Source organism: Amblyomma maculatum, chromosome 4, assembly GCF_055883805.1.
Source record: "Amblyomma maculatum isolate TAMU_Amacu chromosome 4, ASM5588380v1, whole genome shotgun sequence".
Classification (NCBI taxonomy): domain Eukaryota; kingdom Metazoa; phylum Arthropoda; class Arachnida; order Ixodida; family Ixodidae; genus Amblyomma; species Amblyomma maculatum.
The window spans coordinates 113,814,144-113,886,232 of NC_139347.1; the positions used below are offsets into that span (position 1 = coordinate 113,814,144).

Here is a 72,089-nt window from a genome sequence, read left to right on the forward strand (position 1 = left end):
TGTCTTTACCGGAGAAGTTTCGCTGATATCTGGACTCTCAGCTGGCAGCCTCTGAGCTTCTGCAAGAGATGGTTGTGCCTTTACGCTGCCGGCGGCCCCGGACAGCGGTCGCGATGGCTTCGGTCGCTTAGGGCTGATGTCACTACCGGAAACCTCCATCCCGCCTTTTCCTCTTATTGGGTGCCGCCGAGTACTAGGTCTTGGTGGTGTGTTCGGTCTTATAGCACTGGGAAAGGTGATGGACTGCCGCCGTGACGAGCCCGCTGACTTCCGGTAACTGGCGCTGCCGGAAGCTTCACTCGCCCTTCTTCCCCCAATGGACTGCCGCAGGGCGCTTCTCAAAGGCACAGAGGCTCTACCTGTAGCATCCCTGCCAGTCGAGCCGCCGGACGATTTCCCCCTGGAACTGCCTCTTGACAGCGAAGCTTCACTGACCCGGCCACCAATGGATTGCCGCCAGGCGCTACTCTCGGAACCAGCGGCTCTTCCGGTGACGTTCCTGCCAATCACAGCGCCAGTGGAGTGTCGCCTAGCACTGCCCCTTGACGGTGCTGCCGTTTCTGGTGCGCTGAAAGTGGGAACGGAATGCCGCCGCAATAGGCTCAGTAATTTCCGGTAAACTTCGCTGTAGGTGACATCACTTGCATCAATTCCCTGGGTGGAGTTTCGCCGAGCCGCATCTTTCGATGGCGGAGCCGGCGAGATGGCCTCAGTAGTTGCCCCGGAATGCTGCGGAGATCGATCTATCGGCTGCAGGGGTATATCAGCGCCGGTATTATATATCTGGCTAGCATTGTCATCAGATGTGACAACCGTCGCCTTGTCTCCGACAGCGGCAACTAAATGCTGCCTCTTTAGCCTTCCTGGCTTACATGAAGTGGTACTGCCGTAGACTTGACTCGTAGCAGCATCGTCTGTGGGCTGTAGCTCAGTGGCGCCACTAGATAGCGGCGCTGGTGCCGAAGTGTTAGAAGCAGTTGCATATTTCCCCTGTGAGTTGCTTGGCAACTTTTGAGACGCTGTAAATGGGGTACTGTCATCCGCCGCGGAACTAGCCACGGACTTTCGACGTCTACTGCCAACGGACTGTCGACTTCTACTATCAATGGACTGTCGACGAGTACTGGCAATGGACTGTTGGCGGCTAATGTGGGCATACAGACTTGATTTCAGCGTGGACGTGAGTCCAGCGAAGGAATGTCTCTGCAGCTCTTGTGGGCGGCTGGCTGACTTGTGTAATTTAGAGGTGCTTGCTGCGCGACTCGTATCCGGCGCCCCTTGGGCCTTCCGACGAGGCTTAGCACTGGGCAGCAAGGTTGTGTTGGCTGTTCTAGTGGTATTTTCGCCAACAGTGGAGTTTCCACTTGACTTTCTTCTTGCTGGCCTATTCCTTTGAGTGCAGTCCGCTGCTGCAGGGACATCGCCAGGAAGCGGCTTTCTTTCTAAACGAACTGACGCCATTCTTGTGTTTCCTTCGGAATTCAAAGCAGCGCGTCCGTCTTTAGCGGCAGAGAGCCTCCGCGTCCCGGGTTTTTTCAATGTTCCGGCAGGTGAAGGTTCCACCGCTGTGCTGGTCGTTGGCGCCGCGGCGTCACTTGAAGGCACGCCTGGCGCCATGCGTTGACTGAAGCTAGATTCTGCCGCAGCGCTGCGCTTCGCCTTAATTGCAGAAGCCTTGTACAGATAGTAGAAATCGTACAGCAGACTTGTGTAGAACAGCTGTAAGCGAGAAAAAGGCATATGCACTTTGGAAACGTGTGTCACCCATCCTCAAAGAACGATACATTAGTGAAAAAGGTAATTTGTATTGCGATTTTTTACCCAACCGTGTATAAGGATGATCATGGAAAAGGACAGCTGTGCAGGGCATCATTTCTGTCGGGTTTCTGTTAATGTGGCGCTGTGAGCAAAAATCATGGGTATGCCTCTGGAAGTGGTAAGTGAAAGACGATATAACTGATTCGACGTTGCGTTGTGCTAGAAAACGAAACCACACGGAATGAACGGCAGTGCGCTCTGAGGAGATGCAGTCTTCCAGGCCACTCTCGCGGCTGCTTGCTCTGGGAAAGTGTCTTGTTTTTTCACCGGGCCCGTAATCAACTCGTTCCTCCTCATCTTGTCTGGCCGTCGCTACCAATCAACTCTGCGGTTACGACGCCTCAGTGAGCAAGAAAGCTGTGAGAATTCTTTTTTGCAACAGACTGTCGGTTAATTGAATATTGTTTTCGCCCATGTTTAAACCTTGATCTGGTTTAGCGTTTTACGCTGCACTTTCCGCGTAACTCTTTCCCTACTTGCTGTATCTGAAATACTTGCTTTGTTATCTTTATAGTCCTTTTTCATCGCAGAGTTTGTTCATTGTGGTGTTTTCCTCTTGTCATTTACCGAGTCATCTTTTATCACTATCGTGTCGTGATGGTTCTTTTTCTTGTACGATTATTATGTAGTGTAATTTGGACTACTAGCTATAAATAACCAGTATTTTGTAGAAAAAGTGAATTTCTTGAACGCTTTCCTCAATCACACACCGACGCACATACTTTACGGATTGACCAGCCTAATTTTTTACTGTGTTCTCAAGCTCCATAGAGGGACGACGTGTAACCGTAACGGGGATAGCGCGCGCCTCTGTTGACCGTTAAGGAGGAGGTTTGTCACACATTAGAAAGCCTTGTCGCTTAAGTGCTGTCTTCTGAGCAAACACGTTCTTTCTGACAAGGGGAGTAAAATAGCTTCATATTGGCTTAACTATCGGTGTTCAGTTCGGGAATATATGCATCGTTTATAGCCGGGTGATAAGATGAACTCTATTTCCTTCGGGATAGTTTTATATCAGGCATCTCTTTTGAAAATATCCTTAATATTTTGCTTCGGGTAAGGTCGAGTCACTGCTATATAATTACAGTGACAAATTTTCAGCCTTCACAATTCCTTGCCAAAACATGACATTCACACATGCTCAGTGCTTTTACAATGTCTTCGCAGCGACTGATCCGAAAGCTTGCACTTTAACGTTACTGAAAATTAATCGCTTATAGTCCTACATTTTGTCAACTATGTAAAAGTTTTGTCACGCGGTGAAATGTATAGGCATTGTGAAAAAAATAATTAGACTACTAATTTACCACTTCTCAACATCACACGCATCAGAATAACGTTATACTGTCCTCGATCAGACTCTCTGACATTGGCCGCAAGAAGCATTCACCTCATTGTGAGCTCGGCAAATCCATTCAGCGCTCTGCTCGTGAACAGTCAGCTTTCCTGTGCGGCGAGGTTCCTTGTACAGTGTCCTGAAATCTCATTTTTGAGGGTTATTTGTGCTTGGCTGTCTAGCCAGAGTTGATGCATGCTCACTCAGTTTACGGCAACCCGCTATAGGCAGCACGCTCTCAGTGCTACATTAAACTTGCTTAATCCTCGAGTCGAGTGCGCTATAATGAACCAGGCTGTTTCAACTCATTCTAAACTACTGCAGGTCAGAGCATGAACCTTGTATCTGCGTAGGCTTGACACTAAATCTGCTTGTCTTACTCTTGTTAGACACGCGCACACTGTTGAAAAGGCGATAATAAAAACAAAGCTGTCATTAGGCTAGTGGTACAGTTCAGGCCCAGGTATCAGGCCTGTGAACGCGGTAAAACAAAAAAAGCCTGCAAAGCGATGCCTTGTAAATCTAAAAGACGTGTGGTTGCGTGCCTTGTTTTCCTGAAATCCGCGTTTCTTCTGCTGCGTTGGTGAAATCTACGGACTTCTGTCTGAAATTTGGAACACACCAAACAGTAAATCGCTAAGGCATTGCATAAGGCACGTTTTCATCGCCAACAAACCCGCCATAAACTCGGAAGCAGACCTACATCGTGCGCGCTTCTGCGAGCGCCGCCGGCTGCCTATTCACACTATCGGAGCGACGGTGGTGCCACCTCTAGGTCGATCTCGCGGCGAATGCCTTGGTTTGCAATGTGAATTTTTACCAGCATCCTGTTTCTCACAATCATAAACATTCAGATTCCTTTTCCTTTTTTTTTTTTTTTTGCAGGTTAAATCTCGTCAAATTGCGCCGACTTACCTTAAACATCGAAGATAGGATGATGACGGGTGCCCAGGTAATTACAATCCTCCCCTGCACATTGGAATAATCGTTTATTCGTGCGTAGTCTCGTCTGATAGTGGCTTCTTCTTGCAAAAATGCATGCATTTTAACCTGCCATTAGATTTGTCCTTACAATGAAAACTACATTATTTGGGCGTTCACATACCTTTTCTGTTCGGTTGAGATCGTCGGCGTCTTTATTTGTGTACTGTAATAATCAGGGAAAAGTCGATTTACACGCCACATCGGGTTAAAGCAAAAAAGGAAAGTGAGTTACAAACGATTCCTTTAAGCCAGAATCCAGCCGCAGCTAGTTATGACCCGGTTCAGTTTACATGGCAGGGTAAGCCTATTTTTCAACCGCTGCAATCCCAATGCGCCTGTATTGAAACCGCGATGGACTAGTGTGGCTATTTTCAAGTTGTGCCCATGTTAGTGTTATTCCATGCTCCCCAACATTAATGATGATGCGTAATCACGAAATTTTGTTGCGATGTCTTGGATTAATGGAGCATAGGTGAAGCAGGATACGTTTGGAAGAGATTTTCACACAGTTCCGTTATGGAGAAAAGCTTCGTCCATATAATTGTAATATTGTCATGCACCAGGAATCCAGGCGCAAGCTGCAATAGCTTGTGCGACTGTCATTACATGCCACGTGGTGGTGGGCACTCACAACGAGAATTTGCAATGATAGAAACATTGCAAAGATAATATGATGGCGTTTTAAATAGGTGGTATGAGCGTAAGCCATGACAACCTTTATGCTCGCGCAGTATCTCCCGGGACTTTTATCGAGACATCCCCACTGAGTTACGCAGTGTTCGCCACAAGCGGCGCACAGATCGCGCCAGTTCTGTACATCCACAAAGATAGGGCATGTGCTCTGCTAGTGAACTAACGCACTGCGGTGGAAAGTAGTGAATAAAAACTTTCCTGTTTTCTGCAAAAAAAAAAAAAAAAGAATAAAGTAAAATTTGCACTGACTTTAATCAGAAGCAATGAGCGAGTATTGTTCATCGATAGCAAAAACTGCATAAGACCGGCCCACTGACTAATTTACGACGCGCAGGTTGGAGGTGATTTTATTCATAAAGCCAAAATTATGCGGGCACCAAAATACCAACAGGCCACATAATTATTCTCACTGCCTGACACATGAATTACCTCTTATATGCGCTTTCTTTCTCAAGCAATCGCATTATAAAACTTGTCTCTGCACTAGAAGAAAAAAACTCTTAGTCCAAGAGCTGCGAAATATATTTGAAGCCTTCTTGATTGGAGACAGCAGGCACGACCGCCTTGGTGCCCAAAGTTCTTTCTTCAGCTATTCTATGGAAACCTCTGCTCAAAACAAGTAGAACAAACATCTGGGAAGTTTGCTGCAGATATATGGCACTCAAACTGTACATGTACGCTGAAAGGACTGTAGTCAGAATTCACGAAATCTAAGAGCCCCCTTGTCGATTGTGTGCCTACTTTTTGATCATTGCGCTATTCGGAGCGACCCAATAACATCAGCACAAAGCTAAAATTGTCACAGTCTTGAAGTCTTGAAATCATCAGTCATCGCAATACGGCGGTCAAAAACAGGAAGCAGAAATGAACACGGCGTAGACATCTAATGCGCGGAGCTGATGAAAAACCGCGCCTTTAGAGCGGACCAGTGGATGTCATGACAATGTAAGCGCCACAGGAATCGAAGGAATTTCACAGATAATATTGGTGAAGGCCAAATATTTAGTTGAATCCCCCAAGGTGGAATAGACTTGACTTAAGAGAGTAATTACTCATGGACAATCACCCAAGCGCAGCCATGCGGCTATAAAGTAAAGCTAACAGCTCAGAAACTTCGTAGTTAAAGAAAAATTAGTCCTTGTCCCGGTAATGAATACGGAACTACCACCTTTCCGGGGCGGTCGCTCTACCAATTCAGCTAACCAGGACGGTCAGCAGAACAGATGGTAGGGCGAGAGTGAATAGTGGGAATGGTGTTGGTAAAACCATTCGTACCATTCCCACTTCGAGTTATAGATCAATTCTCTCTCACCCTACCATCAGTTCTGCTGACCGTCCTGATTAGCTCAGTTGGTAGAGCGACTGCCCCGGAAAGGCGGTAGTCCCAGGTTCGGTCCCCGGACTAGGAAGAATTTTTCTTTAACTACGAAACTTCTGAGAAAGCTGTATAGCTTTCCTTTGCGGCAGATGGCTGCGCTTGGGTGAATGTCAACGAGTTATTACTCCCTCATTATAATATTGGTGATGTGAGGGTGTCCTGTGTACGTAGCTGCGCGTGCTTTAAGATGGGATTGCAGGGGGACCTCTTTGTCGCGCAGCACATATAACCTGGCTGATCGTTACGATGGATTTTCTCCTTCCTGGCTAGCAGTTCGTACTCAGAAAGGAGACTTAGCGCCACAAAACAAGGGCACCCTACCGAAAACGTAGTGGGAGGCAATAACCTCACGCAATTTTCTCGCACGATCTCATGCAAATTGCATACAAATCTCATAGAATCTCACTGAGTCTGATAAATTATGTAATATATTTATGATAATGATGACATCGTAAGAGATTGTGTCATAAAAACCTCTCATTATTTTTTTCAGTTGGACGTGCTTTCCAAATTGTGAATTATGAACGCAAACTTCAATTTGCTCGCAGTTCTGAACTCACCCACTTAGGAGGGTACCTGAGGCCGGCCATGTTACCGCCACAGCACAGCAGCAATGCTATGGTGTTCCATACCACGAACGCGCCCAGGACACGCAGCATCCGTGCCTGCGTTGGCGCCAGTGGGGGCACACCACAATGCTGGATTCAGTTTCCTGAGACATGTGCCTAATTCATGTCACTATCATTCAAACCGGTACAATGTGGCGCACAGAGCAGGTGAGGCTCCTGCGTCAGCAGTCGGCTCGAAGTATTGCTATATCTTAGAAATGCGTGCCCGCGTTTTGGCATCTCAGTCTGACTTGGAGTTACTAAACATCTCCACGTGGGATAAGGGAGTCGCACACGTCTCTGAAGGTTAAAGGGATCGTGCCAAGGTTATCCAATATATTAGTTTTTTAGACCCACAGATAATACTGGATCTAAATATTATATTTCCGAAATTTGAGCGCCCTGGAAGCATTCCTTGTTTCGAAATAAGTGGCTGAAGTTTACCTCTAGAAGCTCCTCCCACCGACAGCGATAGCCATGTTGAACCACTTGGTGACGTCAAAGAGGGACACCGGCCACCGCATCGTCTGCTGCTGTGCCGGCACCGATAACCTGCCTATACACTGTACTGTGTTCGCGCTTGTTAACATGGCCCACAATAAGTGTACGCAGCGTGTTTCTGAAAACAGAACACACACTTTACGGAAACGTGATTTAGTTCTTGCCCAGGCATCCGCCTTCGGAGAAAACGTCCGCCACCTTCAACCGATAGCAGCACTGCCCCCCCCCCCCCCCCCCCCCACCCTAAGCACCGCCGCGCCGATCGTGCCTTCCGCGCAAGCCATCCGCCGCAGCGATACGGCGGATTGTAATATTAATAGCACCTCGAGAAAGAATTTTGAAAAATGAATTTGGGAAATGCCGACCAATACGGTGGGAGGTTTTGCTCACGGTCGGTATGGTTCTTCTGTCCTTGTACGCTAGCTCCGCTGCTAAGGCGTTGGCGAAAATAATCATTTTCTTTCCAACGAAACAGTGGGTTTAACTGTAAAGACGTTTCATGATCGAGTAGCGCATTTACTAAAACGCCTCGCTCATCTATTGCGAAGTGCCGTCCGGTATGTGTGGCTTCAATGCGAAGTAATGTAGGCCTAGCGACAATTAGTGTGGAAGCAGAGCGCCGTCATCTTTCGCTCGAGGGCGCCGTTGCTGTGACCTTGTGGCACCGGGTTCTGCAGGCCTCATGAGCTTATCTGCTTTCACGATGCCGTTAGGGCCGGACTTGGGTGTGACAATGATCAGCGTAAATGATAATTCTAAGACGGGACGGCCGGGGTTATTGTGTGCATAGATGTAGTGCGCCACGCTGCTACGCTGTCGGGCGGTACCCGGAGATTGTACAAAGGCGCCATCGGACGATATTGCATACATAACGCACGTATGTGTTTCTTTTTATGTGTTTCAGTGTACAATAAGCACACTGTTCAAGCGTGTCAGCTCGGGCACCTTTCGTACTCGGGCGTCGACTTGCACCTGAATCGCGCCCATAGATGCCGCTATTCCCTAGGTTAAAAACGCTAACAGAGAACGACGAAAAGCTCAGTTCGAGGTAACCTCTGTAAGCGATATGACTGCTGTTTAGCTGACATTACCGCGGCTTCGCGTAACCGCGGTTGACGTTGCTCGTGCACAGAATATGCAGCAGACGACGCGGCATCAGGCTTTGCCGTCTCCGGCTGCGCCGGTTGCCAGATCAGTAAGCTGTTCACGAAGAACCGAAAATGATAGCTTTAAATATACATGCAGCTCTGATGCAGCTGAAACTTTGAAGTTTAGTTGATTAGCACATCAGGAATAAGATGCCATAAATAGTTTATACCCCAAAATTGGTGTCATGACCCCTTTAAGAGAATGAGAGATTGCCGCGCTAAATGCTTAGCCGAACACGCTGAAATGTTGTATCTAGAAGCCTTTGTGAACCGTCCTGCAATACTACATTAAACCCATCTGAGAAGCGCGCCTTCTCTCATTTTCTTTGCTATGGCTTGTAGTTGCGGTTCAATAACTCCCATCCCCATCCCAATTATTAAAAACTATTTTATCGCTATCGTTCACATTCTTAAAGCTAGGGTGCAACGCTCAAAGATTCACGACCACATCTCGCAACCTTCCCAGCGCCGTTTAAATTTATTGCGTAGGACATGTGGTAGGAATAAACGACACTACCGTTAGATTCTGGCGAGAAGCCAATGGCCTCAGCAGCCGAGCTGGCCAAGCCACCAACGTGGTAACCTGCAAGCATGCATGGGCGACGGAAGACTTGCGCGGTGGCACAATTCGCTCGCCCTTGTCACTGAATACCTAAGTGTGAACGAGGACGAAGCCTCGGCTCTGAGGCAGCAGTCGTACGACATTCTAGAACCTTTCTAACGCAACTAAAAGTTAAACTATCTCTGATATAAAATATCCATCTTATTTAGGGTACACTTTCTCGCATAGAGATGAGTTCACTCACGTGGTCTTCATCGGTTGTCGGCGCGTTGTCCTGAGACCGAAGAGAAAATTAACAAAATTACATCATCATTAGCCGGACTATACGCACAGCACCTCACCCCGTTACATTCTCTGGCGCCCCCTGCTGCTCTTTCCTTCTTCTGGTATTCAATTTTCTATTCTTAGCGACCATCGTTACCCTTTCTTCGCATTGCTATGCTCATTTCTTCTTAGTTTAAACAATTATTCCGACCGCGCCAGGGTGGCGCAGTGGTTACAGAGATCAACTGCTGAACCCAATAAAGCGGGATCAAATCCCTACCACTGCGGCTATTTTTCGATGCATATGGAGAGCTAGGCGCCCGTGTGCTGTGCGATACTATAGTACTCGTTGAACAACACCAGGTGGTCCACATTTCCGCAGCCCACCGCTACGACGTCTCTTGTTGCCTGAATCGCTTTGAAACGTTAAACTCCGTAATGCAATTTGTTGGTAATACGCGTGCTACAATCTAACGTCTTTGTCACGCATTTTTAATATTTGAGCCACTCGTTGGGCTTAGAAAAAAAAAAGAGCATCGCTTCTAGAAAACAAGGATGGCCTGATATTTCACGTTGTTTGACATGACACGGCGAAAGATTCTGAAGAATAGAGGACAGAGCTAGTAATTTCTGGTCCATCAGGAAGCTGTGGCATTTCATGGTGCCACTAACACCGGTCACAACTCACACAAAGTCAGTGTCTGAGAAACCCACTGAGTAAAGGCTGTAAACATGCCAAATATGTCACATTTGTGCTACTACAGCGAACCTCCTGTGGAAGTGGCCTATCTTCGCCCTTCCAAGAAGAAATATGTTGGGCACACTTGCCTCAACCGATCAGCATAATTCTATCATGCCTGGATTCAGACAACACTCAAATTCCGCCACCTCACAAATGCCTCCGAGACTAATCCTGCCCAGTTTCTCCAATTCATGATCTCTCTTGAGGAAAGGTCTAATGGGTATCCGCCAGAGATCGAGTGTTACTGTCTAAATAAGATGATTTATTCAATTAAAAACTTCACGGTGCATGACCAGTCTTGACTTCTCAGTCCGCTTCGTTTTATGTGGTGCATCAGGTGAATGTTAGCAACATCTATTCGCATAATTAGCCTCTGTTGTTCTTACAGGTTCACTGGAAACGTATTTTGCACATGCATGATGGCACTGGTGCCGCCTATGGCAAAGAAACCCTTACACGCGTCTCATGTTAACGTGTCTTACATTTCGGTTTGTTTGTGTGCCCCTTAGAGGCGGTGAATAGCCGACAACAGTTTGTGACCCAAATACCGTGGATAAATCGTCGGTTTCCTTGAGTATGATACCATTGTGTAAGTCACTTTTTTGAAACGAGAATTTCTGTGCATGTGCCGTGCTGTAAGCCACAAGCGCCTTTACAACGGTGCCGCTCGTCGAGCAATGGCTGCTGCCTTTGTGAAGACGGTTTATGATTCAACTGCTTCCGGTGTTCGGAAGACTTGCAACGCATAGACGTTAAGGAATTGTCACCTTGGTCCGTTAGGTGCCGGTCCTTAAGTAGAAACCAGTACAGAAGTCTGAGACGGAGGTATACATTGTCGGATAGAGTACCAAAGTATTGACCGCCAATCAAATGTGTACCATTTTCCAAAGAAGTAGGATGACCGCCGTATCACTGAAGATGTTGGCGATGGACTCGGCGCCAAGCATGATGTCCAGTGCGAGGCCGATTTCTGCACGAACAGAAAACAATACGCGAGCACGTGGTCTCTTCTAAGCCATCGTTCTCTCTCCAATGCAGAGTATTAATAGTCTACCCTAGAGCACAGAAACACATGCAACAAACCAACCAAAATGCTTACCTCTGAAGAGCGATCGAATTCTGAATAGTGTGAAGTACGCAACGCAGCTAGATTGCCGGGCGGCCGTGTGTGTGCTTTCCATTACTATGTTTTAAGGTACAGTTCAAACGATAGTTCAAGGCTTTACGGCAGCCCGTGACGTGTTTCTGTTCTTGAGCCCTGCAGTATTCTCCAGCTCGCTGTTGCGACATTCATGCGACGAGATGAAAAAAGTGGTGTGCAATAATTAACTTCGTCATTTAACGTGTAAACAAATACCTTTGCCATGTCTGCTGCAGGCGCTGAGAGATTGGCGTTAGCGGCATTAAGGGACATGCATTTCGATGCGATACCTCTAAGCATCCTCAAGGAGGCGTATAGCGTAACGCGATCTTCTACGTCCAACTCCTCAAACCAGCGAGCTCCCTCACTACGCTTCTCACAGCTGCCAGCTCAGAGGGCAGTGCAGCTCAGAGCTTCAAGGTGGCCTCAACCGAAGTGGTATCGACCAAATGCTATGGCGTGAGGAGCGTGTTAAGCGCCTTGAGAAGCTGAGCTACGTGAGGCATCACTGTCTCATCATTTAATACTTACTAGCCAGAATCCGCTGAAGGCCTTGAAGCTATGACCCCTCTGCCACCAGAACCATGCCAGCCAGCTTGATTCATTGAAGCGCGGCCTGCTTCCGCGAGTTGTACTTTCTTACGCGTGTTTTTTTCTTGTCTTCCGTCCCCGTGCCCCAGCAGGACAGCCACAATCTTCTGTAACATTCCTGTGCCCATGCACGTTATTTCTCCTGTCTAAGAGATTGCGGCACGAAGTAAACTTCCCTTCTCTCTAACGTTCTCCGAAGGACGACAGGGACATGAGAAAACGGTGGTCGGTGTGATTGGTAACTTCGTAGTGCTACTATCTATAAATTGACGTCTACCCACCGGTTTCCCCGCTATAGCCTAGGGTACCGCTTACGGACGCCAATGGCAGATGGTAAAGTGAAATGGAAACAAAGCGACTCATTAGAAAATGGCGCTTCTGAACTTGTGTGCGCAAGGCTCCAACTGCTTTATTTTCTTTCTGATGGTATAACAAAAATACCAAGCGGCGGTTTGGCTTCGCTAATTGAGCCCTCAATTAGCTAAGCTTCGCTAAATTTAACTTGGCTTTGCAAATTTTTCCCATCTTTAGCTAAGCATTTAACAGATGTTTGTTTTTATTAGAATGAAGAAGGCCAAACTAATACCTTTGCTGCAACTTTCTCAGAGGAGATAAAGACGATGGCGTCCTAAGCGCAGCTTGAAAGACTGGCATCTTAGTACGTAGAGAATGCGGTGGCTACCGAGATGGTGCAGTTGTCGAACATGGTGTCTGCGAAGCTTATATCCTTGCCTCGGCATGGTTTGGAAGCCCACTTGAGTATTTCTTTTTAGTTCGAATGGTTGCTAGGAGGAGGCTCCGCGGCCCTTGGGAGAAATGCGAGAATGCGGGCACTGACCTGCTGCATTAGAAATGACGGGCGGGTAAGAGAAATGTGAATTAGGTGTGTTGCCACTTCGAGTTTCTCTTCCCTTTCGGTATCAAGTCACACATAGTTATCTGCAGAGGGTCGTAATCTACTACATTGCTTGGAAGACTGCCCAACATAAAGCCCCGATTTAACGAATTGATACGAACGTGACTGTATGGCCCATGATACGCGTATCTGGCTCGAAGACCAAATCGTTCCAACGGGTCCTATTCGTATGCGCCAGTGGTGCTCGGGTTCATGGCTCCCGAAATCGCTGATTGTTGGCCCTCGTGCTAGAGCACTAATATCTAAGAGTCCGCCTATTCATAGCTGTGCAACACTTACCAGACCCCGTCCGGTGGAAGCCGTATGAGAAACGAGCCACGCCGACGATGTTTGGTACCTGCGTCGGCATTACGTCAAGAATATTCTCTCTTTTTGTGCCTACCTACCGCATGACACATTCAAGCAAGATTTCACGAGGAGCAAGTGTTTCCGCTTACCATGTGCATGCCGATCCAGTACATCGCCTGCTTCGAAGACGAGATAGCCATGGCCTCTTTTCTTTACGCCTTCTTCTTCTTCCTCTTCCCCGAAGGTGTACACGAGCTATTGCGTTTTCGTTTTCCTTTCATGAATGGGTGAAGCTATTTCAGAGTCATCCAATCGGACCCTGGCCGGCCTTTGTGCTCTTCCCTCTCGTTAGGCGCCAGCCCATAATCTCTGGAACCCGGCAGTTGTACTAGCTAGAGGGATGATGCTCCTGGATTTTCGGGTTCGTGCTTCATAACCTTACATGGGTTTGTCGTTCATGTGTTGTTTTCATCATGGATGCGCCCAGGCTATCAGTATCATTGTCAGTGAACGAAGACTTGGTTGTGGTATGACTGGAAATTCGCGAAAGCCACCTTGCTGCTCAACAATCCCAGGAAATGGCTTGAATATCAATAATTTCCCTCGCGTCATATTCAGCGGAATCAAGGAAGCCACCTCACAAATCATTTGAAGGCCTTTTTAAGCATACAGTGAAGCTCAGATTAGGCTTCGTCGAAGGTACTCGATATAGGCCGCTCAGAGAATAATTAGAATGGAACGGAGGAAAAAAGAGATCTGCGCTTTAGTAATTCACGATATCGCCAAAACATAATCATCATGCTTATGGTAAGCGATTTATGTGAGGGTGCGTATTTCTGTCCGACAAGCATGTAGTGCTGTAAAATATCTTTATACTTGAGCAGCCTCTCTGCGCTCGTGAAACGATCGGCTCACCTGGAGCGACCAGCTCGGAAAGTAAGACCTCGAGCTAGTCCATGGGCCGCCTCGTTCCCAGGATGGGAGGCATGAGCAAATATCCATACTATGCGAATCTGTCTAAAAATGTGGATGCTACATAAAATTCGCTCTACATATGGGGAAACTCGCCCAACGATCTAATTGCTGATATCTGTTTTGGAATTGCTGACAATAGTTTTTGCAGAGGTCCCTCCTATGGCGAGGGCGATAGCGATCTCTTCGCCTGTGCTCGTATGATTTGCGGTAACCCCCCCGCTAACCAGCAGGTTACCCTGTGCGTCAGTAAAGATCGCTACCAATCACTCCTTTACAGTCTGCCGCGTCAACGTAAACCACCAATTTGTCATTATGAAAAAGGTTTGCCAGAGTTCTTGCTCAATCTGCCCTACGCTCCGTGTGGTGCTCGTAGTGCATGTTCTTAAGAACATTTTCTTAGGAACATGTGGTGCATGTTCTTGGTGCATTTTCTGGGCTGGCCGCGGATTTCATTTGGTAGATCCACTCTGGTTTCGCCCTGTCCCTCATAGTTGATGCTCAGATTAGCAAGAATGACTCGACCAGTTGCGGTAGAGAGCATCCATATTTCGAGATCCTAACTGCCTCTATGGTCTCTCCTAACGTGTTATGCACGACTAGACCTGTACGTCGCTCGTTTGACGTGCGGATTGACATCCCTATTGCTTTATGCACTTTTGATGATGACGTCGATGTTCTCTTTTTCAGCCGCCTTGAGTCGAAGACCTGGCCAAAGGTAGGCTGTGCGGTTAATTGCGAAGGCCTGTACTAAACTGAGGAGATTCGCTTCTCTCATTCCGGAGTATATGTTACTAATCATTCGAATGAATAGCACCACTTGCTGTGCAGTGCCTTGGAGAGCATTGATTGCGTATTCATTGAAACTATTTTCTTGTAGCATATCAAATCCGGACTTTGGGGACCCGCGGTGCGGGCTCTCCATCGACTCAAAGCATAATGCTCTGCTCGGCCGGCTTGCTTAACCGTGTTTGCCGGTATTGACAAGAAATTCGTACTTTTTCGGTGGGCACCTTAGTCTTATGGGGTGACGTATGCTTCAACTGCGTCAATAGCTCTTTGTAGTAGCATCACTTTCTATTGTTCTCCACAGCAAATTCTGAGACCATTGCGTAGTTCGCAGTGGAGAAATGTAGGCGTTGTTTTTGTTGTTGCGATTGTAGGAAGAAGCAAAAGATGATGCGTGGGCCTGCTACCAGCTCTGGAGCTGCGCCACCTCCGTTGCCTCGGCCGGACAGACGAGAAAATGAAGAAAGAAGGGGAGAGAAAGACGTGCGTCGCAGCCAATGCTACACAGTTGAATGAATCAAAGTTCATCTGCGTTCTGTAATTGGTTTACGGTAAAGGAAGCATGCAGCATCTGTCACTCGCGTAATCTCGCTGACATGCCTATAAAAGCTTTTGCCTTAAAATAGCAATCAAAGCATCGCATATTGTTAGAAATGGTTCTGACACAGTAAAGAGCCAAAGAATAATTTCGAAACGTACGAATTCGTTTATTTCATGGTACGTTTAAAACCTTTAATTTCCATCAAAAGCTAAAGCATCGCAGCTGTTTTACTACATCAAGTTTAGATTTCCACATAAAATATTCGCTATAGAACTGCCTACAAAAAGCCGACGTCCGCGTCTGTATCACGCAGTGGCCCTTGCCTGGTGTGTACCATGCCACTGTGGTCTGTGCTGTTGCTGACAGCGTCTGCCTCCGCGTGATGTGGATCCCTTTTTGTCGCACTGCTGTTCCTGAAAAAACACCAGAAAGGGAACCCCAAGTTCGCATAAGGAACCTCGTTCCTTAGACGTGATGCTTAGATCCACAGCTTCCGAAGTGAAATATTTCTGCAAGCTTTTCTCTCTCTAGCCCTTGTGATAGAAAAGTAGAAAATAGAAAACATAGTTTTGCATATTAAGAGAAAAGGTCAACTTGACTTCCACAGTTGTTCTGCTGTGAAATATATCGAATTCTATGCGACTGGGAAAATAAGATAAATAATATCTATGTTTTTGTTACGTAAGAACAAAAGTTCGTGAAAGTAGTCAGTGCGGGCTTACTTTAGTGCACTTTCGGTTATTGAAAATGAACCTGCTACAAAAAGAAAGGCGCGAGGCCTTCGTTGAAAAGAAGACAATTAACCACATACATTTGAATCCCCTTGTAACAATACCGGGTATGAACATATATTGGATTCAACAAGGGAAAAACACGGTATTGCAATCTTTTTGATGTCTTCTATTTTAAAATAAATCACATATAATAATTCCCCATTATAGGCTTTAATAACTGAACTGATCGCTGAGAGCCACCCTTAAAGGGCAACTCCGGAGGTTTTTTGACATTCGAATATTCTAATAAAAATTTTAAAGTATATTCTCCTCTCCGTCCTGACGCATTCTACAAAATTTGGGCGCCGTACGATAATCCGTTCGTGCGCAACACGACTTTAAAATATGCTGTTTTCATGGCTTAAGTTGAGACTATTTCTGCCGGCAACACTGAGTTTCTGACGTCACAAACAGTGTACCGGCGTTACTGTCCACTTCCCGCATGATTATGAAATTGTGAGGCTTATATTGAACTACCTCAGACATTTTATGCAATGTTTCATGATTTCCATACGTTATTTTCACCATCCAATGCACGTACGAGTGTTTTTCTAATACTGAGTGTGACGTCACCATTTCGTCACCTGGGACGTCGTTTCTAGCCGTGAAAGCAGTTTCGGTTTCGATTTGCTGTTTTTCTTTTTTAAAAATACTTCTAATTGGAATTTCGAAAAACGGTTTTGTGTGTTGAAGTCAGGTCGTGCCGAGGAATGTAATTCAATGAAAAACAGAAAATGATGGAAAAACCACCGGAGTTGACCTTTAAATGGGTCATGACCGCTAGCATTTGAGCATAAACTGATTATTGTATTTCACTCCACACATGTTAAATTATAATTTCCCGAAATTTGAGCTCATTTGGTGCAGTAGGTACTTTTAAAATGAAATTTTTTTAATAATTTGAAAGCAGCTTTCTGGTCTGGCAACTATCAGTTGCTGATGTCACAACATCTCATCCCCATGTCGTCTGCTATTGGCGGTGTCGGCTGCGCTCTTGCGTGCACACCGTGGACGATTGTCGCTGATAGCTTTTTTTTCTTCCGGAAAAAGGTTTTAACTGCATATTCTTTTGCTGCGAAAGCAGTACTACTCTAGGTTTCGAGCCTTCAGCTTAGCGCGGCCGGTAGCCACGTCCAACCCACGTGATGCTGTGACGTCACACCCCACTTGAGACTAGGGTGTGAGCGCTGCCAACTTGGGTCTCTCGTTTCACACGGGACGGTTATGTCAGAATCACCCTGCTAGGACCCTGGCATTCACGTTACCCCTATAGGTCGCTATGGCACGTTCATACGTCTTGGTTAAGGTGGCGGTTCTACGGTCGCCATCTTGGAAGTAGTTCAGATTCTGCCACCAGGCTACGCCACTAATCCATGACTGAGGAATTGAGTATCCAGCCACTCAGCCCTCAGCCCTCTCGACTTGAGCTGCCTGAACGCTTTTCTTGTGTTGCTGCGTGGACTTTCAAAGACTTTTGCGGCTCCACAGCAGTGTCCAGGCAGAGAAGGGGAGGATTTTTGTCCCCGTCCTGAGCAGCATGGGCTGCCCCATTGAACTCCCCTCTTCAACCCACAGCACCACTACTTCGAACAATACGCGCCCTGATAATTGGACAAGAGGCTTCCCTCTCTTGCCTATACTTCGTCTCACAAGATGTTTGCAGCACAGCGAAAAGCAGAGGCACCCCAGCCGGTCCAACCAGGATCACGCGTACAATAGGCAATTGTGCTTCTAAGCGCCTCTCGCCCCCCCCCCCCCCCCCAAATTGGCGGGGGTGAGAGTAGGAGCACATTTCTCTATTATAGTGCGCACAGGCTAGAGGCACTTAGGAGCACAATTGAAAGGGCTCCTCTGCCTTTCGCAGTGCTGCAGATATCTTGTGAGACGAAGTATAGTTTCCGCTGTAGAGCCACGAACATTGCTCCTACCCGCCGAGCGTGAGGGGTTTGGACTGGACTGCAGTAGGCTAGCTTGACTGAACACAAATAAAACAGGGTGTCAACATGATTGCACAGTGCAATCTTAGTACGAGTGAAAAGGAAAAGCGAATGGCACTATTTCTGCACACTTCGTCAATGAACCTTAGTTGAAGTCGGCGCCTGTCTTGTGTTCTTTTGATCCTCGTCTTTTGGGCTGTGCAATCGAGTGATCATTAGCGAGCTTTAGAATACGGCGACCCTATCCGTAAGTGGGATAGAGTAATAGCGGAGCGTGCGCGCTATAATAGAGAATTGTGCTCCTACTGTCACCCGCGCTATTGCCCTGTCCCCCTAAGCGGTAGGGGTACCATATTCTAAACCTCCCTATTGTTGATGCCATAGATATAGTAAGGATCGGAACACTCCTTGACTGTAGTGGAAGCTGTCAGCTCTTGCGGTCACCAGAAATTTGCTTTATCAAACGTGATTACAAATATGATAATATAGCTATAATTAGCTGAACTTCAGTCAACAGTCGCCCTTGTTTATTTTTTGTTCGTGCTTGTCCAATCTTGGAAACTAGAGCTGGTAAGTTACAATGTGCAAATAAGTGAATGATTGCGAAGAATCGATATTCCGAAATAGATGTGAAACCCACCAAGAGGCTATGTATCGCGCAGAAGGCCGGCATGTATTCATGCTCTCTTCAGCACTGAGGAGGCGCATTCACACTAAACTATGTGGGAAATGGGGGAAGGGGAGAAGGGGTTGTAAAGGAAGGTTGTCAGAAGAAAGGACCTAACGGGGACAGTTTTTTAGGCGCTTATGGCGGCCACTTCCCCACTCCCAGTTGGATGCTCCACAGTCTTCATTTTATTTTACGCGCGTGCGTGCGTGTGCGTGCGTGTGTGTGTGTGTGTGTGTGTGTGTGTGTGTGTGTGTGTGTGTGTGTGTGTGTGTGTGTGTGTGTGTGTGTGTGTGTGTGTGTGTGTGTGTGTGTGTGTGTGTGTGTGTGTGTGTGTGTGTGTGTGTGTGTGTGTGTGTGTGTGTGTGTGTGTGTGTGTGTGTGTGTGTGTGTGTGTGCAATTAAAGGAACACAGTATTTTCAGGCAATTAGAATAAAATTTTAACAATCAATCCCCTAGAAACATTTTTCTCCTGCAGAATTTCACTCGACACTGAAATCTGATGTGAAAAGTAGCATGCTATGGAAGACGCTGACCTGTCCTGCTGCAGCTTCCCGTGATGATGTATGCGCTTTCTGAACCAATATATTTGGTGGACTACTGTAGCTTGTAGCCTACTTTATTGTACTCATTTTACAGGGCGCACACACGTATGCAACAAGTATACTTTAGTGTTGAGCCCGCCTTTTGGCTTCATATGTTGGTAGTAAATGATTTCGTGATGTGGCACTTGTACATTCACACATTTGCAACATAATAATCAGAGCCCAATTTTTACTCCATGCAAGAGCGCCCATGCTTACCAAATGTTTTCCTGCAAATGCCAAACGATTAGACGCATCGATCAGATCGCGTTCGGTCAGATTTGGCATGTGCTATAATTTGTGAATTTGTCCATACCAATGCAGTACAGCGGTTTTGCTTCATGTGGTCAAACGGAAGCACGTTCTTTGTATGCTTCGAAATTCTCACACGCTTCTATGTCACTTTTGCTAACATGATCGGATACCTTTCAGAGCACAGGAAGTCGAGTTGCTTCAAACAAGATTCAAATATAAAGTCAACAAATTGGGCGTTGAGACGGCGGGTGAGTGGACGCCTGGCTGACACGGTATCTACCTTACTCGAGATAAGGGCCCCATTCTTTTGGAAACGCTCTGCCTGCCGACGGGCTTTTAGAGCGTTAGCTCTGTTGCTCACTTGCGCGAGTGGCGCGTTTTTCTAAGAATCGTAGACAGAGCCATCACCATAGCAACATCGCCGTCTTCACTGTGCCCAGGCAAACTAGACCGAACTCTCCAAGCCCCCGGCCACAGCGGCAAAGCGCGGTAGCAGGCGATGCTAGGCAAGTATAGCATTATAGCAAAATGAACGCCAAACCAGCTTCCCTGCCGAATGCATCAACGGTTTACCCTAGACGCCGTAATGCTTCGGACAATCCGCGGTATATCCCCCTCCAAGAAGCGGAATTACCTGGGAAGAGGACGGGACATCATGCACGTATAAAATAAATAAAGTAAGCGCAAATAAAAACATGAAACGGGAAACCAATTCAGTGTTTTCTCTCATATATATATATAGGTCCATTGATCAAGTCAAAGTATTTGAAGAAGATATAAACGAATGCTTTTTGTCTGGTTTCTCGAACAAGGAAGCTGTAGGGCTGCCGAAACGATAGTACGTTTTCATGAAACTTTGACTTGGTCAATGAGCCTGTATATTTTTTTATGCCACCACCTGATCAGACTGCATTTCGTCGAACTCTTGATTACAGTGGTTTCTCTCATTTGAGCTAAGCTCGACATTCGGTTCAGCAGCGTTGAGCCTCATCATTTTTTTTTTTAATTTTTAGTGAGGGGAATGACGGAAATGCAGTGGCAAAACCCGATTCAACATCACATTTTTGTATTGGAGAAGCTTCACATGGCTGTTTCCTACTTGCCCATTCACCGAAAACATCCCCGGCAGCTACTGCGGCACCTTTACTATCATCACCGGAACGCAACATTCGAAAAAAAAAGGAAAGAAAAAAAAACATGACTGAAACGCTGGTGATTATCTTCGGCTGCCCACTATATCATTTTTTCTCCTTTTCTTTGGAGCCTGCACTGTTGCGCTATATAGGAACTTCAGTGGGAAGGTTGAAGAGGCATGCTTGTGCATGTTCAGGTTTTCAAGTTGTACTTGACAGACTGTCGAAACATTTTATCTGTACCAGTAAAGTGGCAGAGGGTACAAGTATTCGTGCAATTTCTCCTAGGGAGACGCTCTTTGAAATTATATTATATTAATTTATGCAGTGTTATAGTTCCGTGCCCTACTATTCATTTTATCGTAGAAAGGGAACGATATTTTTCCTTCTTGCCACTGGAAAAAAAAAAAGTCTAAATTCCACGTCCTCACAATATATGCTAACACCGCGAACATCTGAAGATAGCTTTGTGGCGGAGCTAAGACGAGGAATAACCAGCTCCGACAGCGTTCGGGTTCGAACTGTCTTTTTTTTTTTTTTCGCTGCTTTCACTGAGACGCTTAGTGCCAAATTCTTCTTTGTCCAGCGCCGTGCCGTTGTTTGTGATAAAAGCGCGGCGCGAGGGGCGCTACAAGACTACAAAACAAAACCAGAAAAAAAAATTTCAATATCTCCGCCACGATTATATCTTGCTGAGTAAGTAGAGTAAGTAAGTAGCGCGAGAGCCTTAGCTGGCAACGTTTCGGCACACAAACAGTATGACACACTTAATTCGAGGCGATAAATAAATCTCAAAGCAAGCAATTGTACATTTGTCAAGGGACTATTTTCAAGTAGCGCTACTGTGCATGCGCGAAGCACCTGAGTGCGCGAAGCACCTGCACCTCAGTTCGACCCGACCACTCGATCCGACTCGCCAGTGTTTACCTCTCTCGCCCGATGGAAAGGAAAGGGCACAGGGAAAACGTTGTAGAAGCACAATACCCTCTCGTAAATACCCCTCGATTCAGGGTGTTTGTGGCGCCATCCTCGTAATTTTTCTGAACTGCGACATTTTAGTGCATATGAAATTTCATAGATGGCGCTACCTACTACGTTTATCACACATGGCTCTGTTATTTTACTATTATTTGACTTTGTAGTTGATAATTGTTACCGGTTGAATAAGGGAACGAAAGCCCGAACCTTTAAGTTATATTCGCCAGAAACAAACAAGCCATGGAGCATTTCAATCATGCTTAAAATATTTCATGAAGAGCTCGCGCGCTTCAAGTGAACCACGAAAAAATTAGCTGAAATCATCCTGACAGTGCACATTCCTCGAGAGTCGTAGAACAAAACCGATGCTTATCCTCTGACAGCGAGGTGCAAAGTTTTTCCACGTGAAATTTCAGCACAGATAAGAGCTTATTACTTGAACAGTTTAGCATATACTTTAAGCCATTTTGCAAAAAAACGCAAAGTTTGATCACAAATAACTTTTACACTAAATGAAGCAGACAGATGATATTTTCAGGAAAAAGCGAACTATGTACGACCTCCAACTGCGCAAAAAATCTCCGCAGCAGAATGCGTATCTTGAAAGTTATTGTATGTATAATTACCTGTTTTATACACTTTTCACAGGCGCGTGGCTAATAAACTATGCGATACACAGTAATAAAAATGCTTAACTTTGTTCATTAACATCTAATCTCAAAACATCTCGAACGGTGTTTCTCTAGCTGCAGAAGATTTTGCACAATTTTGCTTTTCCCGAGACAAGTAGAGCTGAAAAGCCGTTTCTTACCTTTGTGTTTTCCTTTACAGCTTAAACATCATTGCAGCTATTTATAAACCAAATGCACCATTAAAAAGGAGAGGAAATAAACTTTACAAATATATCAAAATCATATTTATAAACAAAACTAGTGAGGCGCAGTAGGCGTATGAATATCGCCAAAAATGTCGTCTCTTCACCGCTGGAGTGGGACCGCCACCTTAAAGCGGGGCTGTATATGTGGACTGAGGAAGAAGAAAAAGAGAAGAAGAACGCTCGGTCACCCACAGCTAATGTTTTCGCTCAATATTTGGTTTAGCAGCGTTCCACCCTTGTAATGTTTTTCTAGAATCATATATCAAGAGAAATATCGTGTATGTGGCTCACGATCTGTCCGACCTCTATTCCGACTGCACTCTTCTCGAACTCCTCCCCCATCGTAAAAGACAACTCTCATATTTAATTTTAAATATATATTCTCATCCTAGAGATAACCTTACTGCTGTATTTGAAGCAGTTGACAGGGCCATTCAAATAGCAGGCTCCGCTCCTATAGTGGTAACGGGTGATTTTAAGGCGCCACACGTAGACTGGGGATATAATAGGAACACTCGCAAGGGCACCAGCCTATCTCAGGACATTCAGCAAAATAGGTGCACCCTAGTCACTGACTGTACACTAGCCACACGCATTGGCAACAGTGTGAGCAGAAATACCAGCCCAGACCTTACTTTTACTAAGAACGTCCGTCAGGCTAACTGGAATCACACGGGAATCAACCTCGGCAGCGATCATTACATCCTAACAGTTACGCTGCCGTCTGCTAGTTTACGGCCTCAGTTTCACCTTAAACCCATTGTAGACTGGGACAAGTTCCGCAAAATTAGAGACCAAAACCCGGCACAAGAAATTCATGACTATATGGACTGGGCTTCTCAGCTCCTATCCCTTAACGTATCCCTTAACGAAAAATTGGCCCCGGCAGAACATATTGGCGATCCAGTTGACAGCAGACTACTCTACCTCTGGGAGGCCTATCAGAATTTAGAGAAACGATGGCTCAGGCAAAAACATAATCGCAAATTAAAACGGAAAATGGCGCAAACGCTCCAGCTCATCAAAGAACACGCGGCCGAGCTCTCGTCACAGCAATGGAATCAGTTATGTAACCGATTAGACGGCACTCTACACACGAAGAACTCGTGGTCCCTCCTCCACCATATGCTAAACCCATGTTCCCCATGGTCAGAAAATAATAAAAAAAATCATCAAACTACTGTACGAGGCGGAGAAACAGGGGCAAGACGTTGAAGCAGCTCTTAAAGCCACATACTTCCCCGACCTAAAGCAGGAACCATTACCGGCTTACAAAGGAACCCCCAATTCAGACTTGGACGCTCCCATCACAGAGGCGGAGGTATGGGCTTCCCTGGGTAGGCTCCGCACCACGTCCGCACCAGGTCTTGATGGAGTAACTAACAACGCGCTACGAAATTTAGACGCCAAATCATTAGCCTCTCTCACTAGGTACATGAATCAACACTGGGACCAGGGCACGCTGCACCCGGAATGGAAATCAGCCAAGGTAACTTTCATACCAAAACCTAACAAACCTTTAGACCTTAAAAATCTTAGACCAATCTCTCTCACCTCCTGCACAGGTAAAGTCATGGAGCACGTAATCATAAATCGACTTAACCGATACATGGAGCAAAACCAGCTCTTCCCCACCACCATGCTTGGCTTCCGCGCGGGCCTGTCAACTCAAGACGTCATGTTACAACTTAAGGAGGATGTGCCCAATCCCGTTTTCCCTCACATCACCAGAGCTATCCTTGCATTGGACCTGACGAAGGCCTTTGATAATGTTGCCCACTCCTCCATTTTACAATCACTGAGCGGCCTAAACGTGGGCTCTCGCACGCATGACTATGTTGCTGCCTTTCTCAGCAACCGATCCGTCTCCCTACAATTAGGCACAGTAAAACCTTGCCCTTTCACGCTAGGCAGTAAGGGAACGCCCCAGGGAGCAGTTTTGTCACCATTTCTTTTTAACATTACTCTTATCCCGTTAGCGAGGGATCTTGACAAAATTCCTTCCATCTACCACTCCTTGTATGCGGATGACATCACCATCTGGGTCAATACCGGCAACCATGGCGAAATAGAATCCAAACTTCAGCTGGCCGCTGACAATGTTGCTACGCATGCAAGCAGCATTGGTCTAAGCTGCTTGGCAGCTAAATCTGAGCTCATAGTCATGCACCTAAAAGAACGGAACCCCCCTAATATTAAAGTCACATTAAACGACACCCCCATCCGCAGGGTCAATAGAATCAAAATTTTAGGTCTCAGTATTTCTGACAACGGCTCCAACGCCGAGACCATAAAATTAATTCGTACTGCCATTTTGAATACAGCCTTACTAATTAAGCGTATCGCCAATCGCCATCGCGGCATGAGGGAAGCAGACACACGTCACCTCATTCAAGCACTTTGCCTATGCAGGATCACCTACACCATCCCTTACCTCCACCTCACACCCACGGAGACCGAGCAACTCAACAGACTTATCCGCACAGCTTACAAAAGCGCTCTCCTCCTCCCTAAATCAACGTCTACTGAAAAACTACTTCAACTAGGGGTTCACAACACCTTAGGAGAGCTGGTAGAAGCTCACCTCATTAGTCAGTACCACAGACTCTCACATACCGAAACCGGCCAAATTCTTCTGCGCCGAATTGGGATAAACCTGCCCGGTCATACCTCGGCCACGCGCAATCCTCCCACTGCTGTTAGCAACAATCTTTACGTTCCGCCTCTTCCCAAAAGTACCCACCCGGAGCATAATCGTGAGAGACGGAAAGCTAGAGCCAAGGCTTTGCACAAGCACTACCCTCCTGGCGCTCCGGCAGTTTACGTAGACGCGGCCGAATATTCAAACCGACCAGCTTTCGCATTAGCCGTCGTGGATGGATTCCAGAACACGGTAGTCAGTGCGTCCATTCCAAATTTGCAGGATTCCCTGCAAGCTGAAGAAACAGCAATTGCCCTAGCAACAAACACACTGCTGAGTATATCTTCTCAGACTCCAAAACAGCAATTAGTAATTATGCCCATCGCAAAATCCACTCCCCGGCCGCAAACATTCTAGCATCATCCCCTCCACCGAATCACCTCATCACCCTCCTCTGGGTCCCTGCGCACAGCGAACACCCAGGCAACACGGCCGCTCACTCCCAAGCCCGAGCACTCGTCAACCGGGCTGAGAGCGACCTGGTGCCTTCGTCTCGCAGTGCCAGAGATCGGCTTCTTAACTACCACGACCTCGCCGTATTCTGTAGAAATTCCCGCCTGCTGTACCCTCCTCCGCATAAATCTCTTCCCAAAAGCGACCAGGCTTTCTGGCGCAGACTTTAGACGGCACAGTCATGACCCCTTTCCTTCTCTCTATTATAAACCGTGGCGAAACCTCTCCTCACTGCCACGTGTGTCCTAGCACCAGGGCCGACTTTACTCACGTCTTCCTGAACTGCTCGAACAAACCCAAGCCCCCGTGGCAAGGGCCAAGACACCAGGAGCGATGCGAGGCTGCTCTGCGCAGCTCGCTGCCGGAGGTACAGCTTCTGACAGTGAGCTGGGCCCGAGGAGTCGCCGAAGCTCAAAAGTGCCCGGCCATCTAGAGCAGCCTGAGGGCCCATCGTCGTGCTGCTCCCTCACTTCCCTTTACCCCCCCCCCCCTCACTTGGTTCTTTTTTGAATCATTAAAGTTGCTACCTACCTACCTACCTCGGCAGAAAGTTAGGTGGGCGGATGAGGTTAAGAAGTTCGCAGCGGTCAAGTGGATGCAGCTAGCACAGAACCAGGTTAATTGGAGAAATATGGGAGAGGCCTTCGACCTGCAGTGGGTGTAGTCGGGCTGCTGATGATGATGATATTGACTATAATATGCGACTTTTGTGATCCTCGGACTTGTACTGTGCTTCCGTCTAGAGATTTTCGAGAAGAGCGAAACCGATGGGCTCATGCTGTATTATGTAAGCAGACAGTCAGAAGCGTTCGCGATCAAGCAATCAGAAGACGTATTCGTACGTTCTGCGAGTTAGCTTGTTTCAACAACAAGTGCTCCCGCATTGAAAAGGTACGAGTCAACCTTTCCTATCTTCCGCCGTGTGCGCTGCGAAAAGGGGGGGGGGGGGGTAGCCTTGTGTTTCGTGATGCTAAGGTCGCTCGATCTTTTGGTCCAAAAACTAAGAGGAAAACCTAAACAAGTATGCGTTGACGGGTGAGCACACCTTGCAACATTAGCGAAGCAGACAAGACTTTTCAAGGAAGCGGTACCTCTTCTTGCTGCTATATGCGGATGTTATTCAAACTGAATTATTTTCAACTGGTTAACCATTTTTGCAGAACTAAGTTCAGTCTGGCCACGACCAGCGCACGAAAGCACTTCCGTCCCGTCATTGAAAAATCAAGGCGATTCGAATGCGCATCACTCTTTGCACAGAACAAGAGCCTCCGCCGCCGCCGTCTCGGCTCCCCGCACCCGCGCGCACGAAACTGTGGCAGACTCCCGAGCCCAGCATTTTTCCAGTGCCTGTCCAGCCGTGGCCTAGTGGTTAGAGCGCCCGTCTCGGCTGCGGGAGGTGGTTAGTTCGAAACCCACCGCCGGACACCCACCGGTAAAAATGGGTACAAGCGTCCCCCGGCCTGGCGCTCGGCTTTTCCAGGGGTGTGCGTTTGGGAGAAGCTCCGTAAACCCCGCTGCGCGCCCCTCCTCCGCAGTGGGCCCAAACCCAGTTTCGAACCTCGCAGCCTGCGAAGGTGGTTCTGTTTGTCTTGCAGAGGTACTTCCTTTGACCCTCACCTGAAGTGCTCCCTTAGAGCCTCAGCTGCAGCAGCCCTAAAAAAGGGCCACATAATGGGCTGTTGCCGCGCAAGGCGGACTTATTGTTGTCCGATGGCGGAACGAATCACTGCCACATCGGCGCAACTATTTGGGCCGTGGCACCTTTTCCCAAGCATTTCACCCCAGAAGAGCCGAGCACCAGGCCGGGGGAAAGCTTGTACCCATTTAAAAACCGGTGGGTAACCGGCGGCACCAGGGATCGAACCCGTTACCTCCCGAATGCGAGGCGGATGCTCTACCACAAGGCCACCGAAGCGAGCCGAGCACCAGGCCGGGGGAAAGCTTGTACCCATTGAAAAACCGGTGGGTAACCGGCGGCACCAGGGATCGAACCCGGTACCTCCCGAATGCGAGGCGGATGCTCTACAACAAGGCCACCGCTTCGGTGGCCTTGTGGTAGAGCATCCGCCTCGCATTCGGGAGGTAACGGGTTCGATCCCTGGTGCCGCCGGTTACCCACCGGTTTTTAAATGGGTACAAGCTTTCCCCCGGCCTGGTGCTCGGCTCTTCTGGGGTGAAATGCTTGGGAAAAGGGGTCACGGCCCAAATAGTTGCGCCGATGTGGCAGTGATTCGTTCCGCCATCGGACAACAATAAGTCCGCCTTGCGCGGCAACAGCCCGTTATGTGGCCCTTTTTTAGTCCTGGAGCCCCTTGCGACTGCTGCCCACCCAGTTTGTTTTCTTTTAGTCCTACCCGACCTGTGAGAACCAGACCTTTGCAGGTCATTAGTTGTTCGAAACTTTAAGCCCTCTAAGGAGCACAGCAGGGTTAGCAGAGCCTCTTCCAAACGCACACCCCTGAGAGAGCCGGGCGCCGGGCCGGGGGACGCTTGTACCCATTTTACCGGTGGGTGTCCGGCCCGTCAGTGCTTCAACCTAAATATACACCATTTAGTATTTAGTGCGTGAGTCCTAAACACCAGGCAGGAAGGCGCCGATTCACGGATTACGACTGCGCCTCCGGCGTGTTTGTTTCATAGCTTTTGTAATGGCTGGATGTATACTGCGCGCTTGTACGGAATAAAATGTAATCGGAGCTACCAATACCAAAGCTATCTGCTTCTTTTCGCACCAGTTGCTCCTTTATTTCTTTACTACAACAGCGCTGCAACAAGCGACGTGGGTGCTACGTCCCCTGCCTGCGCCGGGTATCCACAAACGGCGCTGATAGCTGCCGGCTGCGCTTGCCAGGCAGGATCACATCGCCGCTTCCCGCTCAATGGGCACGCGTTTTGTGATGTAAGTAATCATCGAACTGGGGTAACTTTCAGAACAACATTCCATGGCCAAATGAAACCTCTAAAACTTGTGGATGCGCGCTCCGTAATCGCCGATACTCTAGACCCGAGCTCCGCATACTCGTGCTAGGCCTAATCGTTGCGGAACGGGTCGACGCAGTTCGGTACCGACTAACATCTCTGAAGAGGTCATTAATGATGAGAAGGGGAACATATACACTGTAGCTGCCTGTTTTTCTTTTTCTAACACGGTTAAGCTACAAGCGCAGCTGTTCAGACATTGACTCATCGCGTGTGATGTTCTCGCTCCACCTCCGATCCCACCAAAACAGATCGGGCGACCGTTCGCTGAATAGATCCGTCGTCTTCTGGGGCCAGAAACGTCATCTACGGGGGTACGCGATCGTTGGTCATGCTGGCTTTGTCACCAGTATAACGTGACAGATCAATGCCTCGATATAAACTAAAAAACCAAACCGGGCAGCCCACCGGGCGGTTGCCGTGCCTTATGCTGAAAAAAAAAGAACATGCCTAACTATCGTTTTTGTGTGGTAACATCTTCAAGCACCTCTGCATGAGGGACGGCCGCTGTGTCAGTCGTCCCCAAAAGAAAACGAGACCTGTACTTCAATTCTGCGGTCTGAGTTGCAGATGACGCGCTGCTGCAGGCTCTTTTGTGACGTCACAAGTGCATTTCAAAATGGCGGCCGCTCTCGGTGGGAGGAGCTTCTCGATTCCATTTAACGGTTTGTTTGTTTTTTTTGTAATATGCGCCGCACGCTAGGCACTAAAACTTTGCGAGTAGAATCACAGACCTGTATATTATTCGCAGAAATATAAAACGACAATGCATCGAACGGCCCTGTCATAGCCCCTTTAAGGAAACCACACAAGCGCTAACACCACACCAGCAAAGCGATGCATGCAAAGGGCTGGCAGAGGCGACTGAGGGATTGACCCGGTGCCGTGAAATTGTAGACTACACGTTGGGGGACCACATACGCAAAGGTTGCACTACATGTCGCGTTTGAAGTATTGGCAGGTTAAGTAGGTCAAACATCTCGCGAAAAACCAGCGCAAACAGATGCATTATTGGATCGATTGTGATTGTTGTCAGGATTTTCTTATGTTTTTCTGTCCTTTGTTTCTTTCTTCATTGCTTCTTTTTCCTTGCCTACTTCTTCTTTTTTTGTGCATGGGTTTATTATTATGCTTCTGCCAATAGAAAAAGAAAACCCGGAGTTGCTATCCAGCGTTGTGTCTGTCGCTCTTCTTGTATAGTGTGCATGTGTTTGGATCCGCTCCGTGAGTTTGGTTTCGTTTACTTTTCCGCCTTCAATGTTCCCTGAGTGCTGCATACTAATCGAATTGCCCACGAGGAGTTGTTCACGGAAAGTGGGTTTTGTCCGGAATGCCAATGACGAGAGGGTTCGCGAGGCTCCCATCGACGTAACGAGGGCGGTATGTCGAGGCTGCCATTTTGACGATGCAGTTATGAAAAATTAAGATTTCACATATTAAACGATCTTCTCAGCTGTCACACGTGGTGACAGTGACATTTCGCAAAAGAGGTTTTATAACTAACAGAACCCTGTGAGACATAATTTGTATTCATTTGAAAGTGAAATGAGTTATTTGCAGGAAGTAAATTGGCTCCTCCATTTGGGCGTGTGTAACAGTTAGGCACCGTGCAGAGATATGAGAACGTAATAAGGCACTCAGGCTTGCTGATAAGGAATTTTCCCAGTAAGGAAATCTACATTCAAAGCTACTTTCCAGTGATTAATTGCGGTGAAGTTCGCTATTTCTTTTTGCCACATTCTTGTTCTAATGATGGTATTTCCTTGGCACCTCAATATTGTTAAAAGTGAGTTGGACTGTATGTAGAATGTGAAATAAGCTAGATGATTTCAACAAACAACAATTAGGCATATAAAGCCCCACTAGCATTTTTGGCGACAGCCTTAAATTGGTACATTTCAAGGTAGCGTCGTGAGGTACAGAAAATAAGTGAAAAACAAGTGAACCGCATTCACGCAAGATTCCAGCCACCATAAATCCTTCCGTGGCCTATTCGAGCGCTCTTGCCGCTACTATACAGCAACTTCCAGAGAACGGGTTTGGGATTCTCCTTGTGTCGGGGCGCCCGCAGCTGTTGAAGAAAAGGACAACAACGGCGCTGATGAGGAGGACGGAATTGACGGTGATGACGCGAGAAGGCTCCTGGGAGAAGCACCAACGGTGGCAGCATGCTCGCAGCGCGCTCTCGCGCATGCACAGGTCGCCTCATGGGCTCAGAGCTTCATTTCATGTCGCTAACGGTGATGATGCGCCACACCCTAGTGGTCGGAAGAGACTGATGAAGTCCGCGGCCGCGGAAGCGACTGAGGCAGCTCGAAATGCAGCTTCGCGTTACCACGCACGGAAAGTGGATGGGAAAGATATATGTGCTAGAACGATTGAAGTGTGTACTGGGAGAGTTGGATATATCATAGGGTGTGAATAAATACGCAAAAATCTTGCAAAAGATGCGAAAAAATTGGAAGTGGCTTAGCTCAGCTATGCCAGTGTATACGTAGCGAGATGTACAGGTTTTAGTCAGTCTAATCACGTGATCGGTTACACGCCGGGCCTTCACGTCGTCCTCCATTGCGGCATCGCATTCCATCGAGGCCAGGTCATGCCGCCCCGCGTCCCTACGCCGTCTCTTGGCCTTGCGCTCTGGCGTCTTGGTCTCTGCTTTGGCGTCTTCACCTCTCACCAAGGCGTTCGTTCTGCCTGTTCTCGGCTGCCGGCCGCCAGGCCGCAACCTCGGACGAGGTGAGATTCTCCAGTCTCCAGTGCCGTTCAGCAGCGGCCCGACTCCACAAAACCAGTCCCCGCCGGGATGGCGCAGTGGTTACGGCGCTCGACTACTGTTCCCAAGGACGCAGTATCGAATCCCGGCCTCGGCGGCAGCTTTTCACTGGAGGCGAAAAGCAAGACGCCCGTGTGCTGTGCTATGTCATTGCACGTTAAAGTACCACAGGTGGGGGAAATTTCCGGAGTTCTCCACTACATCGTTCCTCATAGCCTGAGTTGCTTTGGGACGTTAAACCCCACAAACCATATCCACAAAACCGGCGCTGGAGTTTCTGATGCGGATAGAGCGCCGCCCTATCGGCCAGTTTCTGAAGGTCTAGTAGGACCAACATGGCAGCGCACGTAATCGAGGCACATACAGGTATTGATGACCAGCTAAATAAACGCCGGAATTACCGGTACTGCTGTGTTTATCAGTGCCACAGTGAATAATTAAGTGAAGCTTCGACAGTGAGTGATCAATTAAGTGAGACAGGTTTCGACAAGGACGTGACCTCTCATTATTTCCTGGGCAGTCATACGAACAGGGGAGGCGGCACCGTTGGATTCAAGCTGTGCGATGCTGAGGGTAAGTCGATTGAACGGAATATCCGTGATATGTGGCGTACATTAACTTCAAATCACAGTGTTTCATATCGTTTATTTATTCCGCAAGCAGAACGGCGAATCGTGGCAGCCAACATCGAATACGAGGATTTCCAGCCGGCAATTTGTCTCTAATGCAAAAATCAATATTCATCACCCATCGTATATACCGACGATTTTCCCCAGTGAATATCGCCGCATAGCCCCTTGCGACACTTCCGCGGCAATGGACAGACACAGAAGGTAAATATTTCTTCATTATCCAAAGCAGTACACTTGCAACGGCGCACCTGTCTGCACGGGAATCACTAACGACAACGCAAGTGCGACGTGGGTCCGATTCGCTGTCTCGCCGGCCCGGATGCTAGGAGCCTAAAATAAATGGGAGCGGACTAAGGCCACTGGCTGTCGCGTCCCAATTTTTATTAAGCCGGACTCGATGCTTCACTGGCCGACAGCTTGAGATGCTTAATTCTCGAGCGTCCACACTCGCTCTGCTGACTACGGCCTCTTACCGGCGGCCCCGTGCCGAAAATCGCCCCGCATTACACACTCCCAGCATAGCGTGTCTGTCTCCACGCGCTCTTCTCGTCGCGATTTCGTACGAAAATGCACGCGTGCCTGAACGTACGATGTGTAGCGATTCGCTACGGCATCTGCAACAATTCTGAATCCCCTTGTGTTAGCGTGCAAGTCGAATTTGCTTTGCCTTCGTCCTCATTTCACTTGCGCAGGTGGGCAATGCGTGTGGTCGCTAGCACGGACTTGGGTGGTGCAGCCACACCCCACCGAGAGCCTGACGGCAGTTTGAAGTCGTCGAAATCTGAGCAGGTGCTAAAGTCATTAAAAGCCGTTTTCACTGTCTCTTACACAGCCTTTATTTTAGGTACGGCTTTAAGACTTTGAGTTGTATTGAGGAGAACCATTACCAGGCCACAACAGCAGACCATTGCTAGCAGTAGCACTTAGCTTTGATGCTGCAAGCAAAGTATGTGCATCTTTTTTGCATATTGAGTAATGATGTTGACTTTGTCTGAGTGTTTATTCAACTCAATTGTGTTTTTAAGATTGTCACAGATCACAACAACCTTCAGAATGTATGCTTATCCTTTCGCACTTGCAGTAATCTTGTTGATTGGCAATGTGTTCCTTCTCGTTATCTTTTTTTGCCCTTTCAGGACGCCACTGATCAGTGCATGCTGTATGTTTTTGCATAAAACATACCAATGTTCATTTGTCGTGGTGTTTATTCATTTCGTTTTATTATGATTTTCAGGATGCCAAAAATCAACGCATTATACAGCCAACAGAGCCATTTGACTTCAGCACTGATGAAGTTGCAGGTAATCAAGATGTTGCAAGGGAAGAAGTGGAAATGACAGAAATTCTGTCTGTTCTAGAGCACTCTAGTGCTGGCATCAAGACGTTGCAAAGGACAAAGTGCCAGTGACAGAAACCCTGCCACTTCTAGCATACACTAGTGCAGGCCCCAACAGCAGAGTTTGCTTTTTTCTAGGGTGTTACACAATCTCAGCAGTTCCTCGGGATGTGCGAAACCTGTGTAGCGTAAATTACGAAGTTTTTGCCCTGCTTTTAAGCCTGCTGCCCCAGGTTAGGGATAAGGCAAGTGATGTAAGTCTGCCAGACAAGATGCAAATTGTTCTCCTCAATATGAAGCATGGTTTGCCATTTAGTGCGATTGCAGTTTTGTTTGCTAACATTAAACCACAGCTTCTAGAATGTTTCATGCAGGGCTGTGCACACTGGCGCATGTGATGAAGACATAGATGTGCAGAGCTGAAAACTATGTATTTAGTGCAACTCGTCCAGAATGTTTCGAAGCAAATCACCCTGACTGCACTCTCATCGTAGACTGCACGGAAATACGCACAGAAGCACCTGCAGAAGTCAGACGACCGCATATACTGTTTTCCCCATACAAGAATGGCTTCACATTGAAGTTCCTTGCAGCCATTGCCCTATAAGGTTTGATAATATTTATTTGTAAGGGGCCGTTGCTCAGATACACATCTTGTCTTGGCTTCTGACTTCGTCATTTTTATCGAGAAAGAAGACTTGATATTGGGCGACAAAGGTTTCCCTGGTATTTCGAGCAGGAGCAGCGGGGAAGTGCGGAATCCTGATAATGCTCCCCTTCTATACCGGCAGGCCAGACGTTTTCACAAGAAGTAGAGGCAACTGTAGCACCGCATTTCACTCCCCTTCATTCCTGCCATGACTGAAATAATTCACATGTGCTGTGTTTTATCCAACTTTCAGAGCCCGATCATATAACTTTGAAAACAATAATCAGTCAAATTGAACAGCCAGCATCCCTCACGGTGACAAACTTTAATAGTGAAAATTAGTTGATTACCGGGTTCAAATAAAATGAAAAATATTACTGCTGCAGGCGTGGTATGCAGTTTATTAGAAGGTTTTGTCTCTCATTGCGACAGCTACGATGCTTTGGTTCCTACTAAACACGAAATGAAGTTTTGCTCTGTGTTTGTCACAGACATACCTATCTGCACTAGTAGTATTGGTTACTACGCAATAGACGCAAATTCTTATCCTCAAACACCACACAGCTAACATAGCTCTCACACAATTCGCTTTTTTGATGACGCCATTCTGCCTGCTGTTGGGGCATTTTATTTCAAGCAGGACAATGCTATTCGAAGTTATCAGCAATCCGTCGGAGCTTGGGCAGAGTCAAGGCTAAAAAGGGCGGATGACGATGCCAACCTGCAAGTAATAAATCATCGTTCCAATCAAAAGGTGCTTTCTGCTTTAACAGATAAAGACATTTGTATAATGCTAGGCACCAAACTCACACACAAAATAAATTTGGTGGTTTACCTAAGAAGACAGCTTAGCAAAATATAAAAGCATTAGAAAACGTAGCTGAAAAGCTGCTAAAATTGTTTATTTATGGGACAGTAGCATGAGAAGTACCAAACACACATGCTGAAGACAATAACACAAGCTCTTGGCCTGCTGTTGCTTGCTTGGCTTGTCCTTTGTGTCTATTCTTTCGTGCACTACTGCCGCAACATAGTAATTGCTAAATAGGCCGGTTTTTTATTACACAGAAGATCAAAATTGTAATCACAAACCTGTGTTACTTTCGTGCCAATTTTATTCTCAAAATTTTTTCTTGCCTCTGGTTCCATGGCAGTTCCTGCAATAGACAAGACAACAGAAAAAACGTCTTCCCGTCTGCTATTCACTTCAGTATGCACAACACCGCAGATATTTCGACACATGCTTTTCATTGCATTTTTTGGGTACAGCTTTTTCAGCCTCTGATGCCATAGTCATTTCTGCTTTCTCAACAGGTGGTTAAGCTTAAACAAGGAGTGCTGATGCAAGCAAACATTTAGCTCACTGGGCCTTGTTTTCTAAGTTCTGGTTTGTTTCATGAACGCAAATACTACAGATTTCATTTTGGCTAAACATGATGCAAATTACATTTACGCAGTCGGCGCAAAGGTGATTGTCATTTCATTCCATCATTTTTTTTTTTTTTTTCTAAGTAGGCACGACACACCTCTGCAGTCAAACATCTCTAATCCTTTTTGAACCGCTCCAAGTAATGTCAAATTTCATTACTAACAACAGATTACCTTAGCCAGTTAGGATACCTCAGGTAGAGCTGTTGGTGATATTAGAAAAATACATAGAGTAAGTACAATACAGGAACTTTTTCTTTTGTAGCTCTGCATTGTATGCACATGCCTTATATACTACAGTATTTCCCGCTCAATTTAATCCAAACGCCAGACTATTTAATCATAGCGCCATGGAATTTAATCTAGGCGCCACAGAAAATAATCCAAGCGCCAAAACATTTAATCCTGCCGCCACTGATTTTAATCTGGTCGCACTTCAACAGTTCCTGGACAGCCAAGACCATTAAATCTATTTCATCAACCCTATAATCATGCGCATCAAATAATTGGGCTTTCTGAGCGTATTAATATGAATAATGTTGTCAAGCGATTTTGGTGGGTCATGTGACAGTGTAATGTGATTTGGTGTGACATGTGCGATAATGCGCCCATTTTTCAACTGTATCATCATGGGTGTCAAATGAAAGGGCTTTTCGAGCTTAATAAGGCGAACATAGCAGTAAAACGATTTTGCTGAGTTACATGACAGTGTAACATGATTTCTCTTGACATGTGCGATAATTAGCTTTTTCTTTAACCTTATAATCATGGTTATCAAATGATCGGGCTTTCTCAGCGTATTAATATGAATAAGGTTTAAAGCGATTTTGATGAGTCATGTCACAGTGTAACGTGATTTGGTGTGACATGAGCGATAATGTGCCCATTTTTCAACATCATCACGGGTATCAAATGAAAGGGCTTTTCGAGCTTAATAACGCTATTATTGCAGTAACAGGATTTTGCTGAGTTACATGAGAGTGTTACATGATTTCTCCGGACATGCGCGATAATTTGCTTTTTCTTTAACCTTATAATCATGGGCATCAAATGATCGGGCTTTCTCAGCATATTAATATGAATAAGGTTGTAAAGCGATTTTGATGAGTCATGTGACAGTGTAACGTGATTTGGTGTGTCATGCGCGTAATGTGCCCATTTTTCAACAATATCATCACGGGTATCAAATGAAAGGGCTTTTCGAGCTTAATAACGCTATTATTGCAGTAACAGGATTTTGCTTAGTTACATGAGAGTGTTACATGATTTCTCCGGACATGCGCGATAATTTGCTTTTTCTTTAACCTTATAATCATGGGCATCAAATGATCGGGCTTTCTCAGCATATTAATATGAATAAGGTTGTAAAGCGATTTTGATGAGTCATGTGACAGTGTAACGTGATTTGGTGTGTCATGCGCGTAATGTGCCCATTTTTCAACAATATCATCACGGGTATCAAATGAAAGGGCTTTTCGAGCTTAATAACGCTATTATTGCAGTAAAACGATTTTGCTGAGTTACATGACAGTGTAACATGATTTCTCTGGACATGCGCGATAATTTCTTTTTTTCCAACCCTATAATCATGGGTATCAAATGATCGGGCTTTCTGAGCGTATTAAGATGAATAAGGTTGTAAGGCGATTTTGATGAGTCATGTGACAGTGCAACGTGATTTGGTTTGACATGCGCGATAATGCGTCAATATTTTCAACAGTAACATCACGGGTATCAAATGAAAGCGATTTTCGAGCTTAATAACGTGAATATTGCAGTAAAACCATTTTGCTGAGTTACTTGATAGTGTAACATGATTTCTTTGGACATGTGCGATAATTTGATTTTTCTTTAACCTTATAATCATAGGTATCAAATGATCGGGCTTTGTAAGCGTATTAATATGAATAAGGTTGTAAAGCAATTTTGATGAGTCATGTGACAGTGTAACGTGATTTGGTGTGACATGCGCGATAATGTGCCCATTTTTCAACAATATCATCACGGGTATCAAATGAAAGGGCTTTTCGAGCTTAACGCTATTATTGCAGTAAAACCATTGTGCTGAGTTACATGACAGTGTAACATGATTTCTCTTGACATGCGCGATAATTAGCTTTTTCTTTAACCTTATAATCATGGTTATCAAATGATCGGGCTTTCTCAGCGTATTAATATGAATAAGGTTGTAAAGCGATTTTGATGAGTCATGTCACAGTGTAACGTGATTTGGTGTGACATGAGCGATAATGTGCCCATTTTTCAACATCATCACGGGTATCAAATGAAAGGGCTTTTCGAGCTTAATAACGCTATTATTGCAGTAACAGGATTTTGCTGAGTTACATGAGAGTGTTACATGATTTCTCCGGTCATGCGCGATAATTTGCTTTTTCTGCAACCTTATAATCATGGGTATCAAATGATCGGGCTTTCTGAGCGTATTAAGATGAATAAGGTAGTAAAGCAATTTTGATGAATCACGTGACAGTGTAACGGGATACGTGATATTTTTAGCTTTTGGCACCCTATAGTCATGTGTTCCTAATGATTCAGATTTTTGAGAGTAATGGAGCGAATGTTTCGGTAATATAGATTTGCTGAATTACGAGGTCATGTAGCGTGATATGGTGTGACATCCGCGATTGTTTCCCTCATTTTGAACCGTACAATCACAGGTATCAAATGAGTCGGTGCTTTGAGAGCAGAAAGATGAGTACTGGGGCCGTATTACGCACCGCTCTCAAACGAATCGCTCTCAAAATCGCTCTCAAATGCCTATGTCCTATTGGTCAGTTCTGACCGGTCAGTTCTGCGTCACCGGTGGACGTCATCAGACGTCATGAACACGAAAGAAATGATGACGTTGAGCACCTAAATATGGCCGCAAATTGAGAGCGTTTTTTTGAGAGCGACAGAAGCAGTCTCAAACGTTTGAGAGTGAAAATGGCGGCCGCGTAAATTGCGATGCGCCGCTTTGAGGCATTGTATCGGCGAACCACAGCGAAGAATGAAGCACGAGGACGCGTTTCACTTGCCGGACAAGTTGCTCCGGCTCTGTTCAACTCGGGAACAAGCAGAAAGTGTACTGACTGCGCGACGATTGCCGACGAACATCGATGAACGGCGGCTTGCGGGCGAGTGCGTCGTCACCGCGGCGGCAAGCGCACCGCATTTTTTTTGCTACCGGAGGCTTCCAACCACGATTATACCGTGCTTCCAACGTACGTAGGGAATGTAAGATCGTTTGCATCACGCAGTGCGTCGGTAGCGGAAGCCATCGGGCGGAACGATGATTGCCGTCAAGGAAACGGAAACAAGTCGCTAGGCAAGGGGTTCTACGCACGTTGTGGACATCACAATAGTGAGTAGATTTTGTTATTGACTGCGTGTGTTTGCCGAAGAGTTCTGAAGATCATAGTAAACTTGTATTGTGCCTGCTTTATCTCAGATCTGCGAAGCGAACACGCGCATTTCGTGACCCTGGCTGCCCTGCCGGAGCAACGCCTCCTCCACGGCGCGTTCGTCTAGCGTTTGTGAATGCGCTGTAAAAACGCCTGATTCTTTTCATTTCATCCTTCTGTCAATTATATATGCGCGAATCAAAAGCGTCCAAAATAAAGTTGTAAGTTCAGTGCAATTGTGTGTGTCCCTAGTCTTGTCCTTGTCTGCCAGCGCTGCAACACCATAATGTTTGATAGCGGTACTCCTGTGCACCGAAAGGTGATCGAAGGTCTGCTGAACACCTGCGTCTTTTTCCCGATTAAGCTCTAAAAACCCGTGTTGGTCATCGAACGATCTTGATTATATGCATTGATGTGTGCAATACCACTTGTAAGTCGGCTTCTCTGCAAGGCTTTTTTTCCGACCAAAAGGTCTCGTTCCCACTCGTGCGTTGTTTTTTAACAGTTGTCTTCAAAATGACCTAGCGAGAGCTGTCGAAAGGGTTCTGTATACCTGCCCTTTATATGTAAAGCACAGGATGAAGGGACTATTGATTGTCCAGCGCGCCTTGCTCCTCGATGACTGGTTACGGGCTATTTGTCACGCTCCCTGCCTGCGACACATTCGCGGCTTGAAAGTGAATACGCCGTAAAAAACGCCTGCTTCTTTTCATTTCTGCAAAGACCAGGAGTCTTTTCTGAGGACAAGACTTTTTTTTTTTTTTAAACAAGCCTTGCAGGGAGAGACTGACTTAGATTTCGGCTTCGGCAAGAGATACATTTCCTGAATATGCTGAGGCGGGCTATATGCCAAAGAATGCATGTTGCAGTGAAATTTTGTTCATGGCAAAAGCAATAGGAGACAAATATCTTCTGTTATTCAGGTAATCATCACTACCAAGTTACAAGGCTGTCCTTACAATGATGCTTGCCTAAACAGCATTGGCACACTTTGTAAGCCTTCCTGCGAATGTTTACGATTCTGGCTGTGGGCTACTTAGTATGGATCTTCAATTGAGTGCTAAAGCATGATCAAAAGCTGTCGAGATTAGCAAAAGATGGGCCTAAGTGGATGTCATATTTTGGTTACCCATGAGACGGCAACTACCCACTGAAGTCATGGCTGATTACACCAGCGCCAAGCCATCCCAGTCCCAGCTCGCTGTCTCTTCTCTGCTACCGTCTTGCAGCCTGGTACAGTTGGCTGTGGTCACTGTGGTGTAAACATGCTTAAACTGAAAAGTGCAGTATTACAGCAAGGCAGTAAATGTTCATGATGCTGATTGTAATCAGAAAATACTACCAACAAAGATCCTTTTTTTTTTACTGCCACTTATATTCAGTAGAAACACTTATTTCTTGGCAGCAGCATTTCACTTGAGTGTTTTTACTGCAAAAGAGGCAGCATATAGAGAAGCACATGTACCTTGATATACATTGACCATACAACATTGACATGTACATTCGAGAATAAATTACTAGGCGCAAGGAAGCCATTCCATTGCATATTGAAGCTACCTATACAAATAGGTACTGTATGCATGGTGCAGTATACAAAATGCTTATATATCAGATATAACAAAGCTGTAGCTGCTGCTCTGCTGTAGCAGCTGCTAGGAGAATAGTGCATTTTACTTGGCTTCAGCGCCCAGAATGACTGCTGAATGACAAAAATCTTAGTGACAATAAAATAACTGCAATCATAACAAATGCATTGCTGGGGCTATGTGTGAATAAAGGTTATTTTACACTAATAAAACGTGCAACACTGTCAAGAAGAATGCTAAACAGCTTGAAGACAGTAGAGGAAGCTGAACTATAAGCATCCAATAAATGACTACGCCATAAATGTGTGATATACACATTTTGCACAGCTACTTTTGTCATTGGCATTTATTTTCTGTCTTCAACAAATAACCAAAAAAATTCATCTTCTGTTCAAACTGATATTTTAATAGAAAAGGCTTGTACATAATTCACACAATATTGAAAGAGAATGCGTAATGTGTGTAAAATGAACATATTTTGAAACACTAAAGACTCTTTGATGGATATAAAGGCACTTGAAAGCTAGTTGTCTTAGAGCGATCGCAGAAATTGGGACGATTTCGAGCTCGCTCGCGGCATCACATGCATGATACGCTTGCTTTTCTTGCCAACAGAGTGGACACCGTCTCGCACGAACAGAAACTATGACCCCGTCAGAGAGGCCTTGCAACAATGTGCGACCAACACCATCACTCCTACCGCTGCGCGAAATGCAACATACTAGACATCCCTGCTCAGGCCTACCTTTATCGCCTCTAGACTGAGGTCTGGTAGAACAAACTCGTTCTCGCCTCGGTGACAATTAAAAAAAAAAAAAGAGTGCTTTCTTTCTCTTGAACAAACCAAAACGGAGCGTAAACGTCGGTTTCTGTGCCTCACACAGAACATCAGCTACTGAACATGAATGGAATGGAGCAGCAGTAGCCTCAATCGCAATATGAAGAACCGATTTTTGCCTTGCTTGTCTTTCTCTCCTTTTCCAGCTCTCGTTGCTAGGTTCAAGCTGGAATGTCATCAGCTATTATACTAATAACGGCTGCAGAACCATTGACTTCATTTATACATAACAATAACCGATTAATTTGGCAATATCGTCAAAGTCCTAAAACGCATTCCATTGGTAGCATTCTTACGCTGATAAAGTCGATCTACTTTAACATCATGAGAAGGCAATAAGAGGGTCATTTACCGCATGTCAAGCAAAAGTAGGCAAATTGAGAAAAGTCTGAAATTATTTCACTGCATTCGGCTAAACGCTCAAGAAGCCGAGTAAACTTATGCCCCTAACAAATATATGAAAAATTAGCATATTATCGGCTATGTCCAAGCGAATGACGTAGCTTCGTACAATAATTTAGCAAAATTATTTTGCTGCAGTTTTAGCCTTTTACACCGATTTATTCACATCGTCTCATGACTCAACAGAAAAGCTTTACTGCAAAATAGTTTGTCTGCACTCAGTGGATGATTCTGGCAAATATCATGATAACATTGAGAATGTGATGTATTACCGCGTATCTAAAAACAAACCGCGTAACTGTGCCAAATCACTCAGAAAAAAAAAGGTATTACTGCAGTATTTGCCTTGGCGTGCTATAAAAGACTATTCATCACTTGATACCGGTGCTGATCGAATTGAAAAAAGTGTTTATTTAATGAAATATCAACCATTTCAAGTCAAAATGTCTCATATTTCACCAATATTTATTCATTCCAGTACTCATCTTTCTGCTCTCAAAGCACCGACTCATTTGATACCTGTGATTGTACGGTTCAAAATGAGGGAAACAATCGCGGATGTCACACCATATCACGCTACATAACCTCGTAATTCAGCAAATCTATATTACTGAAACATTCGCTCCATTACTCTAAAAAATCTGAATCATTTGGAACACATGACTATAGGGTGCCAAAAGCTAAAAATATCACGTATCACGTTACACTGTCATGTGATTCATCAAAATTGCTTTACTACCTTATTCATCTTAATACGCTCAGAAAACCCGATCATTTGATACCCATGATTATAAGGTTAAAGAAAAAGCAAATTGTCGCGCATGTCCAGAGAAATCATGTTACACTGTCATGTAACTCAGCAAAATCGTTTTACTGCAATAATAGCGTTATTAAGCTCGAAAAGCCCTTTCATTTGATACCCGTGATGATATTGTTGAAAAATGGGCACATTATCGCGCATGTCACACCAAATCACGTTACACTGTCACATGACTCATCAAAATCGCTTTACAACCTTATTCATATTAATACGCTGAGAAAGCCCGATCATTTGATACCCATGATTATAAGGTTAAAGAAAAAGCACATTATCGCACATGTCCAAAAAAATCATGTTACACTGTCATGTAACTCAGCAAAATGGTTTTACTGCAATATTCGCATTATTAAGCTCGAAAACCCCTTTCATTTGATACCCGTGATGATACTGTTGAAAAAGCGACGGATTATCGCGCATGTCACACAAAATCACGTTACACTGTCACATGACTCATCGAAATCGCTTTACAACCTTATTCATCTTAATATGCTCAGAGAGCTCGACCATTTGATGCCCATGGTTATAAGGTTAAAGAAAAAGCAAATTATCGCGCATGTTCAAAGAAATCATGTTACACTGTCATGTAACTCAGCAAAATGGTTTTACTGCAATATTCGCGTTATTAAGCTCGAAAATCGCTTTTATTTGATACCCGTGATGATACTGTTGAAAAAGGGACGAATTATCGCGCATGTCACACCAAATCACGTTACACTGTCACATGACTCATTGAAATCGCTTTACAACCTTATTCATCTTAATGTGCTCAGAGAGCTCGATCATTTGATGCCCATGGTTATAAGGTTAAAAAAAAGCAAATTGTCGCGCATGTCCAAAGAAATCATGTTACACTGTCATGTAACTCAGCAAAATGGTTTTACTGCAATATTCGCGTTATTAAGCTCGAAAATCGCTTTCATTTGATACCCGTGATGATACTGTTGAAAAAGGGACGGATTATCGCGCATGTCACACCAAATCACGTTACACTGTCACATGACTCATCGAAATCGCTTTACAACCTTATTCATCTTAATGTGCTCAGAGAGCTCGATCATTTGATGCCCATGGTTATAAGGTTAAAAAAAAAGCAAATTGTCGCGCATGTCCAAAGAAATCATGTTACACTGTCATGTAACTCAGCAAAATGGTTTTACTGCAATATTCGCGTTATTAAGCTCGAAAATCGCTTTCATTTGATACCCGTGATGATACTGTTGAAAAAGGGACGGATTATCGCGCATGTCACACCAAATCACGTTACACTGTCACATGACTCATCGAAATCGCTTTACAACCTTATTCATCTTAATGTGCTCAGAGAGCTCGATCATTTGATGCCCATGGTTATAAGGTTAAAAAAAAAGCAAATTGTCGCGCATGTCCAAAGAAATCATGTTACACTGTCATGTAACTCAGCAAAATGGTTTTACTGCAATATTCGCGTTATTAAGCTCGAAAATCGCTTTCATTTGATACCCGTGATGATATTGTTGAAAAATGGGCACATTACGCGCATGACACACCAAATCCCGTTACACTGTCACATGACTCATCGAAAGTGCTTTACAACGTTATTAATCTTAATACGCTAGGAAAGCCCGATCATTTGATACCCATGATTGGAAGGTTAAAGAAAAAGCAAATTATCGCACATGTCAAGAGAAATCATGTTACACTGTCATGTAACTCAGCAAAATCGTTTTACTGCTATGTTCGCCTTATTAAGCTCGAAAAGCCCTTTCATTTGACACCCATGATGATACAGTTGAAAAATGGGCGCATTATCGCACATGTCACACCAAATCACATTACACTGTCACATGACCCACCAAAATCGCTTGACAACATTATTCATATTAATACGCTCAGAAAGCCCAATTATTTGATGCGCATGATTATAGGGTTGATGAAATAGATTTAATGGTCTTGGCTGTCCAGGAACTGTTGAAGTGCGACCAGATTAAAATCAGTGGCGGCAGGATTAAATGTTTTGGCGCTTGGATTATTTTCTGTGGCGCGTATATTAAATTCTATGGCGCTATGATTAAATAGTCTGGCGTTTGGATTAAATTGAGCGGGAAATACTGTAGTTGGTGTCAAGAGCAGGTTGCTGAAACGCTTACCATACATAGCAGTAGGCACACGTAGGGTCTTCGACTGCTACAGCTGCTGTGCCAACGTATCAAACGACTGCTTCCTAGTGAGACTTCGGTGTGCCATTGTGCTCGATATTCTGATTGACCACTTCATGTACCACCTAAAATTCAAATAAAGGCATAATTGCTCTTCTTGCTAGTTGGAAGAAATAAAGCATGCATAAGGAAACAGGTTGTATGATAGATATGTCAGTGTGTGTGGAATTTGCAGGGAGACGATATTAAGAAACAGCAATAAACTATTGCTCCTTACTAACCGCGGACACCTTCATGGATTTATAGTTTCAGTGGCTATGACTAGGGCTGCAGCTTGATTGCATGCAACTTTTGTAGCAAACAACGCCTGCTCCTCAGCATTCAGTGAGGCAGTGACATCTTCAATATCATCCGAGTATATATGGGATAATTAGTGTCCCAGTTCAGCGCTTCCTTGACAAATGACAAGTCAGCATTGAATGCTGCCTGTGCAATTATGTTTTCAAGCCCGGCAGGCATATCTTGCTAAGCTTTCTCTTCGGCTTGAACCATCAGTGCCGAATTCACGGAGCAATTTATGTCTGAGAAATGATCATGAACATATAGTGGTGGCTGTTCTTTTGGGCACTTGCCACCGATGTACACCGGCTTGTATTCTTAAAAGTATAACAAATAGTACTAAATGACACAGCTTCAAACCTGTCTATGAGTTAAAAGCACAAATTCAAGTGTTAACAAAATAAGCAGGAACAGACTGCACACTGACTGACAGGACAAAATTCAGTAACAGAGTGCAACTGCGTTGTGTATTGAATTTCGTCCTTTTAGTTGATATGACCCAAGTTGAACTTACGTCCACAGTTTTTATTCCATTGTTGTATATTGGGTTTATGCTGTTCAATCGTTTTGTTGCAATGTTCCTCCTGCTAGGGCCGATGCATTGGCCTGCAGTGCGGATAAATAACTCATGTAATGCCTCTCGTGGGCCTTTGAGGTACTAACAAATTAATAAATAAATAAATAAATAAAAACGCAACTGTTAATAAATAAATGCATGTGCAAAGCATGTAGAAAGAAGCAATTTTTCTACCTTTAATGGTGTCCCATCATTAGCCTAAAACCATACCTGGCTAGCTAAATTTAATGATCTCTGCACTGATACTACAGTATGCCGTAATTCAAGCTGGGTGTTGAGATCGACGCTCACACCTGATAGGGATATAGATATGGTTTGACACACCGCCGAAGAGGACTTTAATGGACTCTCGCTTGGAGGTGTCCGGTTGCATCGTCGTCCGACTCCACGCCTGTGGTACATCCGTGCACGACGCGGTATCGGCTTCGTTCACAAATATTACCATAGCTGCCACATGCTTGCATACGCCGCCAATGCCGGCTTTGCACGTACACACCGCTTTAAATATGTGTCGATCCGGTGACAGCTGAACATGAAAAAGCAATAAATATTCATAAATAAACTGAAATAATACGTTGAGATTCACAAACCATTCACGTGGTTGCACTCTAGATAAAAAACGACCGTTCACGCAAGCTTGGAGATTATTTTGGGTACACTCCGGCAAAGCAAAAACAGCAAACTGAATCGAACCCACGCAGTGTGCTTATTTCGATCAGACAATTCACAGAACTAAATTGTGGCGCTAAGCGTTCAACAGAGCATGCAGTCGGCGTATTCCCGTTTGATGCGTAAAGCGGCAGCCGAAGATCCTCACCTCAGTTTGTTGTCGATAGTCTTCTTAACTTGTGAGTTGCATTTGGCCGTCAACCGAGTAACACCGTCTGCAAAGCAGGCCTCTTCGGCAGCGAAAACGTTTCGCTACGTAAAGCTTTTTTCTTTTCTTGAAAGCGCTGTCTCGAAAACCCTTCTACAGAAGCCATACACTTAAACTCATACTGCAACACTACAGGCGGTACAGGTGGCATGGTAATCGCAAAGCAGGAAAGTTTCCTCTTGCACAGCCGCTGCAGTAAGCTTGCACGCTTGGAGAATAATATCCTCACTCACAGACACTGCGCAAATTCGCATGGAGCATAAACACACATCATGCTGACAACCTCGCTTTGAAGCGTCAAAGACGGGCCAACAGAAGAAATTGCGCCACGACGTGCGCGCTGCGCCGAGTAGACATCATCCTACTAAAAAAAGGTTGCTCCGTCCATGCAGGTGGCGGTGCATGTAAGCTACAATAGCGCCGCCTGTCCAGCGCTGGTTCCCTATATCCCGCGGCTGTGTCACCCTTCATTTAAGCGTCGACGCAGCCTCCTTGTGCACGCGCAGTAGCACACGCCGTACATGCGCACAGCTGGCGAGGCTGTAGCGCAAGTAGGGGCGTCACTCGGCTCCTCACGCATGCGCACAGCTGGCGAAGCGAAGCGGTCGGAGTGGCGGCGAGACGTGCTCTAACGTCACTCAGCTGCTCGAGCATAAACAGAACTGCACCTGTTGGAGGTACAGTTCTGCGGGTGCAGAGGAGGTGAAGTTATTTTACCTTTTGTAGCTCTCTGTTCAAAAGGTAAAATAAATGCCAGGAGAAATAACAGTGCGATGTGCATAAGTCATCAGCACAAGAACTGATTCTTGTGCTGATTTTCGACGTTGATGCGTTTATATCATCATCATCCTCCTCAGCCTGACTGAGGCGAAGGCCTCTCCCATATTCCTCCAATTAACCCGGTTCTGTTCGAGCCCACCCAATTTTCTGTCGCCCCTTGCTGCGCTTTCCTTCCCTTGGAATCCAGTTTGTTGCCCTAATCGACCATCGGTTATCCTTTCTTCGCGCTACATCTCCTGCCCATGCCCATTTCTTCTTCTTGATTTCCATTAGAATGTCATTGACTTGAGTTATTTCTCTGACCCACTCTGAACGCTTCCTATCTCTTAACATTATCCCTACCATTTTTCTTTCAATAGCCCGTTAGTTTCCTCGTTTCAGCTCCATAGGTAAGTACAGGTAAGATTCAACTCGTATACTTTCATTTTGAGCGATACCGGCAAGCTGCTAGTCATAATCTGGGAGTGCTTGCCAAATGTGCTCCATCCAGTCTTATTCTCCTTGTTATTTCTCTTTCATGGTCCGAATCTGCGGTTACTACTTGTCCCAAATAGACATATTCGCCTACTGCTTCCAGTGCTTCGCTACCTATCGTTAACTGCTGTTCCTTCCCTAGGCTATTGAACATTACCTTAGTCTTCTGCATATTGATTTTCAAGCCTACCTTTTTACTTTTCTTGTCTAGGCCACCAATCATTCTTTGCAAGTTATCCCCTGAGTTACTTAGCAAGGCAATGTCATCAGCAAATCACACATTACTGAGGTATTCTCCATCTACTCTAATCGCTAATTGGGAGCGGGTGAGAAATAAACCTAAAGAAAAATGGCTCTGGAAAACAATGGCGAAATACCAACATAGGACGGCGTATAGCACAAAAAGAATTAAGAAAAGGTAGACGAGCGACTTGTCAGGAAATATTTCTGCACATAATCAGACTGACAGTATGGACTAAATGGTGAATCAGCATGCTAATCTTGTAGAGAATACAAGGACATGATGGCAAAAAATGGTTAACAGGAAGGAGGGGAAAGAGAAGGATGTGCGGGGGCTGAGAAGGCATTAGTCAGGAGTCTAAAAAGGATGGACACAAGAAAAGCAGAAAACAGTGAGTGACGGGGACAGCAATAAAAAGTTACGGTACAGCATATCTTTAAGAGAGAAAAATGTCAAAATGAAAGGGTCCAAGAAGAAACAACTACATTTGAAAAAATAGAAAACATTTTTTGAAAGACAGCTGGGCTTCATAGCGTGATGCCGACGGTTTCTCTTCCCTAGCTCCCCATAAAAATTTAAACAGAGTTGACCACTCCAGTTCATCCTTGTCTTCAAATAATTTTCACAAGCGCGAATGACTGGTTTAGGTCGTTGTTTCTTCTGACGCTTGTTAGTTGTTTTTATTCGTATCTGTAAGGCTGAATCTAGATTTGTTTATTTCTTAAACAGAATTTTTTTTTATGTTGTTGGATCTTATCTCCATTCTCTGCTAAAAGACAAGTACCATGCAGACCAGCGAATCATGTGATTATAGCGTCGTATACAGAGAACAACACAAAGGCGCCACATTGCTTCCTTCAGGGGCTTGTAACATTGATTCCATTGTTAATACGACGTCAAGTATTACACAAACCTGCTTTAACGCTTTACGGAAAGCGGCAGGATGCTCATATCGAAATATAGGCACAACCATCCTAAGCGTTTGTGGGAAATGATTTCATTAAGTAGCAATTATTTTTCATCTCACGTTTTGTCACCGGCTCCGCGGAGTTCGTCTTCCCAGTCACTCCTCAGCATTAAGATCACGAAGGATAGGTAGCCCACGGCAGCCACGAGCAGACCAACAGACACCAGGGAAGCAAAGAGTCGCTTTCTCCTGGCGCCGTACTCCGGAGGTGGTTGTGGCAGGTTCCACGTCTGCATCAACCTCAGGGGATCTGGCTTCTTTTTGACGGGTGTGGCCTCAGTCTCACTGCTTGCTGTGGCTTCCGTGCAGATCGAGGCATCAGCTGCGGTACTGGCAACTGTTGTACCTGTTCTGGCCGTGGCTGCCCCGGTCCCGAATGTAGCCGCTCCGGTCTTGGACCCAGCGGCGCCGGTCGCATCTCTGGCCGTGCCGCTCCCTGTAGTGGCCCTGCCGGTCTTGGAAGTAGCAGCTCCGGTTCCCGCTGTGACCGTGCCGGCCACGGAAGGGGCCGGGCTTGTTCCGTACTTGGAAGCGCTAGCGGCTGCCTTTCGTTTGCCTGATTTTCTCTGGGCGGCAGCAGCCACTGCGGCTCCCTTGGTTGTGTTGCCACCTAAAATTCAGCCCACAAAAGTAGTTTGAGTAGTTCAGTGTATGCCATCGGACACATTTATAGCTATGATCGCCGCGGTGAATCAGTAGTTACGGTGCTCGCCTAGTTAACCTAAGGGCATGGGATGAGATCCTAGCCGCGGCGTATGCTATTCGATGCAAAGAAAAAACAAGGCATTCATGTTCTGTACGATGCCAATGCACGCTAAAGAACCCAAGGTGGTCGAAAGTTACGGAGCGCTACACTGCGGAATCTCTTATCCTGTGTCATTTTGAGATGTTAAACCCTATAAACCAAAACAAACACATAGAGCTTCCACTTGTGGGTCTACTTTTGAAATTGTGCTGTTAACACATGTGTGGGTTCGACCAGAGCAAGCCGAAGGCACTGCCAGCAGTTAGTGCGCGCCTGCACTTCAGCTCTGAAGGCAGCAATATCACTAATTATAAGCTGGTGTGCTTATTGTACATAACGATGCATTACAAAAACTACACTTACTCCCACACTTCGTTTCAGCCAATAGCTCTATCGAAGCACTAGAGAGGGCGGCCGTGGCGCAGCATAAATCATGCCAAGGCTTCTGACGCTTTCACGCCAGAGCTAAGGACGCTCGCAGGGCCGCATAGCCAACCAAAGGGTTAAAGCAGATGCGAGAATTACAAGAGAGAGCGATGGAATACGCGGAGAACATATCGATGTCACAGGTCGTACGCAGGTGACCACCGCGACATCGCGTGTCGCCACCGGAACTGGTCGATGGTGGCCGAGAACCGTACGAAGCAGGCCCTCGACACAGAAGCGTCGGCGGCATACAGGAGAGCGCGGGACTCTTTTAGGGGTTGCTGGACTTTAGCAAGCATATAATGTACGCGCATTTACGACCAGCGGTGCCCAGCGTACCCATCTCCTGCTGCCTGAGTCGATCGCGGTCTCCTGGTTCGCTTTCTGCGTGCGGCCTCACGTCGAAACAAAAGCCCAACAGGCCAAAAGGAGGTGAACCAATGAACTATTTTCCCTGACATGGCAAAATTCCCGGTATTCCCGGTTGCTATACACCCTGATTTCATCTTTGACTTTGACCTTTGGGCTTTCGATTTGACCTGTCACGTCATCCAGATAAACAAAACATAAAAAACGCGTGATTCATGTTGTCACGGGATCGCGTGATCACTTTGTGCAAAGAGGTGCCGGGCCTATTCTATGCCAGTCAGGCTGTCACAAAGGCTGTAGGAGCTGCAAAATCGGGTTAATTATTCGGTTTGGCAGGATGGGATCAGAATGGAATAAATCTATGCCTCCTATATGAGAAGTAGGCATGCTACTCTGAAGCCGTGAAAGCATGCTCGTGCAGCTTGGTTAAAGTGAGGCTGAATATCTAAGTGGGGTGGCAATTGCGACTGCACAAGCTTTTCATATCGATAACAAATAGAAAACCATGAAAAGCTATCACTCGACCTTCTGTTTAATCAAGTTGAACCCCTGATAATTGCTTTCTGGCCTGTTGTAGGTGTACATCACCTATATATGGCCCTCCGACCCGATTTCGCGTTAGCAAATCTGATTTATCCACCTGAACACAAGCTTGCGAGCACATCTTCTAAATTTGGTGCCGGCTTTCGGTTTCGCCTCCCATCCTCAGCCCATTTGCCCTCACATACTTCTACTGAGATTGGCACGGACGCCAGCGGTATTGGACTAAGCGCCGTTCTTATCACACGCAAACGGGTCTTTCTCGAGTGCGTGGTGTTATACGCCAGCTGGACCTTGAAAAACACCGAGTCGCTATTATTCTATACTAAACGAAACGAGTTGGCCAGTATTTCCACCGCTGGATCATTTTGCGCCTACGTCTACGGCCGGCAGTTCTATTTAGTCTCTGCTGGCCCCACTCTGTGTTGATTAGCCACTTCAAAAGAACCATCCGGCCGCCTCGCTCGGTTATCTCAATATCCAAATTGCATTTATGTCATTTATCGCCCAGGCCTCAAGTACACTGACCGGGACGCTCGTTCTCGCACACCGCTGCCTTGCTGTTAATCGTCTGATCAGGTCTGTATTTAATATTTGTTCTCCCCTGCCACTGTCGACTTGGCAACTAAACAGCCGAAGAACCAGTGAATCCCTGCACTTCAAGACTTGCTTTCAAGCTTCCCAATACCGAACATTCGACCGGAGCATTTCTCCGCCCAGACCACTATTTCTCCAGTGCGGCCGCCTGCTCTATCAACGCAGTTGAATATAGGACGTAAGCAAATGGCTCTTTACCACCCGAAGGTATCGTTTCTGCGTTTACACTAATTTCTCTGCTGACGTACAGTCTGTCTATGACACACTGCTGAGATCATACACGCACCTGCGTCGGCAGGTTTACTGGCGTGGAATATACCGCTTTGTCTGTCATTTTACGCGCTCTTTATAGTCTGGTGAGGCCAAATAATTCTCACAAGTCACCTACTTCATCGTAGCCGTTATGCGGTCCTACTCATTAATTTGACCGCATTGACATTAATTGTATGGCTTTCTTGCTACCCATCTAAACACGAGTGGACTGTCGCGACCGTAGATTATTTGATCCGTTATAGTGAAATATCACTGCGACCATCTACTGCTGCACGTGCCTTGGCTTTCTTAAGAACGTGATTCCGCGCCACGGTGCCCCTCAAAAACTGCTCAGCGAACACGGACGTTTTTTCTTATCTAAGGCTTTGGAATCCCTCATGAAAGAGTGCAATATTCTCTCCCGCACCGCCACCCCTTATTATCCTCAGAGTAATGTCCTGAGAGAGGGTGTTGACTGCACTCAGTGCGGTGCACGTCATGCACGTAAACGTCAATCACTGCACATGAAATAAGGTCTTTTCCTTCCTCATCCCCGCGCATTAAATCCTCGTGCTGGCCAACAATGGATGCTGTCCCTTCTTTACATACGCAAGCCTACCTGCAAACGGATAGATCTCTTGCCTACCGCCCTAGAATTTCTTAGTGGACGCCGCTCGCCGATTCCGCCAGGTGCTCAGAAGAATGCCGTTAGCTCATATCCACTCAACTAAAATGTAAAACAAGCGGCACCAAGAGCATTATCGTGACACCGGCGAGGCTTCTTCCTACCCCCACAATGCCCTGGTGCAGGTCTAGGTGTCCCGCACAACCCATTGCCCTTTAAGCAAGCTGCCATCTCACTATCAACGATCTTTCTGGATCCTTCAGCGAACATATGGCATTAGTTGCATAGCTGAGACCATTACTGCATCTGCGCACTTGTACCACCCATACCGCGAAACAGTCGATGTCAACGAACTGAAGGCACACTATGCCTCTTCGGTCCCTTTGGCTCCATACGTCCCCAGGATGGCTCCTTTTCCGCCAGAAGGAAGGGGGAAACAGTAGTGTGATAATTGTCTCCGCTTTTTCCACCGGCATGCGGGGAGGGGTGTTGCGCTTGAACAAGAAGTCGGTCGTCTTTTTGGCGTCGGCTATGTCTGATGCTCTTTGCAAGAATCACCTCAGCAGCTTCATGCTTCTGGATGCTTCGATGGAACGCACTCGTACAAAAGAACAAACTGAGGGTGACAGCAATTGCCACCGCCTCGTTTGAAATGGGACACTACTAGGCTTCATCAACCTATGGGTTTTGAGTACCGGTGTCTTTTTGTTTCTTATGCTGAGCTTGAGTGGTTCAAGCAAGGTCAGGGTTTCTCAGAATATGCAGGCACGAGAAAAATTCAACACGCGAGAACTGCTAACACGTACAATGCGAGGAGGTTCTAGAAACATTAGAACATTTTGAAATATCGTGGTATTCTTCTCTGGGTGACGCTGACCACGTCAGCATCTTTCGGGTACTAGGAATCAGTTATAACGAAGGTATTGTTACCATGTCGAATGTAAAGGTTCATAAAAAGCCGTTTGAAAAGTGATGGTTTCGAAAAAAAAGATGAAAACAAAGAAAAATGATTTTAGCAGAAAAGAAACGGCATTTCTGGAAAGCTATAGGAAGCTCTATTTAAAACATGGGTACGTTTCATCTTAGTTGTTGTACTCGCGAAATTATTTTAATATATTGCGAAAGAAGGCTAGGTCGAGACGGCTAGGCAAGGGATGCAGTGTCTGGCGTCTATTCTGATGGCGAACCGAGCGAGGCGCGTGCCACAGGCGGCGCCTCGGGATGATGGTATGTATAGGGGAAAGAAGAAGATCCAAGAAATGCTCGCATCATATCTAATATTTCAAGGCTGGGCTCCGCCTGCATCCACCGTCCCTACGGAGATGCTCATAACATCGGTGCAGCCATTCGCCTCGAGTTATGTATACGGTGAAAAAATACAATCATGCTTCCAGTCATGTTCCCACTGCTTGGATCGCCTAAAGAAAAACCATTTAGCTGCTAATTCCATGTGCACAGCAACAAATGACATAACAAGGGTTGGCGATAAGGCCAATCCACTAGGAACGTGAACCTGCTCGAAAACATTATCTGACTTTCAAAGATCTCCAGGTGTTACCGACTTCATGCATGGAGAAGGAAGTCGTTATTGTACTGTTTCATAGATTACCTGGTATTGTGCACTGCACCTTAGCAATAGGCCAGTCGTGTCGGTATTCGACATGACTCGGCTATGCGACGCCAAGTACTTCTCTTTGTTTTTGTACTGCGGATACATGCTGATTTTGTTTCAAGAAACGGGCCGCTTCTTAAAATTCAACTTCATGCCTTTTGATTTTTATTCATCGCGACCCACGACGCCATCTTCAAAAATTGTCTATGGAAATGTCCTATTTCCTGGCAGTAGCCGGACAGTCGACCAATCTCCGCCTTCATGCAAAGCAACACTGCAGGTAGCTCAACCAATTATTCAGGAACGCTAGTGGGCAGAGCTCTCTGTGGAATCAGGGCGCATGAATTATTGGCTAAGTAACCCTCCCATTTCAAAACCTATATTGTTGCAGATTCGCCCAGCCATCTGCAAGTGAAACAAGGAGGAGGAAGACGAGGTTTGGGACTGGAGACACGAAGGGATGGATAGCTATTTTTCATATTCATAGCCGGGGGAGAGGGAGGGGGGGGGGGGGGGGGGCAGCCTGGAAATAAAGACATCAATAAGCAGCCTGCTGTCTGCCCTCCGTTTTTATAAACATTGCTTTCAAATAAGATATTCCACCACTGGCGATGCAGCATAGTGTGAACAGCGCTGTCAGTCGTGCAGTGATATATACGCCGCGTATCCAGTAAAATAACATAGCCTGGAATGAAATCAGTAGAGACGCCAGAGGGACTGCCGATTTCATGCCCAGGCAATAAACTCATGAGCACAGTCGGTAGGAAAAAATTTCCCGCTTCGTCTGCGAGGAAGCGTTCTGTTTGTGAGCACGCGACTTTTTTCTACTTCCACTGCACTCGCCAGTTACATCCACAGTGTAGAAAGCTGCACTTCACCATGGCAGACTTTGACTTCAATGATCTACGGATGATGTGAACAGCGGGTCATTATTTGCTCTTAAGAGTGAAAAATGGGGAACAAAAAAAAAAAAGATGAGAATGATGCCTAAGAGAACATTAACTTCTAGTTCGGCCCTTCAGTTATTTTACCTAATTTGCGTGACACGGGTGAATCCTACCCAGGGCTTCTTCGGCTTTAAACCACTATTTATCCATCTGCTTGATAGTATATGGGCAGCGCCGCGTCTCTCGATTATCCTAACGCTAAGGAGGCCTATGCGCATTACGAGTCGAAGAAAAGATAGAAATAAGAAGTACCTTTTACGCATTTCTTTGCGTGAGGGGCCACCATTTTGCGAGCCGCTGGACGGGCGATCTCCGATCTTGGTAGCCTGCGGTGAGGGGCCAATGCTGAAACAGCAGCTTGACCAAGAGCCTGGGGTCTTGGGAGAGTGCCATAAGAGGCCGTCGCAGGGGCCGCTGCTGGGCCGAGGATTTGAGGTCTTGAAAGCGTGCCATCAGGCGCTGTTGCTGGAACCGCAGGTGGACCAGGGAGCTCGGGTCTTGGAAGTGTGCCCTGAGGGACCATCGCTGGAGCAGCAGCTTGAGCAGCGAACTGGGGTACTGGTAGAGAAGGAGCCGGAATAGGCATACCGGCAGTACGGAACTGTGCTGGCGGAAAGACGAGATTCTCTTGAGGGAACGAATTCCATCCAGCATATTCGGCGGGTGGCAAAAAGTGCCACTGCGGAGGATATATGACACCAGGAGGGCCATAGATGAAACCGGCGTTTTCGAGAGGAGCGGCAGGAATGGTTGTCTGGGGAGGAACCACCGGAACAAAATCTTGCTCTGGCGGCGCCTGTCCGCTGGCATTGGCCATACCTGAACCATAAAAAGGATTAAGTACATCCATGCGCAGGGCGAAAAGGAGATCACTGAGAAATGCATACTTGCTTCCATCGGAGTGGCGGGAAAATATGAGAGGCTTGTTCTGAAATACCATGTCGTTTTGTGCCCGTTTAAGGTACCTTAAATTTATAGCTCTTGTGCATGCAGAAAAACAAGAATAACAGCTAAAAACAGCCAAATGGCATGTATTCTTTTCTGCCGCCGCATGAATGCCGTGTGTTGAAAATACATGTTTTAATATGTGACTACGAGATATACCAAACTACCCACGCACCATAAATATTTGCATTGCATGACCAAAGCGATCATACTTCGTGCTTCATTAGAACTTATAGGTGTTACCTAGATGAATGACATGTTAAAAAGAACAAATATTCAAGTCAAATGAGCACTTGGGCAGATATTACGCTTGTACTAGGTATTGTGACCGATCGACATTTAGGCTTATAAAGGCTCCCAGCTCATGCGCCCCAATGAAAACTTGTGGCTGCTGCTTCTTGTGACTGCGTAGGCTGCATAACATTGACACCACTGTGCAGCTGTTTCTCTGAACGCTTGCGCATCACCAAGTCAAAAAACGGGCGTAGAAGGTTGCACTGTTGATGAAGTTGTACAACCCTGAAAGACTATTCAACCTACAGAACATCATGGCGAGAAGTATTCGTATCTGTTCAACGTAAATGCGTCTGTTCTGTACAATAATACAATTTTAATGCGATTAACCAAGGATCTGGCGAGAACAGCTCCCAGAAGTGTCATTCGCAGACAATGTTTACCTCTCAATTTTAAAAGGACAGAACACTGCACTCCAAGAGAACCATTTTTTCGGCGCAATGTAAAGCTTCTTGTCTAGAGTGGTCACTTCTGTAACGGTTTTGACAGAAACGCTATCGAAAAATGCTACCGAGAATTATTGTATCAATGCATTCGCCGTTTTTTATGTAGTCCGATGCTGGAAACTACGAGTAGCGGTCGCGGTGATGATTGCTTTTCGCCAAAAGTGATGTCCGAAAATAAATATGATTCCAGCTGCAAGAAAGTAATCGAACACTTTTTAGTACATACTACCATCAAATTTACTTTTGCACCAAAGGGTGTTACGGCATAGGAACGACAAATTATTGACACAAGGTTTAGTGGGCCACGGTCACAGCTTCAACCAAAAACTTCAAAACACTGGAGCGATATCCAGTGACAAATGCTAAAAACACATCAGAGGCACAGTGAAAAGAGGCTGGGTTTTTGAGACGGGTGCAGCGGAGAGTGTGTAAAATATTATAAAACAATGCTAGCGCTCTTCAAAGAAAAGATAATAGTGTGCATTTACGAAAACTAGTTATATTTTCTCAATATGTGGTAATATGAATTACTACAGTGATAATTAGAGTTTCGCTGGAAGAGGTGACGCGACTTTCAGTGTCTAGTGAAAATTATAAACCCTAGCTTCATGCATAATGTAGCTCTCGATCTGTACAATACGAGGCAAGATCTTCTCATTTTCTCCATATTCCCATTACGTATATTACAGGAACCTTATTTCCCTGCAAACTCGATGGAACGGTTGTACACAAAAATATTGCTTTAAAAGTTCGTAATTGCCATTAGAGCACCACAGTTGCTATCAAGCTGCAGGAGATGCGCGAAAAAAAGTTCTACTTTGAATAATATAAAAACTAAAAAGTTGAACGCTTTAGTTAGCGTATTTATGGGCTACTGTTAATAAGCACCACAAAAACAAAGGTAGCATGATGCATTATTCATGCTATAAGAGTAAAAAAAATCTTCAATTCTCTTCCCATCGCCATCGTACCTGCCCAACTCCTGCCGGCATCATCTGCAATTGTCATAAATTTGTAGGCACCCAATCACATACCTAGGTTTTGAAAACCCCTTATGCCTACCGTGGTCCAATAATATTGCTCGAATTGCAAACTCCGTCAGTAGTACTGCTGGATTTGTTTTGTAACCTTGTATTAACTACTCTCCTGTCTAACTTCTTGGCTACAAAGCACTTACCAGACACACACTGTTGTTGCCATTCTGAATTATATCTTCAGCAAATTCGTTAAATCAATACATTGTAATATACTAGATTCATGCTGCTAGATAAATTATTACAGCTAAGTTTAGCCACGCCAGTACAACTCAAGGCCCCACGTTTTTCTCAAAGCTACATTCCTGTCATGAACCAGCTGGTCTTCGCCTCTATTAGTCATTGTATGTTTTGCCATAGGACATCTTTTTTCCATCAGTCTATCGTTCGTACCACTTCCAGGCTAACAACGACTTAGTCGCTATAAAGCAGTGTGGGAAGGACAAGAGGCAGCTAGTCCGGCGCAACTCCGGGGTTTTTTTGACATTCGAATATTGTAGTGAAAATTTTACTACAGGTTCTTCTCTCCGTCCTGACGTATTCTACAAAATTTGGGCGCCGTACGATAATCCGTTCACGAGCAGGACGGCTTTAAAATATGCCGTTTTCATGGCTTAAGTTGAGAGTATTTCTGCGGGCAACACTGAGTTCCTGACGTCACAGACAGTATGCAGGCGTTAATGTCCACTTCCCGCGTGATTATGAAATTGTGAGGCTAATATTGAACTACCTCAGACATTTTATGCAGTGCGTCATGATTTCCATACTTTATTTTCACCATCCAGCGCACGTACGAGTGTTTTTCTAATACTGAGTGTGACATCACCATTTCGTCGAATGGGGCGCCGTTTCTGGCCGTGAAAGCAGTTTCGGTTTCGATTTGCTGTTTTTCTTTTTTAAAAATACTTCTAATTGGAATTTTGAAAAACTTTTTTTTTTGTGTTGGAGTGAGGATGTACCGAGGAATGTAATTCAATTAAAAACACAAATTGATAAAAAAAAAACACCGGAGTTGCCCTTTAAGGACCAGAGTGCACCCCTCGTAGAAAGAGCGAGGGCGACATCCTTAGACAACGGAGTCCCGGACAATCGATGCGACCAACCTTTCCATAATTGCCCCTCCCTTTTCCCGCTCAATACAACGTTTTCATCATCGTACCACTGCAGCTATTCTGGATCCATTTATCTACAGCACTGCCATACGACGTTGAAGAACGCATGTTTTCTACTGATAACTTGTTTTCTTATGACATTGCCGCGAAGAAGCCTTGTTCACAGATTCCTAATTTCAAACCATTTTTTTAAACTTCCGGTATTATTGCCGCCCCAGTTTTGATTTACTCACAGTATATTGTCATGTAGGGGAGCATTTCATTTACAAATATACTAAATACGCCGCATAAAATGGACAGCTGTTTCACAGATTAGACTTCTCATCTCAAGAAAGTGAAGTAAATATCTTCCACGCACAAATCGCGGGAGGCTATAGTTGGCTATATGAGAAAGAATCAGTACCTTGTTTTTCCATACTGTCCCCTGCTTCGACATGCTGCTGTAAATTTATCCTTGTTCTCTACAATAAATCAGTTCTCGTAAATATTATGGCGCGCTTACTGCGTATTGGGGAATGTTATAGATTTGAAGTGCACCTGGGCCTGCACTAATGCTGCTGTAGTTTTGCGTCTTACCACTATAGCAGAGTCTTTTTGTACTTTTTCCGGTCACGAAAGCTCTCTCTGGAGTTTCATAGAGAGTCAGTGCTAGCCGCTAGAGCCACCACTCTGCATTGAAAGGGTTGAGATGTTAAAAGCTAAATAGATATTAAGTGGCGGGAAATGGAAGCCAAAGGTAAGCAGGATCCCACTGACTACACGAGATTGCGCCGCTGCACCCTTTCCTTGCATTACTATTGCTTCGTTGCCTGGGCGGCAGCAGTTATGTTCAGTTCTCTCTTTAATATTTCAAGTTTAGGTGGTCATATATGTAATAATTTTACTAAAATCATATATGTAATAATTTTAAAAAATAAAAAGAAACATATTTTGCGCTTTAAGGGCTCTGGTAGTATGCGCGCAATTGGTTTACTATCGCGCCACGTGCATAGCGTTTACGCGATTTACAAACGTGCGGTTCCTTACAGGGGCATGTTTTTGCATAATTTGGACGCCAAACGCAAGGTTGCGCAGTAAACACAAGACAGTCGTCACTCAGTCTGTTTTAAATGCACCGCCACAATTTGCCTTCAGGTGCGGCTCATCGACGTAGCTCACGGTCACATCGTCAGCTTTTTTCCTCGTGTGAGAAGAGCTGGACAGATAATATACAACATAGGTTACAGGTAAATTCAGAAAGAAATTCTGCAGCTCGTTCTCAATGCCAGCATGGTGTGGTTCCATGCTTGGGACCTAACACACCTTTGTCATGCTGTAGCATAATGCCTACTAACTATCGCCTAACAATTAGCCTCGAATTGAGCACGGATTGTTCATACAATTGAAAATATAGCATCGTTGTTGCAAAAAGTAAAATTTACACACATCGAATACCTCGTAATAAAAGACGCGGGATGAAATCTTAGTAGCGGCAGCATCTTGTCGCTGGAGGGGGAGAGCAAATGCTTCAGTGTGCTGTGCGATGTCGGTGCACGTTATTAGAAACCTGAGGTGGTAGTAATTACGAACGCCGTCCACTAGTGGACGGCTTTGGTAATTAATATTACCTCAGGTAACTATACTACCACTCAGGCTATCAAGGACGCCGTAGCCTGAGTCGCTTCAGGATATTAAAATTTCGACACCAAACCAAATAACACCGCTAAAGTTACTTTTTACAGGAATAAGAATTTTAATGGTAACAGCTGGTAATTAATATTTGCCAAACACTTTCTGCTGAAGACAGCTTGCCGAAATAACCATATGTGTAGCACTGTGCAAGACAAAGTGCATGGTCACTCCGGGAGCCACTCATTCTACTAAAAAAGTATCATAAACACTATATGAATATTTTAGTTTTGTTTGGTTTGGTTTTAGGGGGTTTAAAGTCCCAAAACAGGCAACGAGAGACGCTTTAGTGGAGAGCTTTCGAAATTTCAACCATTTTCGGTACTTTAACGCGCACTGACATCCTACAGACGCGTTTTTAAAATCCGACTTCTATTTGTATACCCCTCATGTACGAATATTACGTGAATGTTTTGTCATACATTGTGTCTGAAATAAATGAAGAATTTCACGGAAACTGTCATTTAACTTTTTGCGCATATTTTACATTAAGTGAACCGCCTTTTCCTTTCCGAATAGGTCCGAATGCGACCCGTCATTCGCACCTTAGAAGCAGCCACAGCTTCTAATACGGCATTTCATCGACTAACCAAGCTTTCCGTATTACCTGTGGTTACCGGCCCCACAAGTCTCCTACGAAGAAACAAAATTACCATTCTCCCTCCCACCTCTCTTGTTGCCGCCATGATACGGAACAAGGTTTCGACTATGGAACGCTGCATTACCGCCGTGGGCATCTATCGTCAAAAATGTCGTGAAAACGCTCTTGAAATCCTATGAATTCTGCTGCTTTGCTTCATTGGAAGTTAGGACAACGTAGTGATAGTATTTTGAGCTTTGCGATCTCCACGTAGAAAACCTGTTTGGGTACAGGTTTTATATGAAATATGCAAACGTAACTGTTATTTTCAAAGGAGGCGAAAGAAACAAGATGACCAACTATAGGCCAATTTCTATTCTCCCTGTTTTTTCAAAGACTCTTGAAAAAGTAATGCTCAAGAGAATCGATGGGTTCTTTTCTAAACATGCCTTAATAAATGAGAGTCAGTTTGGATTTCCAAAGGGCAAGTCCTCGGAATCTGCTTTACTCTTGCAAAAGGAAATTGTTTTAAATAATATCGAAGCTAAAAGTTTGACCCTTGGTATTTTCATCAACTTTACCAAAGCTTTCGACCTTCTTAATCATGAAATACTACTCTGTAAACTTGAAAGCTATGGTGTCCGTGGTCTTTCCCTCCAACTATTTTGTTCTTATTTAAACATGCACCAGTAGGTTCGGTCGATAATCACAGGTCTAGCTCCTTTTTCATTGAATGTGGTGTCCGCAAGGTAGCCTTGTTTGACCGTTGCTCTTTAATGTATATGCTAACGACCTTCCGAGCATAGCCTATCATACAAGATGTATTCAGTACGCTGACGACACAAGTTTTTTTCTTAGGAGATCTTCTGCCAATGAACTAATCAATAGTGCAAATCTGGTCCTTTGTGCTCTCCACAAATGGTCCACTGCTAATGGTTTGGTAGTTAACTCTAACAAGACCAAAGCAGTCTTTTTTCGTCCCCTTAGCCTGGATATTACAGTAAACAATACTCTGCATCTAGAAAATAACATTATTGAAATTGTAGACAAGTTCAAATTACTCGGTGTTGTATTCGACTCTCGCATGAGGTGGTCTGACCATATAATGTATATTGAAAGCAAGCTCACTAGATCTGTTGGTTTCCTCTCGAGACTACGTAACGAATTTTCCCCAAAGCATAAGCTCCTTATTTATCACGCTATAGTTCAATCACACATAAACTACTGTCACCTCGTTTGGGGTACAACATCCAAAACAAATCTGAACATCATACTCGTTCTCCAAAAGAAGGCAATTAGACTGATCGCTGGTGCATGCTACACTGCCCACACAGAAACATTATTTCCAAAATATAGGATTCATCGTGTGCATACCATGTTTGAGTATCGTCTACTTCACTGCCTTAAATTATCACCTCAATGCTTAACTGACTTCTTGAAAAATATATCTGGACTTAAGTTTTACGAAAAACCCTTTAACACCAGAAGTAAACAAATATGGGACGTTCCTCGAACGAGGACGTTATACGGTAACCAGAGCCTTCGTTTTACTTTATCATGCATATTAAATCATTATAGCATACAAAACCCAAACATCTTTACCGCGTCAATTAAGAACTTTAGGCTATATTTTATCAATTCCGCACTGTCTCTCTGTACTTTCCGTTCCTTGCCTTAAACATTATTACAAGAATAGTCACTTCATTTTCATTACGTTTTGCCATATTTCGTGCATACTGTTACATTATTGTGGGCCGTTGATTTACTGAGCTAGTTTTTAACTTGCTGTTTCATTTGTATATATGTGCTCTTTCTGTGTTTCTTAATTTTCATGTTATATATTTATATCTTCGCCTTAATGTCGCACGTCCTGTTGCTCTGCCATTACTGAGGCTCGGGCATCTCTCAAGCTATCATTGTAGCTTTTTGCCCGAGGCCCATTTCCTGTATATTACTGGAAACAAATTTGTTTTTTTTTTTTCAATTTTCAATTTTCAATATGATTTGGTTCATTGCAGTTTTATGATTTAGATTAACTTGCTGCTTTTTGTGACTTGCAGATTGACGGTGTCGATATGCATAAAACTTTTTGGTTTTACATTTTCTCCAGACTTTCATTGAGAGCTGAAGCTTTTTTCCGGCAATGTAGCCTTTTGCATGAGCTGCCACTGCAGGTGTGCACGGGCCGAAATTTTGAGCCCGAGCCCGGACCCGACGCTACAGACCCCAGCCCGGACTTGCCCGGCTCTCAAAGGGACTGAGCCCGGACCCTGCCTGGCCCGTCATGCTATAATTACTGTTGAAGCTGCGAAAAAGAAACAAATAATAATTTCAGGAGGATAAGTTTATCCAAGATCTTGGAATGCTGAGTTCTCACGTTTGAAAGGAAAATTAGCTGAATATGTAGATGCACAGCACGTACGTAGAATTAACTTATTGTGAAAAAACAAGTTATGCATTTGAGTCATTTGCGGCGCTTCTTGATAATGAACCCAACAGTAGCGTTGAAGTTTCTTTCGGTGCTACAGCTTGTTTATGGAATGACTGACACGTTCTTTGATAGGAAAGCAAGTTTTCGTAAAGCAACTTGGATGCTGCTCCAAAAGTGCGCTAGCTTTGAACTGAATCAAGGGGTTGGTTTTGTGGTCAAGTATACGTTGAGTTCGCCTGGCTCAGCGTGAGCCTTTCACGTGAACTTTTCGCAGCAAGAGAAACAATAGGAAACTCTTGCACTACAGGTGCTTTGAGCTATATGTGTCGCTTCAAACGAGGTCCTGGCGAGGTAGGAGCAAACCGCAAGAGACGTTTGATAGGAGACAGTATGGTGCGAACCTTGAAACGAATGCCTAAACATCAGCACCGATGTTACCAAAGCGGAGATGCGAAACTTGAAACTAGCACTCAAGCGGCCCCTTGCTCAATCTCTGACGGCTACCAAAAAATTGGTGGTGGCTTAGCTTGATTAAGCCTGGATATCAGAAGCGAAACGTTTCGGCGATGCCATGCCTTAGTTTGTGGTTCCTTGGCGTAGTTGTGGCTTACCTTGTTGTTCACGGTTGCACCATACAGATACTTCATGACTTATCATCACGGGGAATCATTGATTACATCCGTACATCCCATAAGATAAGCGCGCGTCATCGGCTTAAGGTAAACCGGTGGAGTTGCAGCGACGGTTGCAGCGGCTCCGACCACCTGCACCTCTCCTGTGACGTCACGTGGTTTGCGCATGCGCAGCTAACGACGGAGCACACGTGAGACTCGGAGTTGACTAGCCTAGTGAAGCTTTTCGATTCAATATCCGTTCGCGGCGAAGACGCGGGAAGGAAAGACAAGTCGACGCCCAGAAAGGAATCGGAAGCTCTCGCGTGGGGCAGACGCGGGAAAACGCATGTATTCTACACGCTTATCGCAATATGGCTGCATTTGCGCTTTCGCAAAAGTTGCATGTGTTCGTGATCGTCGTATATGGTCCAGCCCGGCCAACCCGAGACAAATATAGACCCTTTACAGCGTGAGCGCAAGGGCGCTGCCATATTTGATCATGTGACCCTTCCGCCATCGCCAGCCTTCGGGCCTTCTGGTTTGACGACTTTCGGCGCGCTGGTACTCGGCTGCACGATGCGGTGTACCCGCTGTCGATGGGTACAACGAGCTTGTAAACAGCCAAAACACCTTCATGCGAATGCTCATAGTGTGCGTAGGTGCTACAGAATATTTTATTTAGCCACGTAGTTCATTTATTGCGTCCTCCTGTCTGCATTTGCTAGAATGTGTCGGCAAACCCGTCCGCCGTCGGCACGTTTTTTTTATCAATTCCCTCTCTAGCGCTCTTTGTGGAAAACATGGTTTTCTGTAAAACTGAATATATTACAAACTGATTATCCCCTCAAACTTATTTTTTAAATTTTCTTGCGCAAAGGGCGAATGGACGAACGCATGTTCAGGCCGTGCTGGCTGAGATGCATTATCAATGTAGCATTGTGCACAATATTTACTGCTCAATATAGACACGCGTGTAATCCTCGAAAATTTATAAGAAATATAATTTTTGTCTTCCGTAAACGTCCTGACTTCAAAAGACTATTACGCTGCTTGAAGGCCGCATCAGACGCTCAGCGGCGTTCACCTGCGCTCGGGCGAAAGTGACTGGAAACTGCACCGGAATTCAGAACCCACAGTAGGCAGCCCAAGCAAGCGGCGATATAAAAAATCTTATCATGGTAAATTTTATCATTGACCCGTAAATTATCTTCATAAAATCAGCAGTTATTACATATATTGCAGCAGTGCTTGTCTAATTAAAGTATGGTTTGGATTTTGGGCTTTAACGTCGCATATCGACTCAGGCTATGAGTCGAGGACTCCGAACATTCTCACCCCCTTAGGTTCTTTAACGTGCGCTAGCATCGCAAACTGGCACCTAGCTTTTCGCCCCTATCGAAGAGCAGCCGCCGAGGCAGGGATTCGATCCCGCATCCTTGGCATCTGTACCTAATTAAAGTAAGCAGATTCCCTGACAGTTTTCCCACCCCGCGGGGTTCTTTATCATACGCTGACATCGCATAGCACACGGGCGCCTGGCTTTTCGCCTCCATCGAAAAGCCGCCGCCGAGGCGGGGATTCGATCCCGCAATCTTGGGGACAGTACTATAATTAAAGTAAGCAGATTCACTGATTGCCCACACAGACTTTCCCTCTCTGCACAATCAATTCTTATAAATGCATACACATTACCAGCCACGTCCAAAAGCTTCTTAACGTCCTGTGAAAATAACGCGGCAGCAGTGCAAAGACGCAATATACCACTCCTCGGAAAAAGTCAGGGTCGTTCTCGCATTCCCGTGGCTACTGGAGGCGCTAAAATGAGGTGGTGTGGAGGTATAGACTTTCTCCACAAATCAAAGGCGCTTTCTAGTCCCAGAAAGAAAAATGAACTCGTAATACACCTCCGAGAAAAAAGGTGGACTAGGCCATTATGTGCACCTTGTGTAGAAAACACTGTCTGTTCTTCCGCCAATGAACAACAGGGTCATTAGCTCAACTTCCTCGCAGAATACCTCTACAATACAGATGGCACCTGTATCAAAGCAGCGGTGTTTAAAAGTCTGCCGGCATTCTAAAGCGTGGCCCGTATGGAGCGTTTTTCCGGGCGATTCGTTGGCGTCTTCTGCAGCGGGGCGTGTTTTTTTTTTTTTTTTTTTCATTTTTTTTTTTTGCCACCGGAGAGGACGATTTTGCCAAATCGTCGGGATCTGGCTGAACAGAAAAAAACGCCGACGACGCGCCGACGCCGGAAGTGGGCAGCGGCAGAGGATCAATGAGAGCCGGAGTAGCCGTCACGTGATTCCAGCCGGAACCTCGCCGGCCGAAGCTGACTCGCTCGCGAGAGCGGAAAGACGGGGGTTTGGCGCTCCGACGGGGCCGAGGGTTTCGGGTTTCTCAGCCGAAACGGCCGAGCAGCATGTTGTCTTTTGTAGCCGCACCGCGCGCGAGGCGACGACCGAAAGGTCCGGGCAGCGGGCACCGTGCATTTCCTTTTTTTTAGGTTAGCAGCGACGAGCAGTTTTGTTGGTGTGTGATATTGGGCCCTGTTATTCTTTTCTATATTAAGGGCCCCTTCCGGAGAACAGTGCATGGCGCCCTCGACGCATTGTCGATGGGTCAGTTCTAAGGCATTTTCAAGTCGCGGTCGCCCAAGTTTGTTACAGGAGGAAGAGTTCGCTGAAGGTGGGCCGCCCGCTGGGGCCATGTGCGAGTGTCTACGCAGAGCTCGGAGGCTGTTTATGAGCTGCTAGCCTTGCCAGCGGACCTCAGATACCTCCCTTGTGATATGGCCTCTGTATTTAGATGTTGTTGTGGTGGCTGTAGGAATAAGGAAAAGAAAATGCGCGGGCCTGCTATTGGCTCTGTAGCTGAGCCACCTCCGCTGCCTCGTGCAGACAGAAGAGAAAATAGAGATGAAAGAAAAGGAAGAGGGAAAGAAAGACGCGCGCCGCAACAACAGCCGTCGTCCACCACAAAAGTGGTAGCGGGTGCAATGACGGCCTACAACAGATAAAAATTCGCTGGTAAGCTAGCCCCCACCACAAGCGGCGGAGACCTACCTGTCCCAGCCCCATGCGGGGAGTACTCTACGCTCCCCGACCCATAGCTGTTGGAAGTGATGCGTGTGCCTGTTTTCTTGAGACACCTGACCCAGAAGAAAGACAGAAACCACAACTTGAAGCTCGCGGCGACAGGGGAAACAATACTTGCGCGACCTCGACGCACGCGCCCGGATGGGGGTGCGTGCATCGCGCAACTGGGCGGAAAAAAAACGCCGCTCAGCTGCTGACCATGCGGGAGCGAAATCGCCGACGCCGGCGCGGGCGTCGGGCGTGCGACGCGTTTTTCCGGGCGATTCGTCGGCGTCCACAGCAGCGGCGCGTTTTTTTGCCGCCGGAGAGGACGATTTGCCAAATCGTCGGGATCTGGCCGAACAGAAAAAAACGTCGACGACGCGCCGACGCCGGAAGTAGGCAGCGGCAGAGGGCCAATGAGAACCGGAGCAGCTGCCGTCACGTGATTCCGGTCGTCACGTGACGCCGGCAGTGATGTTTAGCTATCTTCGGCAGGTAAGAAGCAGAAGACGATGCTCTGATGATGGTCAGGAGGAGATATATATTTACAGAAGCGAAATAGTATACATAGGCAAAGTTACAGCAACAAGTCACACAGACAACTGTAACTTAAAAGAAAATGAAGACTCTCACACAGAGAAGTCACTTTACCGGCCCTTACTTTCCTACCGAGCGTTTCGGTTAAAGCCTAGGGGGTGTAAATACGTGCTAAGCACGGAGCCTCAATCTTGAGTGTCGAACATGGTCCGAGGACCGCTTTTTGATACCAGACATCAACGAAGACCCAAGGGCGGTCACCTTAGGTGATCCGCCCCGAAAATGAAGCAGCCAATCAAATTATTTAAAAACATGCCACAACCCCAGTGGGTTGGGAATAATCTCGGACCCAGGTCCTTAATTACGTCAAATAAAAATACAACATTCAAAACACACACTGTTTCCACTCGCTGGTCCCCAAACCCTCTCACAAGGCGCCTGTCTTTCCCTCCCCTCCTCAGCGTGTTTGCGACGCGACCATGCAGCTGGCGCCTTTGTGAAAGAAACGCCGCGGGGGATCTGGAGACTAGGCCACCCAGCCGTCCCGTTCGAGGAAAAAGGGAGGGGGGGGCGGCACTGTCCCAGAGCAGTGTACAGTCGCCGTTGCTCGGACCCAATGTCTCGCGACACAGCGGGAGGCCGCTGGGCTGATTGCCTACTTGGGAGGGCCAAGGGTCGCGCCTATTGTCGCCTTCTGCAGGACATTTAGTGAGCGCTTGTGGCAGTGCAAAAAGCTTCATTAACGGCGTCTCCCTGCACCCATGCTTGGCGCCAAGGCGGGACATCGCTGGACGAGCCGGCCGTAAAGTGGTTCGCAGAAGCGTGCCACTGTTGTTCCCGGCTGATAATTGGATGCGTCTGCCGTTCGCTTCTTGGCGACGCCTCTGGGAGAAGGGACCAAACAAACCAAGCCTCCCGCGCCCAAGAAGAGGGGAGAAAAGGAAAAATAACAACAGCGCTCGCTCCTTGGCCTCGGCGCCTGGGGGGTCCGACCGCCAGCTCAATTCCACGTGCGAGTCGCTTTACACTGCAGCCGTACACGTCCCTCCTAAGAGGGTAAATGAGCTTGGAATCCGGTCATTTACACAAAAAAAAAAACACAGGCCACCACATTCTTCTTCAGGCGACCATTTCGCCAGGCTACAGCGCGCCTAAACCTGTCCCCACTGAGGAAAACCATGCACTCGAAGTCGGGAAATAAAACTAATACAAAACAACGGCACTGAAAACAAGAAATTTCTTCATGACAGCATGCCAAATCTTGCATTACGCACAGCACTGTGCCCTATAATTTGCTATACATGAGGCACCATGTAAAGACATACAAAAAAATGCACTACATGAGCGCGTGTAGGCTACACAGAGTTCGCCATAGCCCGAGTGTCAGCACAAAAGCACTCCTCCGTGGCGCATGGTTGTAGCACGCGTCACACATCACATAACACGGCGGGTGACAGGAACACTCACGCCACTGCACAGTTCCCGCTCCGTAATGCAACTGTCTTTACACCACTGCTTGGTGTCGCCGAACAGTTCCGTGCACGCCACCCGTTGGGTGAGCAGGAACCTTCGCGCCTGGTGAGGCTAGCATGGCTATGCCAAATAACCAGATCCAAAATTGGACAGTAAGGCTTTCTTTGTCTCTGTACTTTGCACAAGATTTGTACGAGGGCTCTAATGACGAGGCTAGCCCATGCAGTTTCCTGCACTGACGAAGTGAGTTGGGCAGGCGCCCGCTGCTATCATTCCAAGCCGGTACGATCTCGTGCGCGCCTCGGCTCACGCTTTGTCGTGCATTAGGAGCTTTCAGCGCCTGCGGTGCACCGCTGTCACCTCTCGCGGCCCTAGCGCTTGAGATTCTTTCACTGACCCTCACTGGCAAATTGTTGGTTACAACTGGCACGTCGTCGCACCTTACCTCTGACGGCCTCAACTTTCGGAGGCTGCCCATTGCTGTCATGCCTGCGTGAACCTTGAGCGGCCCACCTGCGTGCTCCTCGCCACTACTGTGCTGTAGTTTAGCGCCTTCGCTCTCTTGACCAGAGATATTGAACTGCCAGAGTTCGTTACTGCGCCCTCCGTTTCAAGTAGGGCGGGCACCCTCACCGCAGGCTCAGCCTCAACACCTGTTGCGCGTAGCTCCACACAAGGAGCGCACTCCGTTTCCGTCGGCTGATCAGCTCGCACTTCGGAAGCGAAATTTCTGTGCGCGGGATCCGCGCCGCTGCTGTCGGGCACCGACGGCTGATTTTCGATATCCGGCACCGAGCGATATGCTAAGTCTTCTTCAGATAATAACTTCCGCTGGTCCTCGTTCATTTGGGTTAGCTCCATGTCGATGGCTTTTCGAACGGACTCACTAGACTTAGCCATAGCTGATACTGCCAAGGGGTCGTCAGCTTCTTCGCGAGTTTCTATCCGCGCCACGACACTGATCGGGCAGTTCGTTTCGCCCCCTAACGGTAGCTCCTCAAGCTGCGCCTGCGGGTTTGCACTCTCAGTTTCCTCCGCTCCCTGCTCTGTACTAGCAACCTTTTGCTCGTCCTGGCTATCCGCATTCGTCGAATTTCGGGAGGAGCAGTTCTCGACTGAACTAGTGCTTTCTGCCACGGGGCCACCATCTAACTGCCGCTGCTCCGATCCCGCTAACGGCTCGTCCGTTTTTTCGCGCATTTCCAATCGCGCCACGACACTGCTCGGGCAGTTCGTCTCGCCCCCTAACGCTAGCTCCTTTCTGCGCCTGTGGGGCTGCACTAGCAGTTTCCGCCACTCCCTGCCCTGAGCTAGCAATGCTTCGCTCGTCCAGGCTATCTGTATTCGTCGAATACCGGGAGGGGCAGCCCTCAACTGCACTAGTGCTTTCTGCCACGGGGCCAAGGTCTAACTGTCGCTGCTCCGTTGCTTCGGACGCAGTTTTAGCCTTTCCGCCGCCGGCATGCTCACGCATCAGCACTCTCATCAATCTCTCTTCCTCTCTCAGAATTTCCCGTTTTTTTTTTCGCTCAAAATCCAATTCAAGTAGCCGAATTACCAGACGCTCTTTCTCCGTCAGGGGATATGCGTAAGCCTTGCTTTCAATCATATCTGGCGTCCTCACTGCCTAGTACCTCACTTTCCCTAGCACAAGCCAAGCCAACCTCGACCAGACGCGAGAAATCCCACTCACCCGTCACCAGCGTCGCTGCGGGTAGTAGCACCAAGCCCGGGAGTCACGCCTTGGCTGGCCGTCCTCGGCAGGTAGCTTGCACAGTCGTCCTTTGGCTGCCGCTGCTGCTGCCCGAGGCCTTGTTGCTTGCTGCTTTGTGGTAGGGTGCCGAATCCTGTCGTACTGCGCCAGTAATTTTATGCTGTCTTCGGTAGGTAGAGGAGAACTCGACAGGTTCCGCAAGTTGAGAAAGTAGGAGACGATGATCCAATGATTTTTAACGAGGATGAATATTATTTACATGATAAAATAGTATACATAGGCAAAGTTACAGCAACAAGTCACACAGACAACTGTAACTTAAAAGAAAATGAAGACTCTCACACAGAGAAGTCACTTTACCGGCCCTTACTTTCCTACCGAGCGTTTCGGTTAAAGCCTAGGGGGTGTAAATACGTGCTAAGCACGGAGCCTCAATCTTGACTATCGAACATGATCCGAGGACCGCTTTTTGATACCAGACATCAACAAAGACCCAAGGGCGGTCACCTTAGGTGATCCGCCCCGAAAATGAAGCAGCCAATCAAATTATTTAAAAACATGCCACAACCCCAGTGGGTTGGGAATAATTTCGGACCCAGGTCCTTAATTACGTCAAATAAAAATACAACATTCAAAACACACACTGTTTCCACTCGCTGGTCCCCAAACCCTCTCACAAGGCGCCTGTCTTTCCCTCCCCTCCTCAGCGTGTTTGCGACGCGACCTTGCAGCTGGCGCCTTTGTGACAGAAAGGCCGCGGGGGATCTGGAGACTAGGCCACCCAGCCGTCCCGTTCGAGGAAAAAGGGGGGGGGGGGGGGCACTGTCCCAGAGCAGTGTACAGTCACCGTTGCTCGGACCCAATGTCTCGCGACACAGCGGGAGGCCGCTGGGCTGATTGCCTACTTGGGAGGGCCAAGGGTCGCGCCTATTGTCGCCTTCTGCAGGACATTTAGTGAGCGCTTGTGGCAGTGCAAAAAGCTTCATTAACGGCGTCTCCCCGCACCCATGCTTGGCGCCACGGCGTGACATCGCTGGACGAGCCGGCCGTAAAGTTGTTCGCAGAAGCGTGCCGCTGTTGTTCCCGGCTGATAATTGGATGCGTCTGCCGTTCGCTTCTTGGTGACGCCTAAAGGCCCAACTCCAACGACATATCCTGGGCGTCGGCGCTCAGCGTCGGC

The 72,089-nt window shown here is 46.3% G+C and overlaps 1 pseudogene; it reads left to right on the top strand.

Moving 5' to 3' along the window:
- The first annotated feature begins 316 nt into the window (after window positions 1-316).
- Window positions 317-34,380, top strand: LOC146191979 (uncharacterized; annotated as a pseudogene).
- Window positions 34,381-72,089: the final 37,709 nt, after the last annotated feature.